This window comes from Pantherophis guttatus, chromosome 9 (assembly GCF_059756535.1).
Source record: "Pantherophis guttatus breed Tessera chromosome 9, ASM5975653v1, whole genome shotgun sequence".
Taxonomy (NCBI): domain Eukaryota; kingdom Metazoa; phylum Chordata; class Lepidosauria; order Squamata; family Colubridae; genus Pantherophis; species Pantherophis guttatus.
The window spans coordinates 30643931-30716019 of NC_142071.1; the positions used below are offsets into that span (position 1 = coordinate 30643931).

At 42.8% G+C, this 72089-nt stretch overlaps 1 long non-coding RNA gene across 2 annotated transcripts; it reads left to right on the forward strand.

Annotated features, from left to right (window-relative positions):
• Positions 1-15331: 15331 nt before the first annotated feature.
• Positions 15332-50625, forward strand: LOC148112512 (uncharacterized). Of its 2 annotated transcripts, none has more exons than XR_015729409.1 (3): positions 15332-16147; positions 35708-35896; positions 38586-45121. It is a non-coding gene; the product is annotated as an uncharacterized LOC148112512 (long non-coding RNA). The 2 variants fall into 2 exon arrangements; XR_015729408.1 differs by lacking the exon at positions 38586-45121 and adding an exon at positions 49352-50625 and having other exon boundaries at positions 15340-16147.
• Positions 50626-72089: the final 21464 nt, after the last annotated feature.

Genomic DNA, 72089 nt, shown 5'->3' on the forward strand with positions numbered 1-72089 from the left:
TCCAAGAATTTCTGACAAATAGAATAGAATAGAATAGAATAGAATAGAATAAATGGAATGGAATGGAATGGAATGGAATGGAGTAGAGTAGCATAGAGTAGAGTAGAGTAGAGTAGAGTAGAATAGAATAGAATAGAATAGAATAGAATAGAATAGAATAGAATAGAATAGAATAGAATAAATGGAACGGAATGGAACGGAACGGAATGGAATGGAATGGAATGGAATAGAGTAGAGTAGCATAGAGTAGAGTAGAGTAGAGTAGAGTAGAATAGAATAGAATAGAATAGAATAGAATAGAATAGAATAGAATAGAATAGAATAGAATAGAATAGAATAAAATAAATGGAACGGAACGGAATGGAATGGAACGGAACGGAATGGAATGGAATGGAATGGAGTAGAGTAGAGTAGCATAGAGTAGAGTAGAGTAGAGTAGAGTAGGGTAGGGTAGAATAGAATAGAATAGAATAGAATAGAATAGAATAGAATAGAATAGAATAGAATAGAATAGAATAGAATAGAATAAATGAAACGGAACGGAATGGAATGGAATGGAATGGAGTAGAGTAGAGTAGCATAGAGTAGAGTAGAGTAGAGTAGGGTAGGGTAGGGTAGGGTAGGGTAGGGTAGGGTAGAATAGAATAGAATAGAATAGAATAGAATAGAATAGAATAGAATAGAATAGAATAGAATTTTTATTGGCCAAGTGTGATTGGACACACAAGGAATTTGTCTTTGGTGCATACGCTCTCAGTGTACATAAAAAGACAAGATACATTTATCAAGAATCATAAGGTACAACACAGTGACAATCATAGGGTACAATAAGCAATCAAATCATATTAGGAAACAATCAATATCAATATAAATCGCAATGATACAAGCAACAAAGTTACAGTCATGCAGTCACAAGTGGGAGGAGATGGGTGGTGGGAACGATGAGAAGATGAGAAGATTAATAGTAATGCAGACTTAGGAAATAGTTTGACAGTGTTGTGGGAATTATTTGTTTAGCAGAGTGATGGCGTTCGGGAAAAAACTGTTCTTGTGTCTAGTTGTTGTTGTGTGCAGTGCTCTATAGCATCGTTTTGAGGGTAGAAGTTAAAACAGTTTATGTCCAGGATGCGAGGGGTCTGTAGATATTTTCACAACCTTCTTTTTGACTCGTGCAGTATACAGGTCCTCCATGGAAGGCAGGTTGGTAGCCATGGTTTTTTCTGCAGTTCTAATGATCCTCTGAAGTCTGTGTCTGTCTTGTTGGGTTGCAGAACTAAACCACATTTATACCAAATAGGTAGATATGATGGAGTGGCAGTCCATGGCTGTAGGGCACATGTGACATTGGAGCATACGTCGTGCGCATTCTCATTTTGCCCTTGGAGAAAAGGTTTCCTTCTTCCTAACGGACTACCCTAGAGAAGACGATCAATCATGAAGACTCATTTTCTGGGCATCGAACTGGTGAGTTTTCTTCCTGCCATCTATCTCCAGTTCCCCAGAAAGCTTTCCATCATCTTGGCTCTGACGTTTCCTTGAAAAAAAATTCCTGCACTCCATTTCATGTCCACAGCTTGAATTTGAGCACACGGCCTCTGATAGTTAGGGTGGTTTGTTGAAGGTATATATCATGTGGCTTTGGGATGTCAGATATGCAGCCTTAGTGTTACCACTACTACTACTAGGAGTAATGCAAGAGACTTATTGTCAAGCGTGGGAAAATCAGGAGTCCAGGCAGTTCAAATGAATATATAGGTTTATTGCAAACTGAAGCTCCCTACAAGAATCTGATGGTTAAAACAAATAGATAAGAATAAGTGGAATTCAAGTTGAACTGGACTTAATTTTTTTGTGCTCATGAATGACACGCTTGACCTCTTCCTCCCTCGGGTTCACTGGCTCTTCCCCAGTGGTGAAATCCAATTTTTTTTACTACCGGTTCTGTGGGCGTGGCTTGGTGGGCGTGGCTTGGTGGGCGTGGCAGGGGAAAGATACTGCAAAATCTCCATTCCCTCCCCACTCTGGTGCCAGCCAGAGGTAATTTTTGTCGGTTCTCCGAACTGCTCAAAATTTCCGCTACCGGTTCTCCAGAACCTGTCAGAACCTGCTGGATTTCACCCCCGCTCTTCCCCCATGGCTTAGGCTTGGAAGCAGGTTGAATTAGGAGGCAAGCAATCTGGTTGACCTGGCTGGAAGAGATCTTTTCGTTCTAACCTATTCTTGTTTTTCTAGGGTTGTTGCAAGCCTCCCAGGATCACTAGATGAGATCGATGACTGTGTAAGTTCTTCAGATCACATAAACCCGAGAATAATTCTCCATTGAAGAGCTCCATTTCCGTATATTTTCTTTGCCAGGGAGAGTGCCCTGATTTTCATGCCCCAGAAAAGCTCAGGAAGTGCTTTAGCAGAAGCAGATCTTGTCTGGAAAATGGGCGGAAAACTCATTTCCTCTAACGCCGAGGGACCCACATTCCTTAAAACACGGACTACTCCGTAAGCATTTATTTATTTATTTATTTATTTTACAACAAAACCTCAAGAGGAAATTACTCTCCAGGCCATGGAGGAATAGTTACTTCTTTGGTCTGCTGGAGGATAAAACGCCATTATTTAAGACAGATCATTACATGCTTTCGCTGGCTAAAATGTTCTGCAGCTTTTCCACTGAGAACAGCTCCAGAGGGTTTTAAGCTCCGAATGTTTCCAATAAAAATGCCTTTTGTTAGAGAAGTGGAGAGACAGTTTAAGGCTGGGCTACGTGGAAGTTACTTATCACCGAGACTCCGTGTAGTCAGATCCAAATAGGTTGCTTTCATCTTCGGTCCATGGCAGAATTCTCTGGACAAAATGTTAACCTGCTGATTTTGCTGACCGTTGGCAGAGAAAGTTTTCCGCGCTCACCTCTTCTCTGGATATTTTTCACTAGAGATGCCAGGGGGAGAACCTGGCATGCAAAGCGGTTGTGTTGTTGCTTGTTTGTTTTTTGTTTGTTTGTTTGTTTTATTAAATTTATATACCGCCCTACTCCCGAAGGCCTCAGGGCGGTGAACAGGCACAGAATAAAATACATAAATACAAAAGTTAGAAACAATTAAAACCAAATTAAATAATATTGGCCCACGACAATTAAAAATCCCAATAATTTAAAACAAATTAAAATTTCAGTTTAAAAATTTAAAAGAAAGGGGAGAAAATTAGGCCAGGCCAGCTTGCTGAAATAGAAGGGTCTTAAGAGCATGGCGGAAAGTGCCCAGATCCGCTTGTTCCTTGATTGCTGATGCATTTTGTTAGGGAGGCTCCAGGAAAAAAGCATCTTCTCCTGAAGAGATAGAATAGAATAGAATAACAGAGTTAGAAGGGGCCTTGGAGGTCCTCTATTCCAACCCTCTGCTGAATAGAATAGAATAGAATAGAATAGAATAGAATAGAATAGAATAGAATAGAATAGAATAGAATAGTTGGAATGGACTTTGAAGATCCTCTAGTCTAACCCCTGCTGAATAGAATAGAATAGAATAGAATAGAATAGAATAGAATAGAATAGAATAGAATAGAATAGAATAGAATAGAGTAGGGTAGGGTAGGGTAGGGTAGGGTAGGGTAGGGTAGGGTAGGGTAGGGTAGGGTAGGGTAGGGTAGGGTAGAGTAGAGTAGAGTAGAGTAGAGTAGAACAGAACAGAACAGAACAGAACAGAACAGAATAGAATAACAGAGTTGGAAGGGACCTTGGAGGTCTTCTAGTCCAACCCCCTGCTTAGGCAGGAAACCCTACACCACTTCAGACAAATGGCTATCCAACCTCTTCTTTAAAAACTTCCAGTGTTGGAGCATTCACAACTTCTGGTGGCAAGTTGTCCCACTGATTCATTGTTGTCACTGTCAGGAAATTTCTCTGTGTGGGTGAAATTCAGAGGATTTGGGGTGCAGCTGAAGTTTTTCTTCCCTTGACTGAGGAACATCAGCCCCTCCACAAGAGTCCCAGTTTTTCATGGGGCCCGTTGGGAAAGTTAATTGCCCCGCCTCTGCTGTAGGGAGTTTAATAAAATTATTTCGGGGTGGGAGGGTGGGGGGTTAATGTCCTTAGGGAAGGAGGGGCAAACTTGGGAGGAGATGAGTCCTTGAAGACAAAGGTTGCCAATCAAAAGAGACTCAACGACTAACCTTTGGATGGAGACCCTCCAATTATGGAAACCCCAAGCTGTGTCCAAAGGAGATGACATTTACTGTGGGTGTGTGGCAATCTCCCGGAGATGAAAGCAGGCCAGCTAGTTAGTGTGGTGGGAACAATTCAGCTGCAGGGGGTATCTTTGCCACCCTTGGGGTCCTCCAGCGCCAACCTTCTTTACTTCTCAGCAGACGCTGCTCATCACTGAGGACTTTTGAACATGTCCTTTTTTTAGAGCTGGTTTTGATTGTAAGTTGACTAAACTCTCTTTTGCGGCGAGATGGGCAGCTGTACACATGTGACTAATAAAGAAATAAGTGCAATTATATGGATGGTTAGAGTCCACTTTTTAAAGAATTAGTGGAACCATATAGAGTCGCGTCCTCTGAGTTGTCTCTCCATCAGTAGGAAGCCGAGAGATTTCATTGCTTTTTCTCCTCACTACAAAGATGATAAAAGGTGACAATCGGTCCCAACAGGTAGGTATCTTTGAACTACGCCGTCTACGTTCCGACCTATGCTTAGTTCATAAGATTATTTACCAAAATGTCCTACCTGTAAATGAGTATTTTCATTTCAACCATAATAACACAAGGGCGATCAATAGATTCAAACTCAATGTAATTCGCTCTTATCTTGATTGCAGGAAACATGACTTCTGCAATAGAGTAGTAAATGTCTGGAACACTCTACCTGATCCTGTTGTTAGTCTCGCTAATCCCCATACCTTTTACCGTAAATTGTCTACCGTGGACCTTCCGTGTTTCTTAAGAGGTCCGTAAAGGGGGCGTGCATAAGCGCAGCAGCGTGCCTTCCGTCCCTGTCCTACTGTCCCCATTTCATTCTATGTGTTCGTGGCTATGTTTTGCCTATTTATTTCCTTTTATTTGTGCCAATTTTTTCATGTGTCCATGCCTATGTCTGTACTGTTACTTATTTCCTTGTACTTGTTGATAAATAAATAAATAAATAAATAAATAAATAAATAAATAAATAAATAAATAAATAAATGAGCCTGGATAGCTCTGCAGACAAGGCACTGTAATTTAACACCAGCTGTCTGCAATTAAAGTAAGTTCGAATCTCCCCAGGCTCAAGGTTGACTCAGCCTTCCATCCTTTCTAAGGTAGGTAAATTGAGGACCCAGTTTGTGGGGGCAATAAGCTGACTTTGTATAAAATATACAAAAGTATGAAGGCTATTGCTTAACGCACTGTAAGCTGCCCTGAGTCTCTGGAGAAGGGCGGCATATAAATCAAATAATAATAATAATAATAATAATAATAATAATAATAATAATAAAAAGTCATGGGAACATAAAGTGGAAAAAGTTATAGAAAATGAGAAGGTGAAGATCTTGTGGGACTTTCGAATACAGACGGATCGTCACTTGGAACACAACACGCCAGATATCACAGTTGTCGAAAACCGAAACATATAATTTATTGACATCACGGTACCAGGAGATGCCAGAGTCGAAGAAAAAGAACTGGAAAAAAAATCATGAAATATCGCGACCTGGCCATCGTAACTACACGGCTATGGATGAAACATGTAACCGTGATACCCATTGTCATCGGGGCACTTGGGACCATGTCCAAGAATTTTATAACATAAATCAGCAAATTGCAGCTTCCTGCAATAACACCAGCGGAACTGCAAAAAAACTGTGCTACTCGGAACATCGTGCATCTTAAGAAGGTCCTTGGTTGATCCCTAGGACGCTGGCAGCAACCCGTATCAACCATTAGCACCAATCAATGGTATTTGTGATGCATTTTTGAATGTTCAGTTGACTGAGTTTCATGTTTAATGAATATATAATAATAATAATAATAATAATAATAATAATAATAATAATAATAATAATGTACTTGGTTGATACCTAGGATGCTGGCAGCAACCCGTATCAACCATTAGCACCAGTCAATGGTATTTGTGATGCATTTTTGAATGTTCAGTTGACTGAGTTTCATGTTTAATGAATATATAATAATAATAATAATAATAATAATAATAATAATAATAATAATAATAATGTACTTGGTTGATACCTAGGATGCTGGCAGCAACCCGTATCAACCATTAGTGCCAGTCAATGGTATTTGTGATGCATTTTCGAATGTTCAGTTGACTGAGTTTCATGTTTAATGAATAAAAGAGAAATAATAATAATAATAATAATAATAATAATAATAATAATAATAATAATAATAATAATAATAATGTACTTGGTTGATACCTAGGATGCTGGCAGCAACCCGTATCAACCATTAGCACCAGTCAATGGTATTTGTGGTGCATTTTTGAATGTTCAGTTGACTGAGTTTCATGTTTAATGAATAAAAGAGAAATAATAATAATAATAATAATAATAATAATAATAATAATAATAATAATAATAATGTACTTGGTTGATACCTAGGATGCTGGCAGCAACCCGTATCAACCATTAGTGCCAGTCAATGGTATTTGTGATGCATTTTTGAATGTTCAGTTGACTGAGTTTCATGTTTAATGAATAAAAGAGAAATAATAATAATAATAATAATAATAATAATAATAATAATAATAATAATAATAATAATAATAATAATAATAATATACTTGGTTGATACCTAGGATGCTGGCAGCAACCTGTATCAACCATTAGCACCAGTCAATGGTATTTGTGGTGCATTTTCGAATGTTCAGTTGACTGAGTTTCATGTTTAATGAATAAAAGAGAAATAATAATAATAATAATAATAATAATAATAATAATAATAATAATAATGTACTTGGTTGATACCTAGGATGCTGGCAGCAACCCGTATCAACCATTAGCACCAGTCAATGGTATTTGTGGTGCATTTTCGAATGTTCAGTTGACTGAGTTTCATGTTTAATGAATAAAGTAAATAAATAATAATAATAACTTACAACTATTTGTTTAGTAATTCTTTGAAGTTACAACAGCGATGAAAAAAGTGACGGACGACTGTTTTTCACACTTACAACCGTTGCAGCATTCCATGGTCACGTGATCAAAATTCAGACAGTAGGAAACTGACTCGCATTTATGACATTCGTAGTGTCCCTGGGTCAGGTGATCTCCTTTTGCGACATTCTGACAAGCAAAGTCAATGGGGAGGCCAGATGCACTAAACAACTGTGGCAAGAAAGGTTGAAAAACGGGGCAAAACCAGTGCCTTCCTTAGCAACAGAAATTCTGGGCTCAGTTATGGTCATAAGTTGAGGACCGCCTGTATCTAAGACTCTTCTAAGATTGCAGTAATGTCTTTTTTTTTTTTTTGCCATGGCCCAGACACAGTATATCCAAACTTTTAGCAATCTACTCACATTCTTTAACTTTTCTTTTTGTGCAAAGAGCTAGAAAAAAAACATATATATCTGGCAACGTTTCCTTCTCTGCTCTTCACATCCTCTGTTTTTCCTTAAATGGAGAACTTTGAGGAAAAACATCATTTTTTTCCCCCACAGGCACGCTGCCCGAGATGGTGTTCAGAATCATTAAGAAAACTTCGGAAGTTTTACCTCAATTTGGTCCACTGAATTCCCGAAATGGATAAATGCTCTTAAGCTGGCAGCCTTTTGAGTTTTGGTGGCCTGCAGCTGACACCTGAATGATATAATATTAATAAACGACAGAGCCAACTTTTATAATTTTATTCCGCTCTGTCTGCCAACTGAATTCAAATTGTACAAACCCAGCCTGGTCTGCTTTACAATTAATTTTAAATTTAGTTAATTTAATGGCATCCTTCCTTCCTTCCTTCCTTCCTTCCTTCCCAAGAATCTTATCTGTTTTCTTGGCCTCTTCTCAACACCAAGAAATGCAAATGAAATTGAAGGTAGGCACCCTATTAAGTTAACTGTACATTCATATGCATGCATGCATGCATGTATGTATGTATGTATGTATGTATGTATGTATGTATGTAGGTATGTATATATAATTTTTGGTTCTCCAATCCTGCTACCCTCAACCCTTTGACTTCTAAATTGTCTCTCCAAGGGGGTTTGAATGAATGGGGATAGACCCATCTTCTTTCCCCAAATTATAGGTCTCATCTAGAGGAACTTCTCAAGAAATGGGAAAGAATTAGGGGGGATTTTGGGGGCTCTCTGACCACATCACTTCAACATGTTTTTAATTCTTCGAATTTGATAAACCCAGTTCTCAGCATTTGGCCACTGTTAGGTTATGGGAAAATGTGGCCAGGAAGAACTGAATTTATTGATTGATTTGGTCAGCTGAATTTATAGAGACCGGTTGTGATTACTGCCCACTTTCAGTGAATAGGTGAATAGATGATTCTAGGATGCACGAAGCAGAGATGATTTTGCACCTGGGGACATGGATGGATTGTTCACCTTACTTATAAGGAATGAAATAAATAAACAATGAGCCAAAGGAGCCACCATCTGTGAGCTGTTGGACAGTATTACTTGATCTGTTGTGTGGATGTTTGGGTGGTTTAGGGGTGGGGAATTGTGCTGGGTGGAAGTGTGTTTGGGGATTGTTATGTGTGTCGGACCTGGTCTTTGGGTGTTAAGTGAATTTCATTGTATGGGTATACTGTGTATACACGTACAATGCCAATAAAGTTATTACTATTAAAGAGGGAGCCAAGCTATTCTCCAAAGCATCTGAGGGCAGGACAAGAAACAACAGATGGAAACTAATCAAGGAGAGAAGCAACTTAGAACTAAGGAGAAATTTCAGTTAGAACAATTAATCAGTGGAAGAACTTGCCTCCAAAAGTTGTGACTGCTCCAACACTGGAAGTTTTTAAGAAGAGGTTGGACAACCATTTGTCTGAAGTGGTGTAGAGTTTTCTGCCTAAGCAAGGGGGTTGGACTAGAAGACCTCCAAGGTCCCTTCCAACTCTGTTATTCTATTCTATTCTAAAATAGCCCAAGAGATTCCCATCCCTTCTGATGCTTCATTGATACCTGCAATGGAGATCACACCTTGTCCTGATGTAGAATCTATTAAGGAACAAGAGTACAACAACCTCATCCAAGTGATAGCAGAAGACAAATCTTGGATACCCCCAATAGAGAAAGGAGAGCCTGCTTTGTAAGACGGTGGTCCCAGTTTCAATCCCTACAAGGGTTGGGAAATACCTCCATTGGAAGTCCCTAAGATGGACAACAACCAATAAATCAATACTGAATTAGACGGGTTGATAATCTTATTCTGACAGAGGCACTTCCTCTGTTCCTAATCAGGGTCCTGAGAGGTTCTGCCTCCTCAAATACGTTTTAAATATGAATGAAGAGCTGAAACATCATCTGTCCAACAGCTGCTGTGAAAGAATTATTTGACTGCTCCTATTAATATCTTCCCACACTTTGCCTAAGGAAATAAGCAACACTGTGCTCTCAGAGGATTTAGGCACTGTAAACAGGAGATGAGCATTGTTCTTTCTGAAGTTGATGTGAAATTCAGACATCAAAACCACGGTATATTCTCACTGAACCTGTACCTTCAATAGGGATGTCCATTGCTAAGCGGGTTGTTAAGTGAGGCACGCCTGGTTTTGTTTTGTTTTTTGCTACAGTTGTAACTACGAGGATTGGTTGTAAGTCACTTTTCCCAGTCCTGTTCAAACCATATAAAAATGGTTTGTCGTGAATGTGACTGCTTGAGGGCTCCTGGATTGGAGCTAAAAGGCGATGCAACATGCTCCCTCCCACATGCTGGGCTAGACCAGGTGAGTGGGGGTGTGAACTGATTGGGTGGGAGCTTGGCTGTGTTCTGATTGGGTGGAGGTGTGTTCTGATTGGTTGGGGTGAGCAACACAGCTCACCAGCTCAAATCCCCCTGCTACTCAGACTAACCCGAGCACAACCAAGCCCCCAGCTAAACAGAACACACACCCAGCCAATCAGAGCACAGCTAACCCCCCATCCAATCAGAGCACAACCAAACCCCCAACCAATCAGAACACACCTCCACCCAATCAGAACACAGCCAAGCTCCCACCCAATCAGTTCACACCCCCAATGGCAGTTAAAAGGAAGAAACAGCTGCGATCACACACATTGCTCCTAGAAGCACGAAGCCGAGAACACCAGCCTGAAGATGACGAATGAGACTTCGTCGAAACGTTGCCAAGACACCTCCAATTTTACGCGGGAGAAAACCCAAATAACCAAAGACCTACATATATATATATATATATATATATATATATATATATATATATATATATATATATATATATATATATATATATATATATATATATATATGAATACATTTTGCTTCTCATCCAAGAAGCTTCTTCAGCTCTGATAGGATGGAAGTGGGTAATGGAAGGATTTTAGCTCTGACTGTCTTGTCTTCCATCTTCAAAAGAAAAAACAAGAAAGTCCAGTTGCCTCCTGAAAAAGCACCTTTGGGACAACCTAGATGACTAAGAATGTCTACAGAGCTTTAGCTGACTCTATGTTGTCGCCCAGGGACACCCAAGAGTAAGATTCCTACTCTCTTCCTGGAGGCTTCTTCCTTGTCCCCTAGTGTCATTGTAATTTTGAACAGTTGCTAAACAAATGTGGTAAGTTGAAGTCTACTTGTACTGTCCCTTTAATTATCTTCAGATAATGCTGTTGCTCCCTCTTTCTGACCCACGTCCATCTTTAGGAGATGGGAAGGGTGGAAGGTTCTCTTGGGAAGGCTCTGTTGAGAAACCACAGCCTGGGTGAGGTTGCAGGAGCAAGAGAAAGCAAGGAATAATGAATGGAAATTGATCAACCTAGAAATAAGGAGAGATTTTCTGACAGTGAGAATCATCAATCGATGGAACAGAAGTTGCCTTCAGAAGTTGTGGGAGCTTCATCACTGGAAGCTTTGAAGAAGAGACTGGACTGCCATCTGTCAGAAATGGTGTAGGCTCTCCTGCTTGATCAGGGGATTGTACTAGATGCCTACAAGGTCCCTGCCAACTCTGTTATTCTATTCTATTCTAAGTCCAGCCACATTTCTGCCTTGCGTGGATGGATGGCCCTCCAGTCCCTTTGCCGTTCCCCCTGTCTGGTGGCTGGCAACAGTTGAGTGAGCAAAAGAGCCTTTGGCCAGCAGCCATCCTGCACGGCTCTCTTCCAGCTGATAAGTGAGAGCCAGAAAACCTGCGAGTACAATATAAACATTGACATTGGATGCTTTCCCAGAGAAAGAAAGTTAGAACAGATGAGGTTGCAATTTTTTTTTGTGATAAGGCTCTTGGCTCTAGAACGGCGAGCCTGGATTTTACTTCAACTCCCCCTTGACACAAGAAACCAAGACCTTCTCCAGGGTTGCCTGAGCTGCTCGTGATGTCAGGGAAGAATGAAGCAGCCTATCTCGCAGCTTGGGCTACTTTCATGCATTGGAGAGGCACCCTGGAAACTTAGCTGGAGGTGAAGTGTCCAGATGTTGGATGTTGATGATGCTCAAGAAGGGAGCAACTTGAGGGACATGTAGATATATGGATGGGGGGATGATCAGTGGCCAGCTGTGATTTTGATGATGAATCAATAGAAGAAGGCCTGGAGGAGATAACCAGGTGAGCCCGAGGGAGGAGTCAAATGTGTCACCAAGCTTGAGTCCCTTTGATTCAGCCTTCCGTCCTTCAGAGGTGGGTAAAATGAGGACCCAGATTGTTGGGGGCCCTATGCTGACTCTGTAAACCGCTAAGAGAGGGCTGTAAAAGCACTATGAAGCGGTATATAAGTCTAAGTGCTATTGCTATTGCTAAACACCTTCAGAGATGGAGACTCCAAAACCTCCATCAGTAGGTCTGTAGGTAAATTCTCCTGCCTGGTGGCATTCCTTGTGAGCGTTTTGATTCATCCCTTATTGTTTTTCTTTGTGTGCAGGAAAGAAAGAAAGGGAGCTCTCGCACGGAACAGTGGGAGCCGGCCTATTAGGCAATTACGAGACATCCTCTGGGGACGGTTTGTTGAATGGAAACACAATGTTGAACTTGACACCGTCACTTAATAAACACCTTTCGGGATCGTTTTCAAAGGTGAGAGCTCCAACTTGTAGTTACGAAGCTTACTTCCTAAGCCACCTCCTTCTGATATTAAACAGGGTTTTAGGCAGGTTAATTACAGCTTGTGGGTTTATCTGACTTTTAACACTTTCCAAGATCAAGGTGTCAAGGTTTGGGGGCAGGGAGAGAAGATTTTGGAGAGAGGGGGAATCCCATTGTATTTCTCCCACCAGTTTCCCTGTGTGCCTGCTTGAGACAATTTGGGAAGGGAGACATCCCCAACTCTCCAGACAATTAAGCAGGGATTGTGAATTCTAAGTATGGGTTCACTAAATGTTGCCAAGCCAACTCTTAGTGGATGTAGGCCAATTAACACCAATAAATTAAGGCTTGCTTCGAGAAAGTTTAGGATGTCCAAGGCTGATGGAAATGTCACGGATTAGGATAGGACTAAAGGCAGAGGTGGGTTTCAGCAGGTTCTGACCAGTTCTGGAGAACCGGTAGCGGAAATTTTGAGTAGTTCGGAGAAGCGGTAAATACCACCTCTGACTGGCCCCGCCCACATCTATTCTCTGCCTCCCGAGTCCCAGCTGATCAGGAGGAAATGGGGATTTTGCAGTAACCTTCCCCTGGAGTGAGGTGGGCATGGAGATTTTATAGTATTCTTCCCCTGCCACGCCCAAGCCACGTCCACCAAGCCATGTCACACCCACCAAGCCACACCCACAGAACCTGCAGTAAAAAAAAATTTGAAACCCACCACTGACTAAAGCCCACCAAAGAGATTCAATTTTCTTTTCAGAGGGCTTTTTTTATAGTAGGGACTATCAAAAATCCTGCCTTTTTTTTTTTTAAAAAATATTTTATTCATTTTCAAACATTAAAAAAAAACAAATGCAAAACATAAATGCAAAATTACAAAAAAGAAATTTTTTTTTGCAAGACCGTGACCATTTACACAACATATCACTACAAAATTCTTATACTCTATATACATTTTACTTCATCTAATTCTACTATGTCTGAATTTTTCTGTTTTCAATCCATTTGTACCATTTCTCCCATGATACATAATACTCCAAGTCTGTCATTCCTTTCAATTCCAATGTCAGTTTATCCATTTCAGCGCAGTCAAAAATGTTTTTAATTATTAATTCATCAGAGGGGGTCTTTGCGTTCTTCCAACATTGGGCAAAGGCCAATTTTGCCTCAGTTGTTATATGTAGAATGATGTGTCTTGTCTTCTTATCGTAACTCTTTTTCATTATCCCCAGGAGGAACAATTCTGGTGTATACTCCAGTTGAATGCTGGTTATTTCCTATGGCCAATTTTTTATTCTTTTCCAATATTTTTTCAATTCTGGACACAGCCACCATGAGTGATAGAAGGTACCCTGCTTCTGTCTGCATTTCCAACAATTTGGGGTTAGGTTTGGGTATATTTTTGCCAATCTTGAGGGAGCCAAATGCCAGCGGTAAAACATTTTGTATTGGTTCTCTTTATATTTTGCCGATCTTGTTATTTTATAATTTCTGTTCCAAATTGTTTCCCATTCCTCTAATTCAATATTGTGTGCTACATTTTTTGCCCAAGCTATCATCAATCCCTTCAAATCCTGCCTTTTTTTTTTTTAGTCTGGCTGGGAATTCTTGGAGTTTCCATGTGTCGTCCCAGCTCTGCCCTGTCCTTTTGGACACTGGAATGTTTAAATGGAGATAATCAAATGCCAGGTTCTCAGACTATGTTCCCAATCTATTTCTCACCTCTTCAAGCAGGGACAGTATTTGAAGTATTTGAGTTTTATCTGTAATGAGTTTTAATCGGTGGAACGATGTCCTTTTGCCAGGCCATCTTGGATCTGGATTTAATGAGGCCTCGTTGTTTGGCATGGAGCTGTGAATTCAGAATAGTATGGAAGAGATGTGTGGTCCTTTCTGTGACAACGCTACCTAGAATGCAGTGTGAGAGGAAACATGATAGTGCATTAAAAAATGTTTAAGAGAAAAGTACTTTGGCAGCAAAACAGGAATGCTTGTCTAATGCCAGAAGAATGTTCTTCTTTTCTCTCTCTCTCTCTGTCTCGTTCTCTCTCCAAGAAAAGTTCAGGAGTTCAGTTCAGTGCTAGTCAACATGTGATGGCTTATCACACTCAAGCTTGGCCTCCATTCATGGCTTGTAATTATCTGCACTTACAAGGATTCATAAGCCATGTGGAGGAGGGATCCTGTAATAGTTGGTATGTCAAGAGACACATAAAAGTCAGTTGAGTGAAAGGGGCATGGGGTGGTTAAGAAGGAGGAGGAGAAGGAGGAAGAAGAAGAAGAAGAGGAAGAGGAGGAGGAGGAGGAGAGGAAGAGGAGGAGGAGGAGGAGGAAGAAGAAGGAAGAGGAGAGGAAGAGGAGGAAGAAGAAAAAGAAGAGGAAGAAGAGGAGGAGGAGGAGAAGGAGGAGGAGGAGGAGAGGAAGAGGAGAATGACGAAGGGTTCAACCAAGATAGAACTGGTGCTGAAGGAATATGGATTGAACTGAAACATGAATGACAGGTGTGAAAGATGGACATCAAAGGGATTTTGTCACATGGAGAGAATGAATGAAGACTGGAGCACCAAATAAGTTGATGATGGAAAAGGGAACGAGTTGAAAAGAAGGGGAAGGCAAAGTAAATTCAGACCTGCATGAGCCATTATGCCAAAGAACCTCATGCCCCAGCAAAGTGGAGCAGACTTTCCACCCATAGTTACTGACAGGTTCTGGAGAACTGGTAGCGGAAATTTTGAGTAGTTCAGAGAACCGGCAAATACTACCCCGGGCTGGCCCTGGAGTGGGGAGGGAATGGAGATTTTGCAGTATCCTTCCCCCAGGAGTGGGGAGGGAATGGAGATTTTGCAGTACCCTTCCCCTAGAGCAGTGATGGCTAACCTTTTTGCCGTCGCGTGCCAAAAGCAGGGGGAGCGTGGGAGAGTGGGGTCACACACGCACGTGCCCACACCCATAATTCAATGTGCCCCCCCATGCTCCCCCACTTTTGGCATGCAATGACATGGTGGGCCTGGTAGGCCTGTTTTTTTGCCCTTTCCAGACTCCAGAGCCTTTCTTGGAGCCTGGGGAGGGTGAAAACAGCCTCCCCACCCCCCCCGGAGGTCCTCTGGAGTCTGGAAACGGCCCATTTCCTGACTTCTGGTGGGCCCAGAAGGCCCGAAAATCAGTTTGCAAGAACCAGTAGTAAAACTGGTGGGAGGCCCCGCCCACTACCCCGGATGGCATCATCGGCGATGTGCGTGCACGCGATCCCATTGCAAACCGGTAGTAAAGGTAAATAGAACCCACCCCTGCCTGGGTTCCCCCACCCAAATATTACCTGCATTTTGCTTGGCATGCACAGGAGACCTACTCGGTAGGCAATAGTCTTCCTTACAGGAAACTGTATTTGTTCTGGCTAAGTTGAATAGACCTGGGGGGCATTTTTCTTTTGTAGAAATCTGTTGTGCTTCCTTACTTTCCAGTACCACATTAAAGCTAATAATATTTCTGGAAGGGAAAAAAGCCTTTTTAATGGGACAGACTCAACAGATGGGATGTGAACGGTGCTGGCTGATCTAATTATACAATCCCCCCCTCCCTTTTTTTTTTTGCTGCAGTGGTGTGGCGCAGCTCATATCCTTCGATATTTCTTGTAAAGCTTGCACTGTTGTGCCCCTAAGAAATGAAATTATTGCAATAATTGGTTTGCAAAGCCACCTGTCTCGCTGTGCCTCACTTCTAAAGCGTTAGGCTTCTATGTCGGTGAAGGAAGGGCTGATGGGGAGAAGGCTGTGCCGGAGCTCATTAACCCTTCTGAGTGTCGACATTTCTGAAAAGAAGGAGATTTCGCGCAGCTGAAGGCTCACAGCTCACAGCCTCTCTCAGGTGCGACAAGAAGCGTTCAAGGACGTTGCAAATGGTGGATATCCAGGTAGCCCTCGACTTATGACCACCGTTGAGCCAGTGGTGAAAGGTAAAATTTGTTACTACCAGTTCTGTGGGCGTGGCTTGGTGTGTGTGTGTGTGTAATATGACTGGGTGGGCGTGGCCAACTTTAAAAAAAAAAACTTTTAAAAGCATTTTTTCTACAACCTAAAATATGATTTTAAAAGCCTCTGACGATCCCAGCTGAGTTGCCTGATGGTCAGAGGCTTTTTTTTTCTTTGAAAAAGCTTTTAAAAGTAAAAAAATAAAAAGCCTCTGATGATCGCGCAGCTCAGCTGGGCATGGGGTGGGGGGAGGTCAGGGATTTTTGCTACCAGTTCTCCGAACCACCCGCCACCATCGCTACGGGATCAGGCGATCCGGTCTGAACCGGGAGGATTTCACCCCTGCGTTGAGCCCAAAATTTATGTTGCTAAGCGAGAAATTGGTTAAGTGAATTTCGACCCTGTTACGATCTCCCTTGCCAAGGTTGTTAAGTCAATCAATGCCGTCGTTAAGTTAGGAACATGGTTGTTAAGGGAATCTGGCCTCTCCGTGGACTTCGCTTGTCAGAAGGTTGCAGAAGGGGATCACATGACCCCAGGACACAGTGACGGTCATAAATGTGAGTCCTTTGCCAAGCATCCAAATGCTTTTTTTTTAAAAAAAAATTTTTTTGATTTTTAAACAAACAAAACATAAAACATCCATCATTCATTACAATTGCAAGCAGTGTGTCGATCGGTTAAAAATCCCTTGTGCTTCATTTTACAAATTATCTAATTTCTCATATTATCAACCTAATATATAGCTTTATATCATTGTCCTCATTTATCTAACAGTGGCCTTACCATTTCAAAAGAAATTGTTTTCACATATTATATTATAGCAATCATTTTATATTTCATATTTCGTTTCCATGTTTTAGTATCTAGCCATTGATAAAATAAATCCCATATCTTATAATATTGTTTATCTTCTTGTTCTCTAATTTCAAATGTCAACTTACTCATTTCAGCACATTCCATAATTTTCTTAATAACTTCATCTTGCGTTGGTATTTTCTCATTTTTCCAGTTTTTGGCAAACACAATTCTAGCCGCTGTCAATACAATCACAATCAAATATCTCAATTCTCTATTGTATGTATCCAAATGCTTAAGCCATCATGCCACTTGGATGAGATTCAGGGCTGCCCTAATTCTGCTTCATTATCAGATAAACCAGGATTGGGTTAATCCTTGTGCGCAAACAGAATCAAATTCTTGTCATTGAGGCTGCCGAGAATATATTTCTGAGGATTAAAAAAAGTGATGGAAAACTTCCCCTCTTGGCAGGATGGGAGAGTTTTTATGAAGCTGCAAAAGTTTTCCTTGTTTAAAGCTCTTAATTGTTTTCAAGCTGGTGCCTCATTGAATGAATCATTTCCATGAGGGGAAAAGGAGGCCGCATTTTATAAATGAGGTGTTGGCAAATCACAAAACCATCTTCATTTCAGCGGGTTCCACCTTGTCTTCCATCCCCCAGATTTCTTTGGAAAAAATAAAAGAGAGAGAGAGAAAAAGGGGGAAAAAAAGAGAGAAGAAATCATACTGACGCTTCATCATGGGATTGTCATGTTAGAAAATTGTTTTGTCTCAAAATGATTCCATGTCAAAATAGCATATTTCATTCCAAAATGTTGATTAGAAAACAACATCCCCTCCCTTTGTGTCAAAAGCTGACAAATGTCATTTAGGAAGGAAAGGTACAATTTTCTTTTCAGTGCAGAGGCTTCTCACTTTGTTCCCACTTATTTGGAGGAGCATATTTAATATTTCACGTTCGGATGTTAATGCCAAAATGGTGCCTTTTAATCTCAAAAAAGCGGCTCTTCCTTCCCGGTCTCAGGGAAGGGGGAGGCGTGTTTGCCGTTTGCTCTGTTTTCAATTTTGGAGCTGATTTGTTAGAAGGAGAAGGAGAGAGGCTGCCCAGGGTTGGGTGTATGATGGGCTGCTATATAAATGTAGAAAGAAAGAAAGAAAGAAAGAAAGAAAGAAAGAAAGAAAGAAAGAAAGAAAGAAAGAAAGAAGGAAGGAAGGAAGGAAGAAAGGAAAGAGAAGGAAAGAGAAGGAAGGAAGGAAGGAGAAAAGTTACAGGAAGGAAAAGATAAGAAGGAAGAGAGGAAGGAGGGATGAGAAAAGAAAGGAAGAAAGGAAGCAAGGAAGAAAGGAAGCAAGGAAGGAAGGAAAGAAGGAAGGAAGGAAGGAAAAAGAAGGAAAAAGGAAAAGAAAGTAAAAGAAGGAAGGAAGGAAGGAAGGAAGGAAGGAAGGAAGGAAGGAAGGAAGGAAGGAAGGAAGGAAAGCTCATCTAAATCTCTAAAAAAGCTAGTTTCCCCAAAACCTCCTTCCAATTCTGTCCTGGATAAAGTTTCCCAGGACTGACCAGGTTCACAACTTATACCATTATAAGCTATAATGTGACTAATTGTAGGACTTCAACTAACCATCCCTGACAAATCCACATTTTTATCACCCCGTGCAGAAGCGATGGAGCTATTTGATACTGGATCGCATTTCCCTTTCCCTTTTCGGTCTCTACCTGAGGCTCACAGCATTTTGCTTGTCTGTAGGCGCAAACACCTCCAGGGATCTACGCACACAACCACTAACTGCTCAAGCTTCAGCTAAACTAAGAAACTTGGGTTGCACATCAATGAGACGCTCAGAGCTCCTCCATCAGAAGATGGAGTCCGGACGGATAAGAATTGGACACCCGATTCCGTCAAGAGCTGGTGTTGAAATGAGCTGTTTAGAAATTAAAATTGCTCAGCTCAGCCCTTACTTGCCTGGAAGGTCTATTCTGGTTCTAGCAGGGATATAGCAAAGGCTTCTGAATGCAGGCCAAATCAGCAAATACAACAAGAAGTGTGGATGTGTGTATGTGAGATCAGATGTGCGTTGATTGATTCCCTTTGCAAGAGCTAGATAGACTTTTGAAAGTCTGCACAGCCATCTGTCTCTTACAACTCTTCTCTCCAGTATATAATTTAGGCCTTGGTGAGTTATATAAAACTCTGCATCAGAGATGAGAGTAGTCATCTAAGAAGTGAAGCAAGCTCCGGCTAACATAGTTTTAAGGAAGCTCATCAACTTCTAAGTAGACAGATACAAGCTATCAACAGCAGGATTGAAATAAAGCCAGAAGTCACTGAGATGATTGGCTGGTGACCCAAAGGAGATGGAGAACCTGAAAACTCCACGTTCTGAAGGACAGATGTATCTGGATCAGTGGTGAAATTCAATTTCTTTTTTACTACTGGTTCTGTGGGCGTGGCTTGGTGGGTGTGGCTTGGTGGGCATGGCAGGGGAAGGATACTGCAAAATCCCCATTCTCACCTCACTCTGGGACTACCCAGAGGTGGTTTTTGCCGGTTCTCTGAACTACTCAAACTTTTCGCTACCGGTTCTCTGAACTACTCAAAATTTCCACTACCGGTTCTCCAGAACCTGTCAGAACCTGCTGGATTTCACCCCTGATCTGGATGTTCTAGCTGAGCTGTAGGTTGTGTGGTTTTCAAGTGGAAGACGAGAAGGAAGGGGCACAACTGCAAGAGGGAAGTCACCCTAGAACCCAGAGATCATCATCTGGTCCAACCCATGAAAGACGATCACTGTTCCCTCCTAGTGGAAAGCTGGCGACCATTTGGAGTCAACTGAAAAGTCATTCCCATCTCAAGAGATGCTCCAGTCTTGAGCGATAAACTAAGCCAACCTACTGTGGTTTCAATCCAGCCAAGGGAGCAACAAAGACCAAAGGACAGAGTGAATTCTGGCCAGATGGTGGTTCTTTCTGATCACAGCAAGTGGCCCAAGATAATCCTGGCTAGTCCTTCTGCAGGAGAACATTTGTAAAATATTATCGAGAACAAACATCTATCTCTTCCTTTCCTCTAGTGTTTCTCACATTTGGCAGCTCACAGCATCCCTGGTCTATAGAGTCAAGGAGTCAACATTTTTCATGTTTAGCCCTTGTTCTGAAGGTGCCTAAAAGTCAAATTTTATTTCTGTTTGTTTCTTCCTTCCCCTCCAGATGGGCCTCAGAGCCGTTTAAAGCTCTCGGAGGAGAATTATAAAGGTGTTAAAGGTTGAAGAGGAGAAAGATTTGGAATCTGAAAGGGCTAACGAGACACAAGGAGGAAAAATGAAGAGATATAGACACCCCACCTCACCTCACCCAAATCCAATTTGCAACTGGCGAGTAGATGGGAGGTAACCGTTCTTTCTACTCACAGTAGAAAAGTATAAGACGTTGAGTCGGTCCCAGAAATTCTGAATTCACTGGAGAAATAAAATAGGATAATAAATTATAGTCTTGCCTTCAAGTATTAAACCAGGGGTGTCCAGCATGGCTGGCTGGAGAATTTTGGGAATTGAAGTCCACAAGTCTTAAAGTTGCCAAGGCTGGAACTCCTGCTGTAGTCCAAATGGAACTAAAGAATCCGTTTCAGATCCCCAAGGATCAAAATTTGGTGTCGATGTGGCTGATTTTCCATTTTCATTTCCTGCCCATTCTTAAAAAGTCCAAAATTGCATCACTGAAGTGGTTTGCAGTCAAGTATTGCCATGAGTTTGAGATATGGGTCTTCTTAAGGAGGGACGTTGTCTTCCCACCCTTAGCTCACCACCAATGTAAATGTAGATGGGGGAAACATACCCTTTCCAAGATGTCACTCTGTCACTTGATAGCTTCCCATGAACATCCAGTGTCAACATTCCAAGTGATGCACCCCTAGAATGCAGAACTCTTAAGGTAGGCAGATTCCTCAAAGAACAATTTATTGCATACACCATATTGGCACAACTGGCAAAAACCGACTCTGAAAGTTCCCGCAGCTTTCACCTGATTAAAAAGTAAAAGTTTCCCCTTTCCCCCAAGTCGCTGATCACGCTGTCCAATCAAGGTGCTGGCTGATTGCTTGGTGACTTCGCTCCTCCCCTAGCCAGCCACCTGTCAGAGTGTCCTTGGTTCCCACAAGTGTCGGAGTGTCCTTGGTTCACTTGGTTCAACTGTCGGAGTGTCCTTGGTTCCCACAAGAAAACTTTCTTGTTTTGGGCTACAAAACCCCACCTAGGTATTTCCCTGCCCCTCCCTGCCCCTTCTTCAGCTTCGGGGCAACCCTGAAGCCTCTGAGATGGCCTCAGATAGATCCACTTCAGGGTTGACATCCAGAAATTGAAAGTCAACAACTACTAATCCCTTGTTAATGCAATGTGTGGAGTCAATGAGCAACTTATAATGGAAATCTTTTCGGTATCAACCATGATGTTTTCTGCAGACAGGAAATAGGTGGAATTAGGAGTAGCCTGTTATTTTGATCCTCCAAGTCAAACAGCGAACGTGAAAATTATTAGCATCCCCCAGTTTCTACGGCTGGATTTCCATCATTAGCTCATCCTTTATGAGGCCCTGATTACAGTGGCAGATCATTGACATTCTTGAGGTTAATAATGGCAAATTGCAAAACAACCCAATTGATTGTAATAATTGCTTCACTGAACCAGAAGAACAAACACTTAGCGCATCATTTATTGACACCTCCAAGCATCCTTGTGGGCAGCCAGGCATTATGATACCTGGTTTACCGTGAAAAGCCAGCATCCCAACCTGGAGGGCGCATGTGTCCTCTGCATCTCCAAACGTCTCAGCTATGGATCTTCATCCACGGTGATGAAACCAGGTTTCATAATGTTAATAAAGGAAGTAATCGAGGATTCTAACCGTGATTTGAGAGAGAAAATTGGAAAAACATGCCAAGCCAATCATGTCTGTGTTGGAATTCTAGCTGCCCACCACATTGGCCCTGTAGTTCCTCAGCCATGGGAGGTGGGGTTTTGGACAGTTGCTCCTGCAGGTATCTCCCTTGCAGTTTTATGGACTGCACGAAGAGGCGATTGTGCACGAAGTGCATGTGTCAGGCTTCGATGTCATCTCAAATAAATTGCATTTCCAAACAAATAATCTTTGCTGAAATCTTACATTTATTGAGTACAACAATCTGGTCCCGACTTCGTCGTAGCTAATACTAACCCTCTGACCCCAAACCCTTCCCTTTCCGTTCCCCAATTCACAGCGTCTCATTGGCCATCTTCCAAGTCAGTCTCCCCACGTCCTGACTTCAACTCACAGGAATGTCCCCCCTCCCATCCCATCTCCTAGGGGATATTATCTACAGAGAAAATAAGTAGGTGAAAAGTCAAGCCTCTTCCTCTTCTCTTTATGGCAGCAGTAGAATGCTGACAGCATGTACAAAGAGAACCGGTAGTAAAGCCGGTTAGAACCCACCACTGTTGTACACCCCAGGCCCTCAAACACAACCCTGATGCAGCCCTCAGTGAAATCGAGTTTGACACCTCTGGGTTAAGTGCATTGCGTTAACCCTCCTGGTGAAAGCTTACTCAAAGGTGATTCCCCTTCTTCAGTGGGGTTTCCAAGTCAATGTACTCTAATTGCAGTTAGCTATTAAGACATCTGCTTCCTTGTCAGAAGTGTGTTTCTGGGGTGACCCTGAGTGCAGATAGGAAACAAACCACTTTTTTAAAATTTGCAGACTGCCAGTTCTCTCCACCGTCAGTAAGTGGGGCTCTTGCTGCTCTTCCACGGGGAGAAAGCATCTCTGTATCAGATTTGGGTCAAACAATAAATTTGGCATTAATACGCACAAATAGAAAACTGGCCCTCCGTCCCCTGGTGAATGCAACTCGTGCCAGACCAGATAGAAATATAATTATCCTAGAAATAACAACTTTATGCAGAGCTGTTTGGGCTAAATCCAAATTCATTTGGACAGGGAATAAATGACAGAGCCATTTTCAGCCACCGCCAAATATCTGAAAAAAAGCAGAGAAAATATTCTCGAGAACGCTCCGCATTTCCCTAAATGCAGCCATTAGAAAAAGGAAGTGCTTTTCAAAAGCTGGTTTGAGTGGCAGGGGCAGGCCTGTTAAGGCCGACCTGTGATTTAAGCCGTGTGTCTTGCCACGGAGAGGACTCCCAAAATCGGAGCTGAGTGGAGGCTATTCTGTAATCCTTTGACTGACAAATTGAATGTGTCCACTTCAAATGGATCCTTCAGTGCAGGGGTCTCTTGGCAAAGCTGGCTGGGGAATTCTGGGAACTGAAGTCCTCCAGGCTTTAAGTTGCCAATGTTGGAGACTCCTGCCTCAGTGCACGATGCCAACAGCTCACTGCAGCAATTGGACAGAGTTGCATTTTACCTCGTTTTCTCCAATCTTTATCGGAATGGAGATAAATCACCTATTACAGATGGAAATGAGGTGTGTGCTTTGGACTCTTGGGGCTCCATCTATTCCACCACATAAAGGAATCAGGGGGGCCAAGCAGTGGTGAAATCAAATTTTTTTTACTACCGGTTCTATGGGCGTGGCTTGGTGGGCGTGGTGTGGCTTGGTAGAGGGAAGGAAGGAAGGAAGGAAGGAAGGAAAGAAGGAAGGAAGGAAGGAGGGAGGGAGGGAGGGAGGGAAGGAGGGGGGAGGAAGGAAGAAATGAAGGAAGGAAAGAGAACGAGGAAGGAAAATAGATATATGAGAGAGAAAGGAAGGGAAGGAGCCTTGGTAGTACAAGGGTTTAAAGCACCCTGTTATTAAGCTGCTTAAGACCAGCTGCCTGCAATTACTGCAGGGTTCGAATCTCGCCAAGGCTCAAGGTTGACTCAGCCTTCCATCCTTTCTAAGGTAGGTGAAATGAGGACCCAGTTTGTGGGGGCAATAAGCTGACTTTGTATAAATATACAAAAAGTATGAAGGCTATTGCTGAGCACATTGTAAGCCGCCCTGAGTCTTCGGAGAAGGGCGGCATATAAATCAAATTAAAAAAAAAAAAAAAAGGAGAAAGGGAAGGGAAGGGAGGATAGAGGGAAGGAAGGAAGGAAAGAAGGAGGGAAGGAGGGAGAGAGGGAGGGAGTGGGAAGGAAGGAAGGAAAGATAATGAGGAAGGAAAATAGCTTAACGCATTGCTTAACGCATTGTAAGCCGCCCTGAGTCTCCAAAGAAGGGCGGCATATAATTCTAATTTTTTTTAAAAAAATAGATATATGACAGAGAGAAAGGAAGTGAAGGAGAAAGGGAAGGGAAGGGGGACAGAGGGAAGGAAGGAGGGAGGGAGAGGGAAGGAAGGAAGGAAAGAAAGGAGGAAGGAAGGGAGGAAAGATAGTGAAGAAGATAAATAGATATATGACAGAGAGAAAAAGGAAGGGGAGGAGAAAGGGAAGGGAAGGGAAGGGAAGTCTCAGATCCATCATCTGCAAGAATCTCTAACCTTACTTTTCTTGCTTTTCTTAAAAGGCAGCCTGGTATTAGGAGTACAGTATTTAGAGGAGAGGAGCTTAGGATGCTTCTTGTATCCTCAGCAATGTCTAATCCTTTATTCAATTCTGCTAAGCTTCTTCGCTGCAGTGCTATCCGATGCCAAGAGCAGCTGGGCTCCAATAAAGGCGGTCACAGTTATCGGCAAAGCCTTTTCTGTAACATGGGGAAGATCTACTATGCCTTCTGGTTTCCCACTCCCACCCTCACCCGGGAAATCCAAGGCTGAAGAAGCTCCTTCCTTTGTCTTGTCCACATACTTTGATTTCCTTTGGATTTACCTCTCCTGTTGCAGTGATAATGGGGGTTGGGGGGAGGGAGGGCAGAGATGGGGAAATGAAATTAGAACAGGGGTCTTCAAACTTGGCAGCTTTAAGACTTGTGGACTTCAACTCCCAGAATTCTCCAACCAGCATACAACTATACAGCATCCAATGATATTTCTCAGCCGTGACAACTTCAAGATGACTGAGGAATTTTGGGAGGCCTTGATGACTCCCAGTATAAGGCTCTGTTCTAGAACGGTGGGTTCCTGAGTCTAGACCAGGTAGTTCCTGACCAAGATGAATGGAAAAGCCAACATGCCATCTGTACAAATTTTATGGAGTCCTTCCCCCCCAGAAGATCCCTTCTGAGACCTAAAATTCACTGATATAGAACAGGGATCTCCAACCTTGGGAACTTTAAGACTTGTGGACGTCAACTTCCAGAATTCCTCAGCCAGCCAGCCAATTACTCCTCATGACTATTGATGACCCAACTCTTTCTCAAGCTCAGGGACATTTTAGGGTTGTTCTGGTTGTTAGAATTTAGCCTTGGATATTACTCTGAACTCTGAACTTCAGATTTCTGGTGCTTCCTGGAATCATATTGAATTGCCAAGCTGTGCGTTTTGAGGAAAGGATACAAATTACCAAGTTGGGTTCACTAGTGTGTCTGGATTTGAATTCATCTTCTCCGAAGCAGCCTGTTGAGTCTCCCCACTTCTTTTCCAGGAGCTAAATCCCTTCCCCTCCTCCTAAACTTTGATGGAAAATAATCTGATATCTGGAAGACTTCAAACCAGGCTCAGCGGAGAGCAGGGGCAGTGCTGTCTCGCTCAACAATGCCAATCTGCAGAAACGAGGGAGAGGAGACACAATGGGAGAACTAAGTGGACTTGATAGAAGCCTATAAAACTCAACGAAGTGACAGCTGTCCAACTGCAATATTGTTTTTGCTCCATAAACTCTGCATCAGCTCCAATCGCTTGCTAAAAAAAAAAAAAAATGAATATCCTTTTGCAGATTTGCTCTCAAAAGGAGATGAAAGGAGAGAGAGAGAGAGAGAGAAACAATTCCATTCCTCAGACTGCGACTCACAGATGGTGCATAGATTATTGCTCTTAAAACAGGAGGAGTTTTTTCTTTGCTGAGTCAGTGCCTGGAATAAGTTTACATATTTGCTGGAGACGGGGAGATCTTTGGGGGAATGTCGTGAGAAGCGGGGGAGAGCCGCACGGATGGCTGAAGGCAATCTCCACCAAGCTGAATGGAGAAGTGTTTGGACGACAGTTGCTGGAATTTTAAGGAAGACAAAAGCAGAGAGATTGAAACATTATGTATTTTTTTCGGGTGGTGGTATTAATTGTTAGATTAACTCTGGAGGGGACATTAAACCTTAAAGAAGCATTGCTCAGCTGTGGCATCTAGGAGATGTGGTGACTTCAACTTTCAGAATTTCCCAGCCAGCAAAGGAGACAGATGGTTACCCAGATCATGGGACCTTCTCTCACTGATCGTTGGGTCCTCCTAAACTTAAATTCCCATCCCATCCACAGTCCAGTGCAGTGTTTCCCAACCTTGCAACTCTAAGATGTGTGGGCTTCAACTCCCAGAATTCCCCAGCTAGCAAAGAAAACAGAGGGTTAGCCAGAAATTGAGACCTTCTCTAGTTGAGCATCAGGTCCTCCTAAGCTATAAGTTCTCACCTCCAGATTGTTGGGGGCTCTGTAAACGGCCTAGAGAAGGCTGTAAAGCGGTATATAAGTCTAAGGGCTATTGCTATTGTTATCTTATCCACACTTTTTTCAGTTTTTCCCAACCTTGCAACTCTTAAGATGTGTGGGCTTCAACTCCCAGAATTCCCCAGCCAGCGTCACATGTTAAGTTTTACCAAGGGAGAGAAACACTACCCTACACCATAAAAGCAAGGTGTTGTATACTATGAGAATAATTTCAAACTAGACAACCATTCGGCCGCCTACCTAATGGTTGGGGGAACCTCCATACAGGTAGCCCTCAAAAGATACAATTGATTCCCAAAAAGTGTAACAGCCACCCAAACAACCAGTCATGTCACCGCATTTTAGGCATTTGTCAAACGCTTCACTTTTATGGCCATTTGTAGTGTTCTACGGTCATGTGACCACTGTTTACGATGGCAGTTTCTGGCATTTAGTCCCGGTTTTCCAGTAAACAATGCCCATTGGGGAACATTGATTTGCTTAACGACCGCCACAAAAAAAATATCAGAAAATTAAGTCCAATCAGGTGATGCCTCGATTTACAGTCACAATAATTTATGACTGTAATTCCGAGCTCAATTACAGTCAGGAGTCAAAGACTACCTGTAGCAAATTGAGGAACAGAAAATGTCACTTCCTTTGCAAGGTGTCCTATCCCAGGCTAGAAACTCACCGCTGAAATATGGAGAAGAATGTGTGCCAACCCAATTCAAGACTTCCCTGCCAGGGATGGGTTCTACTTATCTTTACTACCGGTTCGCAGTGGGGCTACGTGCATGCGCTCGCTTTGCTCGTACCCATGTGTGCTTTTCTGCGCATGTGCAGAAGCATTTTGATGATGTCAGAGTTGGTGGGCGGAGCCTCCTGCCGGTTTTACTACCAGTTCCATAGAACCAGTGTGAACCAAGGGCAACCCACCACTGCTCCTTGCATGAATTTATCCAGTGTGGGCATCTTGTATGGGTGGGATTTAATCTCATTTGTACACACTTTTACATGTCAGCCTCTTCTCCTCCAGACCATGTGATACCAAATCCTGCCTACCAGGGGTGGGTCCTATTTACCTTTACTACTGGTTCGTAAAGGGAGCACTTGCTTCGCTCGCTCGCGCTTCTGGGCATGCACAGATCGTCCATGCCTCAGCTCCTTGTCCCGCACAGTACGGAGACAGCAATAAAACACAGCTGGACACATCAATTGTGAGTGAATCCTGGTTTAATGCTTCGTCAGATACAAGACAACGCCAAGTCTCAAAGTCCTTCAAAGTTGGCGCTACGAGCATCCGCCTCGTAGCGCCTTATGTCCCCGTTCCCCACCCCTTTCGTAATGATCGTCTGCGTTAATAGTCTGTAATTGCGTTTCCGGCGTTTTCTTCAATTCTTGCGCTAATCTGGCTATCCTAGCCTGACACACTCCCACCCCCTCGCGTGTCGCGTTTCCCACCACCGATCTATCATCGTGTGAATTTAGCGCAGGATTCCGTGAGTTATATCTGTCCCGAGCCTCCACCGTTCGTCCTTCGCGTCCCGTCCGTATGTCGAGCATGCCGGGCTCGACACCATGATGACATCCGGGTGGGTGGATGGAGACTCCCTCTGCTTTTACTACCGGTTCGCAACGGGGCAGCTTGTTTCGCTTGCGCACGTGTGTTTCTTCGCATCCGCAGATCATCCATGATGAGATCCGGGCGAGTGGGCGGAGCCTCCTTCCACTTTTACTACCGGTTCGCAAGAACCGGACCGAACCGGGAGCAACCCACCACTGCTGCCCTCCTCGCTTTTTCTAACTGGGTGAGGATGTTCTTTTTTTTTTTTTAATTTGATTTATATGCCACCCTTCTCTGGAGACTCAGGATGGCTTACAATGCGTTAAGCAATAGCCTTCATCCTTTTGTATATTTATACAAAGTCAGCTTATTGCCCCCACAAACTGGGTCCTCATTTAACCTACCTTAGAAAGGATGGAAGGCTGAGTCAACCTTGAGCCTTGGAGAGATTCGAACCTGCAGTAATTGCAGGCAGCTGTGTTAATAACAGGGTGCTTTAAACCACTGTCCTACCAAAGCTCTTGGTAGCATGTTCTACCACTGTCCTACCAAGGATGTTCTTGGAGGTACGCATAAGATCCGGGCATGATTTTGTGGTACTTTTCTTTTAAATAAAACACCAGCTATCCAGAACAACGATGAACTTCTGAATGTCTTGCATTGGTGGGGGGGAGGGGAATTTAATTTATTGCAAAAATATTTTTGGTGCGCAGCAGATGTCTTGTCCTCCAACTTTCTGGCCTACTTTCTGTGTCCTCAATCCTGACGTGATGAAACAAACGAGCTTTGTTTCCCCATCATTCTGCTGGCAGTTTTGCCCCAAAGGTTCCAATGGGTTAAGCAAACAATACGGAGAGGAATTAGCAAAGAGCAGATGAGTGTTGGCAGTTCCCAGCACTCTCATGAAAGGTCCCATTCATAGCCATTTAATGGTCTCGGGCTGGTGGGGAGCCTGGTTTATCTAGGCATGATTGGGCCTTCTTGCTCATTTTGGGGCATTTTTGCTTGGGTTGCATTTGCGCGGGAGTTTGCCACTCAGCAGTCTCGCGTTGAGTGATGCCCAGGGGAAGAATGACCCCAAACCGTTCCCAAGCATGGGAGAACCTGTGATTTCCCAGGATAGTTGCTTGCATGCCTCCATTTTCTGCAAAATTCAGTCTTTTTAGTTCTGAAGGGTCTCATAGCTCAATTTTTTTCCTGCCTTGGGACACTAACACATTCCTTTGCTGTATCACAGCTGAGTGTCCCTTGCTTAGTTCTGAAAGATTTTCTGCAAAAAAAATGAAGTGACTTTTCCTGCTACCATTTCACCAGTTGCATTTCCATGACAGCTTTAATTAGGGAATTGCTTGATTTTTCTGGGTTGGCAGATGAGGATGATGATGATAGAATAACAGAGTTGGAAGCCCAACCCCTTGCTCTTCTTTAAGATTTAAGACTACTGCAACGCTCTCTACATGGGGCTCCCCTTGAGGAGCACCCGGAGGCTCCAACTGGCGCAGAGTGCAGCCGCGCGGGTGGTTATGGGAGCAACATGGCGCTCCCGTGTGACACCTCTCCTGCGCGAGCTGCACTGGCTCCCGGTGGTCTTCCGGGTGCGCTTCAAGGTTTTGGTCACCACCTTTAGAGCACTCCATGGCTTAGGACCTGGTTATTTATGGGACCGCCTACTACCACAAGCAGCCTCCCACTGGCCGGTACACTCTCATAGAGAGGGGCTCCTCTGGGTGCCGTCAGCTAAACAATGTCGACTGGCAGCCCCCAGGGGGAGGGCCTTCTCTGTGGGGGCACCCACTATCTGGAACGAGCTCTCCCCAGAGATACGGAGGATGCCGGATCTGCACACTTTCCGCCGTGCTCTTAAAACCCTCCTATTCCAGCAAGCCGGCCTGGCCTAATTTTCTCCCCTGTTTTAAAATTCTTTTAAATCGAAATTTTAATCTGTTTTAAATTATTGGGATTTTTAATTGTCTCGGGCTAAATTATTTAATCTGGTTTTAATTATGTTTTTTTAACTTTTGTATCTATGTATTTTATTTTGTGCCTGTTCACCGCCCTGAGTCCTTCGGGAGTAGGGCGCTATATAAATCTAATACAACAAACAAACAAACAAACAAGATGCCTGATCCACACATTTAATTGGACTGTCTTATAATGCCAGGATTATTAGCATGATGGGCCAGAGTTTTTGCTAAGGGGTATTGGATAAACAAACCTGAACATCAATCTTGTTAAAGGCAATGGAACTTATGAATTCCAAAGGAGCTGGGCAGTCAATCAATCGATCAATCAATCAATCAGAATAGAACTGGCAGGGACCTTGGAGGACCTTGCTCAGGCAGGAGATCTTATACCACTCCAGACAAATGGCTGTCCAGTCTCTTCATGAAAACCTCCAGTGATGGAGCATCCACAACTTCTGGAGGCAAGTAGTTCCACTGTTTAATTGTTCTGGGAAATTTCTCTTTAGTTCTGGGTTGCTTCTCTCCTTGATTAACTTCCATCTGCTGCTTTTTGTCCTGCCTTCAGGCCCTTTGGAGAATAGGTTGATCCCCTCTTCTTTGTGAAAATCCCTTAGATATTGGAACATTGCTATCATGTCACTCCTGGTCCTTCTTTTCATTACATGATGTTGTCCATTCAGTCATGTCTGGTTCATGGAGATTCTCTGGGCCAGGTCTCTCCACATTTTCCAACCTTGAATCATTTCTTTGAGTTTTTCGATGCTCTGTCTGATGTCAGCTTTGATAGTGTCCAGCCACCATCAAATATGGCTTCCTTTTGCCTCCAACTCTTCCAAACGTAATTGCTTTCTTCAGTGAACTTCTCCTGCATGCCATGGCCAAAGAAAGCAAGATGCAGTTTCCTGATTTTTGCCTGGCATAATTTATCGCGTCCTAAAACATCCTAACTAGTCAAATTGGCTTTGACTGTGGGACCCGATAAGTGCCTGCCCTGCAAAGCCATCCTTGTTCATACTAACCAAGTTTAGCAGATGAAAGTACAGCTGCTGGGTTTAGGCCAAGCTGGACATCAGCAGCTTGGATGAATCCTGTCATTAAGCTATTCCTGTGTCCAAAGGTAGGTTTCACATAATTTTACCACTGGTCCACCGCGCAGCAAAAATGTGAGCATACGTGTGGCCTTCCATGCACGTGTGTTGCTAATGCGTGCAGCTTGTATGCATGCATGTGACTCAGAAAATGGGGCTAAATAGGATACCACCACTGCAGTGGTGGGCTCCTCCCGGTTTGGCCCGGTTCGGACGAACAGGTAGCGGTGACGATATGATGTCACCAAACTGATTCTCTTTGTTCGGGAGCTGCCCGCCCCCGCATTATTCTTACCTTTTATTTGGCTCCACCCCCAATCTATTCGCTGCCTCCCGAGTCCCAGCTGATCGGCTAGAAGGAAAAAAAACCGTTTAAACTCTTGCCGCGGGACTTCAAAGGGCCGCCCTACAGCTGATCAGTGTTAAAAGGCAGTTTGGTGGTAGACCGGTGCCTCCAAAAACAAATGAGTAGACCGGTGCCTCCAAAAATAAATGGGTAGACCAGTGCCTGCAAAAATAAATGAGTAGACCGGTGCCTCCAAAAACAAATGAGTAGACCGGTGCCTCCAAAAATAAATGGGTAGACCAGTGCCTGCAAAAATAAATGGGTAGACCAGTGCCTCCAAAAACAAATGAGTAGACCGGTGCCTCCAAAAATAAATGGGTAGACCGGTGCCTCCAAAAACAAATGAGTAGACCGGTGCCTCCCAAAACAAATGAGTAGACCGGTGTCTCCAAAAACAAATGAGTAGACCGGTGCCTCCAAAAATAAATGGGTAGACCGGTGCCTCCAAAAACAAATGAGTAGACCAGTGCCTCCAAAAACAAATGAGTAGACCAGTGTCTCCAAAAATAAATGAGTAGACCGGTGCCTCCAAAAACAAATGAGTAGACCAGTGCCTCCAAAAACAAATGAGTAGACCGATGCCTCCAAAAATAAATGGGTAGACCAGTGCCTCCTAAAACAAATAGGTAGACCAGTACAGCTCTGCAAGGAGTTAAAAGCCTGGTAGACCAGTACCTCTGCTAAATCCTAAAGAATTGTCACATGACCATCAAACCACACCCACAAAATAAGCCACGCCCACAGAACGGGTAGTAAAAATTTTTAGAACCCATCCCTGTTGCATGCATGCGTGTGGCTCAGAAAATGTGGCTAAATAGGATACCACCACTGCCTGTGTCCATAACTTTCGTCGGGCCCTAAAAACTTATTTTTTTCAGTTTGCCGGTCTGTCCTGATTTTAGGGTTAGTTTTAAAATTTTAATATTTATTTTAAATTGACAAGTTTTAAATTATGGGCCAAATTTATAAATTATTTTAACTTTATTTTTTAACCGTGATGTTTGTATAGATGTTTTTTATCTGGCTGTTCACCGCCCTGAGTCCGAAAGGAGAAGGGCGGTATAGAAATTCGAATAAATAAATAAATAAAATAAATAAACTAAGATACTCGTGCTTGTGATTCTCGCTCTCCCTCTTGCTGAGCTCCCAAATATTTTCTTTTGTTTAGTTACGTTTCCTTGCAAAAGAAAAAAAAAGAAAAAAAAAGAAAAAAAGGAAGAATAGAAAAGGCATTCCTATCACTGTTTCCTACGATGAATAAAAAAACAGCCTCTTTTCCCCGAGTGCCCTTTTCACCAAACAGCAGCAGGCTGAACTTACAAAAGGTTAAATGTTTGCCTGCTAGCAAAAGATGGATCCGCTGAAGAAAAGTGGCCACCATAAAACCGTCCCGTTGGAAAGGTCAGTCAAAACTATCTGTTCGCCCAGAGAGCTGGACCGGCAGAGAAAAGATAAGGTGTGACTCTCAGAAGCGGAAAGGGGAGAAAACCAATTAAATAATGACATGAGACAGCAGCTATCTCTTCTCCTTGGCAAAAATCGGCTCCCATGGCAGTATTGTAATTAAGTCCACTCGTTTTTTTTTAGATGGGTCAACTAACTGGACAAGTAAAGCGTTTGGAGAAATAAAGCTGCAAGTCAGATTGAGTTCTTAAGATGTATCGCAGTTAATGTTGGCCATGAAACATTGGAAGGTCTCTTTGGAAACTAGAGCTGACGGGTTGCTCTCACTCAGAGTTCAGAATTTTGCTGGTTCTGTTCTGTTTCTTGTTTTAAACAAAACCGACTCTTCCAGGGTTCACATCATCAAGGGTAGAGGAGAATCTGGCCAGCCAGAATAAGTGGTGCATCGGGTTTCAAATGGTGCAATTTAGGAAACAAAGTCTTGTCTCAGTTGCTTTGATCATGGAAGACCGTTCTTCCTGGAAGGGCACATGGTTGTTTTATTGTTTTATTTGTTTTATTAAATTTGTATACCGCCCTACTCCCAAAGGACTCAGGGCGGTGAACAGGCACAGGATAAAATACAGAAATACAAAAGTTAGAAACAATTTAAAACCAAATTAAATAATTTAGCCCACGACCATTAAAACCCCAATAATTTAAAACAAATTAAAATTTCAGTTTTAAAAAATTTAAAAGAAAGGGGAGAAAATTAGGCCAGGCCGGCTTGCTGGAATAAGAGGGTCTTATTCATGTAAAGCTTTCGTTGGTTTGTGTTTTGAGATGGAGCAGTGGTGAAATCCAATTTTTTTTACTACCGGTTCTGTGGGCGTGGCTTGGTGGGCGTGGTGTGACTTGGTGGGCATGGCAGGGGAAGGATACTGCAAAATCTCCATTTCCACCCCACTCCTGGGGGAAGGATATTGCAAAATCTCCATTCCCACCCCACTCTGGGGCCAGCCAGAGGTGGTATTTGCCGGTTCTCTGAACTACTCAAAATTTCTGCTACCGGTTCTCCAGAACCTGTCAGAACCTGCTGCATTTCACCCCTGAGATGTAGCCTGTGCTCTTCAGCAGGTCCACGCCTTTGAAAAGGTTGAATTTTCAAAACAGCTTAGACAGTTGGGTAGACACCTACTTAAATAGAATCAAAGACAATCTTTGTAGGACATCTAGTTCAACTTTCTCTTTGCTTCGGGAAGGTCGGTGTTACTCACAAAATTTGACTTCTCTAGGTAATTGGTGAAATAATGTTTTGGGGTGGTTTAGATCCCACAAAACCATTTTTAAGTTGGTAAGAAAAAGATCTCTAACAAGGGATCCCGATCTTTCCCCAGATGCTTCTGTAGGGGCATACAGCATGATGGATTCTACAGATATCTAATTAGGGGTGTGTGTGCATGGTGTCCCATAATAATAAAATGAAGGGGCAAAATATATGATGTTTCTTTTTCTGGACACGAGGTGTAGGGATGAGGAAGTTGGAACTCTTTGGGTCAACTCTTTGGCATTGTCCTACCTGCATTTTAAGTGGACGGACATGTCAGGATGCTTGAATTATGCCAGTTGGGTCAAGGAATGGACTGAACCCAAGATGCTATACAATTGTTTCCTGCAGATGTGCGTGTACCAGGAGTGAAATCCAGCAGGTTCTGACAGGTTCTGGAGAACCAGTAGTGGAAATTTTGAGCAGTTCGGAGAACCGCCAAATACCAGCTCTGGCTGGTCCCAGAGTGGGGGTGGGAATGGCGATTTTGCAGTATCCATCCCCCAGGAGTGGGGAGGAAATGGGGATTTTGCAGTATCTTGCCCTTGCCACGCCCACCAAGCCACACCACACACCCCAAGCCACGCCCACAGAACCGGTAGTAAAAAAAAAGTTGGATTTCACCACTGGCGTGTACCCCTTCACAATTTACAAGCTATCCTAGAGCACTTTCCTAAACAAGTAAGGAACCGAAAGAGTTGGCCAATCATTCTTGGGACCATAAAATTGGAAAGCAGTCCTTCATTTCTTCATTGTTATTATTATTATATGCATAAACCATTTTTTAAAAAAATATTTACAGTGGCTTAAAATCTTTTGAGAAGCCGAGAGCGATGAATAACCTGCAGTGGCAAGTAATTCTCCCCCCTCTGTTTTAAAATTAAGTGGGTGGGCTTTTTTGTTGTTGTTTAACATCCATGCTACTTTCCCTCCTCCCCCTCCTCTGCTCCCGCCGGCAACTCCTTGTCTTAATTGCATCATCGGATTTATTTCTAATTTCAGTTCGAACTTGACGCGCCTTTGAATGTTCCGAGCATGTGCCAAGTCCCTGCTGAAATTCGACTGCGCCTGGTGACATCTCCTCCTTATAGATATTCATCGTTGCCTCTTTCCAACCAATGTTGCATATTATCTAGCTCACCAGAGCCCACCTGGAGATGAATAGCCAAAGAGCATTTTCTGTTTTGTTTTTTTCTCCTAGCCAATTCTCCAGACGTCCCGCTCCTGCCCTTATCATGTGCTTTTAATAACTATATTGGTCTAAGATGCATGGCCCTCTGTCTCCATCCGGCTTATCGCGGTGCACTCCAACCGTACGAGAACCACATGGATTGAATTGCAACCGTCTCTGCTCTCCAAAGTGCATGCACGAGGGTTTGAGGAGGGAGAGATAAACCCTACATGTCATCTAGGAGGCCGTTTTTAGCATAAGCCTGTTCCATCGACATCAAGCATCCTGCTTTCCTGCAGATAATGCTGGTTTCCTTTCTACAGAAATCCATGGGGGGATTGTCGAGATTGTTTAATTTACTCCGTCTTGATACTTCCTCCAATGTCTGCCTCTCTTTTTTTCTTTCCATATTCCAGGCATAATGGATCAAGTCGAAGAAGGAAAAAAAAGAATATTAAACTCTCTCCCAAATCCTCATGGGAAATTCGTCTGGATTTAACGGCCGAATCAAGGCAGGAAATAAAAAGCCATAAATCATTCATCGTCCACCCCTCCCTCTTTCATTCAATAACTTCGTGAAGGAGAGGGAAGGAAATCCCTTCAAGGTAATTAGATAAGCAGGTCCCTTGCTTTTATTATTATTATTATTATTATTATTATTATTATTATTATTATTATTATTATTATTATTATTTAATTTTTAATTAGAAGCCGGAATGGAGGTGCATTGTTAGGGGTTGACTGATGGCAGTTTCTGGATGGAAATATACCAGTTATTTATATAGAGAATTCTGTAGCATTTCCCATTATTTCTGCTCATCAAATTATGTTTCCCATTGTGGAGGTTAATGCGTTATTTGGTCCCTGCTGATCAACTTGCCATTAAACGCCAAGGTGTATTATTTGTAAATAACTGATTAGAAGTCAGCTTGGTTGTGGGGATCCGTTATGCAAGCTGTTTAAAGGGAGGGGAGTTAACGTTGAAGTGGATTTCCAGGTAGATGCTAATGCATTTCAACAGTGCTTGGATCAGTGCTATATTTAGGATTTCAAGGGTGTCAATATTTACCCTTATATATGCTGAGTGATTCGGAGAAAGTAACGCCAGGAAAATCTATAGCACAACATGACTCAGAGATTTAAACTAAGTGGGGCAATGTCCAAGTCAGTTTATCCACTTTTGCAGGAAATAAATGATTATAGTGGGAGTTCTCAACCTTGACAATTTTAAGATGGGTGAACTTCAACTCCCAGAATTCCCCAGCTGGCTGGGGAATTCTGGGAGTTGAAGTCCACCCATCTCAAACTTGCCAAAGTTGAAAAACACCTCATTAGAGTGTCAAGCTGCAGAATACTTTAAGGAAGGACTCCATCTGTCCCAAATGGGGGAAGGCAAGGTGATACCTTCTGGTTGGTGCCACTTCCAAAGTTCAGTTTGCCAGTTGGCGCCTTGGATCTGCAGGCTGCAGTTAAAAAAAATGGTCCAGAATGCAAAGAAAAGACCTCATTTGCTACATGAAAACCTAATTAAGATTAAAAAAAAAAATCATGCTGTTTTGTGCTGAGTTCTTTGCTTTGCTGAAGATGGTTTAATTTGTGTTTCGTTGTTTCAATGGAGGAAGCATCCAAATGTCTGCCACTGAGTGCCAGCATTTCCTACCATCTCTCTGTGGGTTGTGTCAAGATGCATTCTTTGCATTCTCCTGTTGGCTCTCTTCCTTGTCTCTCTGCCTGCATCTCCTTCTCCCTTCTGTGCTGGGAACACTCTTCCTTTCCAAGCCAGCTCAACCTGGATTCTTTTCTGATAATGAAACCAGAAACAACAGTACATTCTCCTCCTCCTCCTCCTCCTCCTCCTCCTCCTCCTCCTCCTCCTCCTCCTCCTCCTCCTCCTCCTCCTCCTCCTCGTGATGCTGTGCCCTCTACTTGTTTTATAGACATGCACACACACACACACCCATCAGTTCAATCCAGGTCAGTGTGTGCACCCATAATTAAACAAATTGGTCTTCATGCCACTGCAAGGAATTCTTCTTCCTTTTTTTTTTCCCCCTTTTTTCTACTTCTTCATGAAATCGTGTTTTGTGCTCCACACAAGGCCTTCAGAAACTGCCAGTCTCCTTCACTTCCTGGCCATCTGGCTTGCCGATGTCTTCCACTGATGAATAATAAATATTCTCTGCACATTTTCGGTGCAAAAAAACAAGAACGAAACCCAATCATTACACGGATTCAGAGAAAGCCCAGCCATGTGTAGAGACCGTGCCTCTTGGGGGGGGGGGGGGGAGAGAGAGAGAGAAAAGAGGCCGAAATTACAGCCATCATTTTAGAGCCACAGATGCAAAGGGGTGGGGTTGCGTTGTCGAGAGATAAGGATTTATTCTCCACACGGAGAGGTAGGGACTGGGGTGAAAAGTGGAACTTGCTAACAAGCTTACTTTTTATGCAAGTATCATATTTTTTTCCCTTCCCTTTGGGAACTCAAGAAATTTCATACCTATATTTGTTCTCCTGGCAAGGTTTTCCTTCAGCCCTCTGAAGGAATTGTCGTATTCAGCAGTGAATATGACAATACATTAAAAAAAAAAGTCCTTTCCTGCTTGCAGTGTGGAAAAGTCTAAAATTGTAGAGTTGGAAGGCAGCACGAGAAGCATGGCCACCTAATGAGAAGGAAGGAAGGACTCACTGGAGAAGAGCCTAATGCTGGGAACGATTGAGGGCAAAAGAAGAAGGGGACGGCAGAGAATGAGGTGGCTGGATGGAGTCACTGAAGCAGTTGGCGTGAGCTTCAATGGACTCCATTGATGGTAGAGGACAGGAAGGCCTGGAGGAACGTTGTCCATGGGGTGGCAATGGGTCGGACACGACTTCGCAACTAACAACAACAAGAAGAAGAATCATATATTCCAGTGTTTCTTAACCTTGGCAGCTTTATGATGGATGGACTTCAACTCCCAGATTTCCCCAGATTGGGGATTTTTAGGAGTTGAAGTCCACCCATCTGCCGAGGTTGAGATGCCTCTGGAGGTTTTCAGTCATTGAGGTCATGGTTGTCCGAAAGATGCTTTTTCAAAGGGCTAATTGGACTTTCTTTGCTTTTCCTTGAAGACGTTTCTTTGCAAGGGATATAAATCCTTCCATTCTCTACCATTCAATCAGAACTGAAGCAGCTTCTTGGATGAGAAGTGAAACGTCTTCAAGGACCAACAAAGGAAGTCCAGTTGCCTCTTGAAAAAGCACCTTTTTGGGACTTGAGAAACACTGACTCAATTCCTTTGCGCTTTTGTTTTGCAGGAAAATCAATTCAACATCCATGAGAAGTAGCTATCCCACCTCTTCTTAAAAGCCTACAGAGGTGGAGAAGCTCCAAAGGAAGACTCTTTCACTGACATATACACCTACAGTTTGTAGATGTATTCGAACATGGCTATCACATCTTATAAAGGGAAATAGCTCAGGGATGACATGTGAAATCCTTGGTGCTCCTCTAAAACACTGGAGGACAGGCTGAAGAAACTTGGGATGATCAGTCTGGAGAAAAGCAAACAGAGGGAAGATGTGAGAGGGATCCTTGGTGTCCCTCTCGAACTTGATTGTTTTTTGCACACGTTCCATGACCCAAACTAGGTTAACATCATCAGTGCTGTTGAGTTGGGTTAGGGTTAGGGTTCATTGTTATCCCCTCTGAACCATCTCTAACTTGTTAAAGATGAATAATTTCCTTCCTATCTTAGGAGTAAAGGTAAAGGTTCCCCTTGCACATACAGTATGTGCTAGTCATTCCTGACTCTAGGGGGCGGTGCTCATCTCCGTTTCAAAGCCCAAGAGCCAGCGCTGTCCAAAGAAGACATCTCCGTGGTCATGTGGCCAGCATGACTCAACGCCAAAGGCGCACGGAACGCTGTTCCCTTCCCACCAAAGGTGGTCCCTATTTTTCTACTTGCATTTTTTTACGTGCTTTCGAACTGCTAGGTTGGCAGAAGCTGGGACAAGTCACGGGAGCTCACCCCATTACGCGGCACTAGGGATTCGAACCGCTGAACTGCTGATCTTTCAATCGACAAGCTCGGCATCTTAGCCACCGAGCCACCATGTCCCTATCTTAGTAGTAGAGGCATATAATTATATTGTTTCTTAAGGCCGCCTTCAAATCTACCAAATGCATTTCTAACTCCCAGATGGCCATTTGCTAATACTTGTCTTGAGGAAGTGAACTCATGTTTTTCTTCTGATGAATGTGGGCTTTGGGGTGATGGCTGCCAGCTGTGGCTATCCTGCCCAAGAGATATCTGTCTATCTTGTTCTCCTGGGAGCACACATAAAGACCCTTTCATTTTCCCCAGTCTTTTAATTTTCTTGCACTTCAGTTGCTGTGTGAATCTTAAGAATCTTTGCTGCTCTTTCAACTGCTTTTAGCAGCTTTTTAAATTGATTGCTGAATTATAAAGTAGTCTGTATTTGTTTATAAATTAGTTTTTACTGCATGTAAAGAGTGACTCCATCAGCAAACACATCTCCATGTTTCCTTTGGTGTGACTCAGATGTTCTTGCTAATCTGTATTTCCTTCTGTAAGAACAAGTTGGATCCATGGGTTTTGCTAAACCCTTACAATCTTTAATAGCTTTCTAGATTTAGTCTTTAAACAGCTGGTTTTCAAATGAAAGTTCTTTTTTCTGCTTTATTCTTTGGAAAGAAAGAAGGAAGGAAGGAGGAAGGGAAAGAGGAAAGGAGAGAGAGAGGAATAGAATAGAATAGAATAAACAGAGTTGGAAGGGACCTTGGAGGTCTTCTAGTCCAACCCCCTGCTTAGGCAGGAAACCCTACACCACTTCAGACAAATGGTTATCCAACATCTTCTTAAAAACTTCCAGTGTTGGAGCATTCACAATTTCTGCAAGCAAGTTGTTCCACTGATTAATTTTTCTAACTGTCAGGAAATTTCTCCTTAGTTCTAAGTTGCTTCTAAATGTAGAACCTTACTTTTTTCACCATTGAATTTCATTTTGTTAGATAGCGCCCAATGTTCAAGTCTGTCAAGATCCTTCTATATCTTAACCCTAGTCTGTATCTTAAGGAACAGAGGTTAGTCTGTATCTTAAGTCTGTATCTTAAGGAAGCGAGTAGAAAGGAAGGGAAAGAAAGAGAAAGGGAGCGAGGAAGAATGGAAGGAAAGAAGGATGGATGGATGGAAGGAATAGAGAAGGAAGGAAGGGAAAGAGGAAGGGAGAGAGGGAGGGAGGGAGGGAGGAAGGAAGGAAGGAAGGAAGGAAAGAAAATGATAGCAGGTTCAAAGCATCACTATATTTGAGCAAAATTAAAAAATGTGTTGTATGTTGGGTTAAGGGTGAGCTAGCAGTAGGTGGAAAGAAGTTAAGATGATAAACTAGATGGAGCTCTCGATGACACTTCTATTAAACTGGCCTCAAAGGAAATGTACAGACTGAGTTTCAAATCAACAACATTGCATGAATCGATTTGAACAGATGCAAAATGGCATAATAAAGAACAAAGACAGTTTAAAAGTACAGAATAAGCAGCTGAGAAAAAGAATCAAATGTAGATGTAGATAAAAGTGTTCATAAACAGGACAAATTTAGCTTGGTGTCTATATTATGGTAAATGTGAGCTTAGGCAAAAACCATTTAGAAAGGGAGGGTCGGAACAGTGGATGGGATCTAACTTCTTAACAGGCCTCAGCCAAAGATTGCTGATTTTTGTGCAAGACACGAGATGTTCTCCTAAAAAGCAAAAAATCAGGAAAATCCTATTCTTCTTAGGAAGGTTGGGCAGGTTTTAGAATATTTTGAGAGGAAATTCTGAAAGCAAGAGTGTCTTGCCATCAATTTACACGAGACTCATTCCCCCCCACCCCACTTTTCCTGGCCCAGCTTTAAACCATGGATGATAGAAGAACTCTTCTTCTCCACTCTGGGCTAATCTCAAATGTACTTGAAAATAGCCTGAGTGGAGTTGACCCTTTGGATAATGAAGACGAGTGAGGACCTCTTGCATGTTTCACCAACTTTTCCTTCCTTCACCCTTCTTTTCCAAATGCATTTGTCAGTCAGAGACTGTCATCCAAGGTTTAACCGCGCCCCCCTCCCCAAGATTGATTGCCGGGAAGAAATTCACTCAAGCGAGAAAGCTGAAGAAGAAAGAAAGAAAAGGAGAAAAAATCGTATATATCTTTATCTCTTTGTGTTGAAGTCAAAGTGCTGGATTTTGTTTCTCTCTGAATTTGGGTGGAAGGAACTGTTTCCTGCTCACAAGTCCCTGCATTGAAAGAATCCAAATCAAAATAAAAGCCAGAGGCAAGTTTTAGGCCCGGATACCTGGGATTTGCTTTTGATTGAAAGTTTTGTGGGTGTCTCAGTCAATGCTGGATAAGAAGCTACCACTGGGTCTTATATCAAGTATCAGTTGCCCCCTTCCTACCTGCATGAAGTCAGATATTCCTGGCTCTCAAAAGAGTATGGCAATGTTTGACTAAACTGTGGTCTTTGCTTCCAAGCCTAACTACATGGAGTTGTTCTCACAGTTTTGTGGCCTGCCAGCTGCCAGAGGAGCTGGCAGCAGACTCGGACGATGAGGAGGTTGGGGAGAAACTTGGACCAGCTCTAGAATCTGGGGAAGGCTCTGATGGATGCTCTGTGTCAGATGCAGAGATAGAGCCAGGGCCGTCCGACATTTCCCAGCCACCGGAGAGGCAGCTGCCTTTGGAGGCTGATATGAGTGAGGAGGAAGAACAGCTGGGGCCCGTTCCAGATGCGCGTATGGGAAGAGCTGTTAGTAGAGGAGAACAACTGAGGACAAGGAGTCGATTCGGGAAGCAAGACACACGTGGGCACTGAATGGCCTCTCCCTGGCTGGGGAATAAATAGAAGGAAAGGGGAGTGGTGGTCGTAGGAGACAACTGTTCGTATTTCTGAAGATTTGGCTCATTGTGTTTCGTGCCTCAGAGACTACTTGCCAGAACTTAATTTGCAGCTTTGCAGCTGGGAGATCATGGCTTGGCAATTATCGCAAGGAACTGATAAGGTCTGTTCCTGCAGTTAACTCTTTGAAGGACTCTTTCCTGGACTTTTTGGTGTGTGAATGCCACTAATTCACAAGAGGTAAATAAAGAGGGTTTTTTTTCGTGACAAGGAGCCTGTTTTTTGGTTCTGCTAAGGCTGGGTCAGAACACACCACTCTGCTAACCCAGAACTCTAAAAACCTGGAACCTCACTTATGGATGAATCTCTTTTCATATTAAGGAGAATTCAAGGATCCTAGAACCTTGGACTGTAAGAGGCATCAATCTTCTTGGCATGTAGGTTTAAAGCTGGATTTAAGGGGGGGGGAGCACTTCAACAGAATACAGTCTGGGTCCTCTTGTTGATTGGGATCTTTTATCCTTCACAATGTTTCCAGAACAAAGCTGTTACACAAGATGGTAGCTTTTGATGGGATCTATTCAGAAATCAGACTGTTTACTAAGTCTGCACTACTATTAATCTTCTCATTGTTCCCATCACCCATCTCCTCCCACTTATGACTGTATGACTGTAACTTTGTTGCTTGTATCCTTACGATTTATATTGATATTGATTGTTTCCTGATTGCTTATTTGTACCCTATGACTATCATTAAGTGTTGTACCTTATGATTCTTGATGAACGTATCTTCTATCCTCTTGGATTTAAGTGAACAGCTGACAAAACTTTACAACCAATGTCTCTGCCTCGTTATCTTCTTCTAGAAATAGTCTGGCTTTTTTCTGCTTCCAAGGTTTACACAACTCTCTTTGCCTTGCCAGATTATTGTGACATGGGTTTATTGTCATTACTAATTCTCCTCCAGCTCGGTGCTGTTGAAGCTGCATTCCACTCTCTGCTTTCACACCAGTTCTTCTGAGACAATGACATCGGCAAACAGCCACCCGATCTTTGATGTTGTGTGGTCTTTATGGATCAAGTGAGTTCCACCGGAACAATGAATCTCCATGTGAACAATGATGGACTCTGGAAGAAAAAGGACTCTGGAATATGTTTTGGGACTTTTGGGGGGATGGGTGGGTTGAAGGAATAGGAAAATAGGTGCCATCTATTTAAAGTAGTCTTCAAAACATAGAATAACTTCTAGAAGTTTCCATATTCTGAAGAGTACCTTGATTTCACTTGTTGTTGTTAGTTGTGAAGTCATGTCTGACCCATCGTGACCCCATGGACAACATTCCTCCAGGCCTTCCTGTCCTCTACCATCCTCTGTCCATTTAATCTCATGCCGACTGCTTCAGTGATTCCATCCAGACATCTCATTCTCTGTTATCCCCTTTTGCCCTCAATCTTTCCCAGCATTAGGCTCCTCTTCTCCAGGGAGTCCTTCCTTCTCATTAGGTGGCCAAAGTATTTGAGTTTCCTCTTCAGGATCTGGCCTTCTAAAGAGCAGTCAGGGTTGATCTCCTCTAGGCCTGACCGGTTGGATGGCCTTGCAGTCCAGGGGACTCGCAGGAGTCTTCTCCAGCACCAGAGTTCAAAGGCCTCAATTCTTTGGCGCTCAGCCTTCCTTATGGTCCAACTTTCACAGCCATCCATTGCAACTGGGAAAACCATCGCCTTGACTATACACACTTTTGTTGGCAGGGTGATGTCTCTGCTTTTTAGTATGCTGTCTAGATTTGCCATAGCTTTCCTCCCCAGGAGCAAGAGTCTTTTAATTTCTTGGCTGTAGTCCCCATCTGCGCTGACTTTGGAGCCCAGGAAAATAAAATCTGTCACTACCCCAATTTCTTCCCCATCTATTTGCCAAGAATTGAGAGGGCCGGGAGCCATGATCTTAGTTTTCTTTGATTTCACTTAGGAGCTGGGAAAACAACCTGAATCTCATTGCTACTATAAGTTGAAATGATGACTTTATAACTAGTTTTCTAAGTTTGGAAAAACATGACCTGTGAGACACGAGGTTGGGAAGGCTACAATTGTGTAAGCCATAATATTGGAAGATTGGCTCTTCCTATCAAATGACTTGTTTTACCTTCTATAAAGGCAAATGATCATAAATGGAAAGAGACCAAAGCTATATAACACAGATTTTTGGGTTTTTTGGGGACGTGACCATTACTGTCTTCATAAGCACCAATCCTTCTGTAATGGTAGGTAATGGCTTTGTTCTGAAGCGGACTTTGTGGTGCCCGTCTCTGTAGTTTGAAGAAGATGATCAGAAGCTCATCGCCTCACGTAGCAATTGCCTCTCATTTCTAATTTACATGCCCAGCAGTGTGACAAACTCAATTTGTAGAACATGGTAAAGAAAAGATCAGTTTAATGGAATAATATTGTTGGAAATGGCAATTAAGTGAAACAGGAGAGCGGGGGAAGGGGGTGTCCATTTAAATGGATTGAATTGACTTTTGGGTACCAAACCTGGTGCCTTTTAGTTGTGTTAGGACATGAAACCCTTATCCCAAAGGTGTTTTTTTTTTTTAAAAAGGCAACTGGACATCTCACTGCTCATCCAAGATGCTTCTTCAGAACTTCATATCTCCATAGACATGAAGCCTTTTGTGTCCCCAACTTGAGCATCCTGGATGCGAATGATAGGATTTGTGGAGTTACGGAATAATCATGGAGAAGCATCTATTCCTTAGATCTCTGAATGAGCCAAGCATTAGAATGTCAGTTTATCCTTGTTAAAGTCTGTTTATTTCTTGAATTAACCGATTCATGTGGCCGCCCAATCTCCCAAACAAGTCAAAAATGAAACATTCTGGTAAAACAAGCACAACACAATGCAAGTGGAGTATTTTTGCAATGTATATATAAATAAAATGAGCTATATAGGAAATTAAGGTTGCTTTTTAAGTCTGGATTTCTTTTTAAGTCTGTCATTCCATGTTTTGGGCAGGGCGACAGTTCGCTGGATTTAAATAGCAACAGCAATAGCACTTATACAGGGACGCAGTGGCTCAGTGGCTAAGATGCTGAGCTTGTCAATCGAAAGGTCGGCAGCTCAGCGGTTCGAGTCCCTAGTGCTGCGGAATGGTGTGAGCTCCTGTGACTTGTCCCAGTTTCTGCCAACCTAGCAGTTTGAAAGTAGGTAAAAAATGCAAGTAGAAAAATAGGGACCACCTTTGGTGGGAAGGGAACAGCGTTCCGTGCACCTTTGGCATTGAGTGATGCCGGCCACATGACCATGGAGACATCTTCGGAAAACGCTGGCTCTTCGGCTTTGAAACGGAGATGAGCACCACCCCCTAGAGTCGGGAACGACTAGCACATATGTGCGAGGGGAACCTTTTTACCTTTACCTAGCAATAGCACTTAGACTTATATACCGCTTCACCGTGCTTTTACAGCCCTCTCTAAGCAGTTTACAGAGTCAGCCTCTTGCCCCCAACAATCTGGGTCCTCATTTTACTGACCTCAGAAAGATGGAAGGCTGAGTCAACCTTGAGTCGGTCAGGATCGAACTGCTGGGCAGTGGGCAGAGTTAGCCTGCAATACTGCATTCTAACCATTGGGAGGGAAGGAAGGAAGGAAGGAAGAAAGGAAGGAAGGAAGGAAGGAAGGAAGGAAGGAAGGAAGGAAAGGGAAAAGGAAGAGCATTAGCAATAGCAATAGCACTTAGACTTATATACTGCTTCACCGTGCTTTTACAGCCCTCTCTAAGCGGTTTACAGAGTCAGCCTCTTGCCCCCAACAATCTGGGTCCTCATTTTACTCACCTTGGAAGGATGGAAAGCTGAGTGTCAACCTTGACCCTGGTGAGATTTGAACTGCCAAACTGCTGGCAGCCGGTGATAAAAAGAAGTAGCCTGCAGTCCTGCACTCTAACCACTGCACCACCGTGGTTCATAGGTGAACAAAGAAAAAATATATGTGCAACCTCAGTAAATTACAAGAAATGCAGTTCTTTCTGCACCGACAGAGAAAGAAAGAGAGATGCTTGGAAAGTGCAGAGAAAAATGATGGAAGGCATCGAAAGAACATCAAGTTCAGGCAAGTTGATTCTGAATTGCAGAAAAGTGGTGACATCACAACCCTTAATAACCATCCTTCAGAGAGAAAAGTCCAACAGTCGTTATGTAAGCACGCTTCCTAATTTTCCACCAATTTATGTAGTTCTAAAGAAACGGAGGCATCTGGATTTTGCTGTGGGTATGTTTTAAAAATAAACAAGTTTTGTACAGAGCATAACATTTCTTCCATTTTCCCACAGCCTGATTTTCTCCGTTTGCATCTAATGAGCTTGGCTCTTTGCTTAGATACTGGTTAAAAAAAAAGTTATTTTGATATAATATCAGGAAGATAAATCTATCTCAGCATCTACTTCTGTCCTACTATCTCAGCACCATTGAGAGTGTCCTGACATACGGCATTCTTGCATGGTATGGGAGCAGCTCTGTAGTGGACAAAAAAGCTCTACAGAGAATCATTAAAACTGCCCAGAATATCATCGGGCTCCAGCTACCAGCCCTGGATGACATCTTCGAATCTCACTGTTTGAGAAAGTTGCATAACATTCTCACGAGATTCTCCCTATCCTGCTTACAATCTTTTTTGACTGTTGCCTTTTGGCAGAAGATACAGGACAATTAAAACTCGGATCACACGTCTTCTGAATAGCTTTTATCCCAGAGCTATAATTGCACTCAACCATGAACTAAAGGGCCACCATCAGTGAGCTGTTGGACAGCATTACTTGGTCTGTTGTGTGGATGTTTGGGTGGTTTAGGGGTGGGGAATTGTGGTGGGTGGGAGTGTGTTTGGGGATTGTTATGTGTGTTGGACCTGGTCTTTGGGTGTTAAGTGAATTTCTTTGTATGGGTATACTGGGTATACACATACAATGACAATAAAGTTATTATTATAAAGTTGTTATTATTATTATTAATTGTACTAAGATCTTTTTGATGAATAACTTTCCTGATGCAAATCAACCCGTCTGCACACTAGTAAAACACCCCAGAAAAAGAACACGTTGTCTTTTAGTAAAGTTTTATCAATGGGCAGCAATATGAAAGAAATAATAGCAATAGCACTTAGATTTATATACCGCTTCACAGTGCTTTTACAGCCCTCTCTAAGCAGTTTACAGAGTCAGCATATTTGTCCCCAGCAATCTGTGTCCTCATTTTACTGACCTCGGAAGGATGGAAGGCCGAGTCAACCTTGAGCTGGTAAGAATCGAACTGCTGACAGTGGACAGAGTTTGCCTGCAATACTGCATTCTAACCACTGCGCCACCATGGCTCTTTACAGGATAAAGTTAAGAGATGTAAAGGAACTAGGGCTCAAGACAAGGAACATGATCCAGTTCTACAATTATTGTTATAGTTCTTTGTTCCTATTCTGGTAATCAATAGAAAACTCAGTGAACAATATAGATCCTCTATACAAATTATACTTGTGACTTGTAGCCAAACTCTGTGAGATCCACTGGCTTTTCAGAGCCTTTCTTTCAAAAGTCACCCTCTTCCCTAGAGGTCCCTAGTGACTTTTGCATCTCTGCTTTGGGTTGTCACTCATCTCGTGTCTTCACTTTGATTGCCACCACGGAATTTTCATTCCCAGAGCTTACTGTAGGATGTTTCCTCCAGGCCATGGATCGTTATATTTCAGATCGTAGCAGCATTCATATTCATGAAAGAGAGAATTAGCGTCAAACCCAGAAAGTCTCCTGTATGATCTTCTCCCAGTGGTTATTCAATTAGAAGAAAAAGAATTTGCTTGACAAATTTCTTCAGTAAAATTCTCTGTCGCTGATCCCATAACAGTTTGCATAGCAGTCCTGCTTGGCCTCAGGGGTAGGGTTTTGTTGTGGTCCACCAGCAGCCTGCAGAGCTGGCAGTGGAGTCGGACTAAAGTAGGTCGTAAAGTGAGATTTGGATATAAGAGTGAAATGATACGGGGTTGGCCTAGATGATCTTTTGAGGGCCCTCGACCTAAATATTGTAAGACAAGTTCTGAGTTCGCAATGTTCAAAATGTCAGACCACAGAGCAGCTAGCTTTCTCACCTCTGAGGCGACATGCAGAGTTAGAAACCACATAAGTCAATATGAAACTAGTATTTCCTGCAGATGTTAGCGCCTCAAATGCAAGGTTTAATCAGACCCCTGACCTGCACACTTTCTGGAACTGCTCCATTGACTGAAGGCTTCTCTCCAATTGTCCCCTAAAGTTTTTTTTTTAAAAGTTTTATTTTCTTTTAATACAAACATTTCATCCTTCATCAAGCAGTGTGTAGTCTGAGTATAATTTTTTGTGTCTTTACCACCATATTCATTATTTACATCTGTTCTTATATTAATACTAATGCTTAACATACCTATTATCATAATGTTTCTCTTCTTAACTTATTTAACTTTATAATACATTGCTTTCGTATTTGTTCTCTAACCATTGATAAAATAACTCCCATATATTGTAATAGTCAGATTCTTCCTTTCCTTTAATTGCAAGTGTTAATCTATTCATTTCTGCACATTCTAATATTTTCTTAATCACGTTTTCATCCACAGGAATTTCTTCGCTTTTCCAGTTTTGAGCAAATACAATTCTAGCTGCAGTTATTACATGAATAATCAAATATACATTTTCTTTACTAAAAATTCCCGGTAAAATCCCCAACAGGATTAATTCAGGTTTAAGATCAATATGTTGTTGTGTCATCTTCTCCAACCACATATGAATTTTTGCCCAATACCTTTAAAGACAAATCAACTAAAGGTTGGAAATGTCACGAGACACCGGGGTCGTATTATCATATGTGGTGGACATGTGTAGAAGCAATTGTCCCCTAAAGTTAATGGCTGTAGAAATAGTCCAAACCTTTCTAATTTGGTGGCCAAGGTGTATATGGGTAGGTACATTGTGGATCCCCTCACCCTCGTCTCTCCAGCAGTGTTCAACCTCTTAAACTTCTCACATTTGAGAAGACCACAAAAACCTCTTCCTTCAGAAGACTTAAAAAAAAACCCTGCAGATGTTTAAGGGAGACCTCCTATCCTCGAAGAAGCTTTCTCTTTCTTTGGCAGACATTTAGAGAAATCATCTACCACACTTTCTCTTTCCACAGATTTGATGGAAAGTGTTAAAAGGCTATTTGGAGAACAGGAAGGAAGAAAACCTGTGGACATTTTTGGACAGCCGAGAAGCTCTCCGTCAATACAAGGGTTCCCAGATGGTCATATAATATCCATTTGACAAAGGAACCAGATCGTTCTGATGTGACACATTAGGTAGCCTGAGTCAACTTTATTGTACTGTATGGAAAAAGAGCCCTTTGGATTTCAAAACAATTTCCTTAATGAAAATTAAATAGAACCTTAAATATTATACTCAAGAGTATTCTCATTCTCCCTAGAATAAAAGCATGTAGAATGATAGCTGGTGAGATCCAGGAGATGTGCCTTCTCTACAGAAGCTAGTGCCTTCTGAGCAGTGGTGAAATTCAATTTTTTTTACTACTGGTTCTGTGGGCGTGGCTTGATGGGCGTGTTGTGGCTTGGTGGGCGTGGCTTGATGGGCGTGGCAGGGGAAGGATACTGCAAAATCTCCATTTCCACCCCACTCCAGGGGAAGATACTGCAAAATCCCCATTCCCTCCCCACTTCGGGGCAAAGGATATTGCAAAAACTCCATTCCCACCCTAGTCTCGACCAGCCAGACGTGGTATTTGCCGGTTCTACAAACTACTCAAACTTGATTAAGCTGATGGGTAATGTTGGGAGTTGTAGGCCAACAATTTGAGAAAATCCAGGATGGGGATTGGTTGGCATCAGTAAACCAGTGATGCATGGAAAGACTAGCAAAATTTAATCACAGTTTTCTACAATTTTAGGAGTCAGTTGGCATATTCCAGATTCAAGGTATTGGTTACCACCTTCAGAGCGCTCCATGGCTTAGGATCTGGGTATTTACAAGACCGCCTGCTGCTACCAATAGCCTCCCACCGGCCAATTCGCTCCCACAGAGAGGGGCTCCTCCGGGTGCCGTCGGCCAATCAATGTTGGCTGGCGACCCCCAGGGGGAGAGCCTTCTTTGTGGGGGCTCCTGCCCTCTGGAACGAATTGCCCCCCGAGAAGCGGAGGATTCCCAACTTACGCACCTTCTGCCGGTGGACGCTTTTATTTCAACAAGTTGGGCTGGCCTAATTTTAATTTTTTAATCGTTAATTCTTAATTTTAAATGTCTAAATTGGGTAGTTTTATTTTAATTAGATATGGGCCAAACTATTTAATATTTTTAAATTGTTTTTAAATTTTATATTTGTGTGTTTTATGCTGGCTGTACACCGCCCTGAGTCCCTTTGGGAGAAGGGCGGTATATAAATTAAATTAATAAATAAATAATAAATAAATAATATTCCAAACTAGTAGCTTCTCCTTTCTTTTTATTCTCTTAATCGGAGAGAAGAGAGCAGAGCACGGATTCCTCAAGCTCACAAAACAAGGCACAATTTTTAGTTGAGAAGTTTGTCTTGCGTGGCAGTATAAATTTGAAGGGCAGCTATGGGACGAGGCTGGCAAAGCAGGCCGAGGAAATACAAAGCCAGCTGTTCAGAAGAAGAGGTGGTCACAGGAGACATATAATTATGCCTCCCTGAAGAATTTCCAATCGGTTTTAAGAAATAAAAATGATCCTGTTGAGTGGCTTCATCGGAAGAAGGAGGAGGGTTTCCAGCATCTCTACCTTGGAAAGACACCTGGAATTTGGTGGGTTCATTTCTTTCACCCTGGGGATGGAGAGGAACAGGAAAGAAGCACGAACACGTACCAGCTGCAGCAGTGGTGGGTTTCAAATTTTTTTACTACCGGTTCTGTGGGTGTGGTTTGGTGGACGTGGCATGGCATGGCTTGGTGGGCGTGGCTTGGTGGGCATGGTAGGGGAAGGATACTGTAAAATCCCCTTTCCCTCCCCAATCCAGGGGAAGGTTACTGCAAAATCCCCATTTCCTCCCAATCAGCAGGGACTCGGGAGGCAGAGAATAGATGGGGCCGGGGCCAGTCAGAGATGGCATTTACCGGTTCTCCAAACTACTCAAAATTTCTGCTACCGGTTCTACAGAACTGGTCAAAACCTGCTGAAACCCTACTCTGAGCTGCAGGTCTGGAAGCCAATGGCGGGCTGTTTAATGAAAGGTGAGTTTGAGAACAGGACATGGAAAAGGGCTTCGCTGCAACGGTTTGCATGCAATTTGATCCTAGTATCCTAAAACCAGAAGCCAAATGATGTGATAGACTCTCCAGCTATGCCGAAGGGAGGTGTTAAGAGGGGTCTAGGCTTAGAGTCCTTCGGGTGGGATTCAGCCGGATCGGACTAATTCAGGCAAACTAGTAGATACGGCCAGCGGCTGGGTCCGCCCACCTGCCCTGGCGCTATCCCATCTGATACAATCGCTGTGGTTTTGACGCAGTGTGCAAGGAATGTTCAACCAGGAGCCTGGTTTAGCTCAACAGACAGAAGCACTGTAATTTAACACCAGCTGTCTGCAATTAAAGTAAGATCGAATCTCGCCAGGCTCAAGGTTGACTCAGCCTTCCATCCTTTCTAAGGTAGGTAAATTGAGGACCCAGTTTGTGGGGGCAGTAAGCTGACTTTGTATAAATATACAGAAGGATGAAGGCTATTGCTTAACGCACTGTAAGCCGCCCTGAGTCTCCAGAGAAGGGCGGTATATAAATCAAATTAAAAAAAAAAACACACCCTTGTGCTTCTGAACATGAGAAGTTCAGTACTGAAATTTAAATCTTGCCACAGGACAACTCACTGCAGGACAATTCAACAATTCAATTTAATCGTTTAAAATATTTAAAAATTATTTTAATTTTTGCCATTCGCCTTTCATTTCGTCCTTCCTTTAGCACCCTTTCTTTCATGATTCTGTTCCTCTATTTCTTCAATATCAGTGTCACTCTTCTCCCATGGTGAGTTGTCTCATGATGAGTTGGCCGTAGCAAGTTGTCGTAGACCCCCTTCTGGAGAGAGCCAAGGGGTCTCTGGAATGAGAAATTGGTTCCCCAGATGGAAACAAGCATGTCTTTAAGACTTAAACAAGATGTTATGGTCAATTCTATTTTATGCTTTTCATATGTCATTAATTTTTCATTACACGGGTAAATGAATTATATACACACAATTTCATAGCTTTGGTGGAAAAACAAAAACAGGCAAAGGTTTTTTTTTTTTTTTTTTGACTTCTCATTAATCTGGTGTCATGGTGTACAAAACGGAGATATGTTTAACACCAGGTTCTGGCAGATGAACAAATTGGCTCCGCTAGGATTGCACGGAGTGTCATTAAACTATCAAGAAAGTCGTAAAACAATAGAGCTGGATGGAAACTGGAAGCCACGGCTCTGCCTCTTAGGAAATGTAGGGGGTGGGATGGATATTCTTGGTTTTTCTAAGCATCATATGGTTAACATTTGGTCTTAAAGGGGCAGCTGCAAAGCAGGAACAGCTTTGTCAACTCTTGGAGCATGACACTGCTCCTGAGAAAAAGAAGAAGGAAGACAATAAAGATCAGGGTTTCTCAACCTTCTCGCCTCTAAGATATAGGGACCTCAACTCCCAGAATTCTCCAACCATGTATATGTAGATTGAAAAAAGTTAACACCCACCCCTGTTAGAGGAATGAAATATTCTAGGAAATATTAAAAAGGCAGAATATTATATTTCCCTGGATGAGAAAAGGAGAGACCTGTTTTTAAAGATAAAGCAGCTCCCTGCTCCCCCTTCAGCTCCAGGGTGATGGGATTAAGACATGGCCCTCAGGACACGATAGGATTAGCCCTCTACCCATCTAACAGCAGGGCTCACTGCATTGCGAAATCACCGAGGGACATTACATCAGCCCACAGTTCAACCAAACTTATCTCAGACAAATTCCTAGGATTTGCACATGATCACTAGAGCAACCAATGGGATACCTGCCTTTGCCCCAGGAACAGGAGACTCTAGGGCAAGGCCCAAGAGAGGGTTTAAATATGTATCTCTCTCTCCACTCCATGTGTTCAGCTACCCAGAATCACATGTGCTTGGTGGTTCTGCTTCACCATTAAACCATCCTTCCAATCAGCCTCCATGTTTCCAGTGTCTTTCTCCTCACTTAGAACTGAACCCAGATGGACATTTCTTCCAAGAATAGATACAGGTACAAGTATATACCTATATGAAGCTGGAGCCTATTTTTGGACAAACTCACCTATTTTTGCTTTTTAGTTTCTATCAGTCACATCCATCTTATGTTTCTTCTATCTTCTTTCTACATCATTCGACAGTTCCCAATCCGACAGGGAAATCTGCATGTATTTTTTGTGCACCTTACATTCAAGCAAGCTTCCCAAGCTTATTTTCTTATTTATTTATGTGCCTGGAGGAAGGGTCAGGAAACTGCCCCCTCCCTCGGCCACGAAATATACCAAGCTGTAGTATATAATGAATTCCAATCCAGTAGTTTTTCAGAAGGCGCCAATTAGCTCCAGCGATTCCCCCATTACCCTATTTCCTAAACTGAAACATTCACATGCCTCGGGGGTGAAATTTCTTGCGAGATCACAAATCCCCCAACCGAAGTTTGGAGACGACGATTCCTGCAATGTGGGGACCTCTGAAGCAAAAAAAGAGAGAGATGAGCTAATAAATGTTTTGAAGATTAAAGTCTTGCTTCGTGTTGTGTGTGGGCTCCTTTGGGAAAGCCGCAGGATGCATCCTGGAGAATAAAATTTCTACTCAACTTGAATCTTGGGATGGGATGGCTTCAAAGGGAAGCTGGTTTGTTTTTTGAAGGGGTTGAGACCAACCCCATCCGTCCGTTCCTCTCTTGTCGTTCATCTGACCTGAGGTCATGACAACAAGCAGGGCCCCCACAGGCCCACATCTGCACCGAGCTTCTGTCTGAGAACATCTCTGGGTAAACAAAGCTCTGAGAAGAAGCCCAAGTCTCATGGTTTGAGCCATGGAAGGTATAAAACCACACAGCTCATTTCCCCCCATTTTATTATGGAGCCTTCAGTTTTCTCTGCCAATGGCTTAGTTGCGGTTTAGGAGGCCCAGTGAACTGATGATGGGTTTCAGTTGACAGTTTGCAAGAGGAGAACACGTCCCTCTGGCAATGGTCTCCTCAGAAAGGGGAGAAGATAACCAAGTATAGGTCCTATCAGACCCCTTTTGCTAAGGGATTGATCTTAGATTCCCTGAGTGATCATGTTGATCTGTCTCTAGTAGCATACGTTTCACAAGCATCAAGTCATTGCTTATTAATCTGATCTGGATTCCATGGAGAACAATCATCTCTTCTGGCAGGGATTAAACAAGCTACTAAGACATAACACAGCTGGGAAATGCTGGGCTGTCTAGGGTGAACCAGGTTTATTGCTTCCTATGTTGTGGTAATTGCTTGGAGTTTCCTCAACTGCAGTGGGCAGGCATATCCTTGTCTTTTTTTAAAAAAAAATTTGATTTATATGCCGCCCTTCTCCGGAGACTCAGGGCGGCTTACAATGCGCTAAGCAATAGCCTTCATACTTTTGTATATTTATACAAAGTCAGCTTATTGCCCCCACAATCTGGGCCCTCAATTTTACCCACCTTAGAAAGGATGGAAGGCTGAGTCAACCTTGAGCCTGGGGAGAATTGAACTCGCAGTAATTGCAGGCAGCTGGATGTTAAATGCTGCCTTTAGGAGGCATTAGCCTCCTACGCCACTCAGGCTCCTTGTTCTTATCTGGTAGCTTGGCTTAGGAAGATACCTTTGCTTCTTCTGAACCACTTTATAATGCCTTGATAAGGCCACACTTAGAATACTACATCCAGTTTTGGTCGCCACGATGTAAAAAAAGATGTTGAAACTCTAGAAAGAGTGCAGAGAAGAGCAACAAAGATGATTATGGGACTGGAGGCTGAAACATATAAAGAACAGTTGCAGGAACTGGGTATGTCTAGTTTAATGAACAGAAGGACCAAGGGAGACGTGATAGCAGTGTTCCAATATCTCAGGGGCTGCCCCAAAGAAGAGGGAGTCAAGCTATTCTCCAAAGCACCTGAGACTAGGACAAGAAGCAATAGGTAGAAACTAATCAAGGAGAGAAGCAACTTAGAACTAAGGAGAAATTTCCTGACAGTGAGAACAATTAATCAGTGGAAGAACTTGCCTCCAGAAGTTGTGAATGCTCCAACACTGGATGTTTTTAAGAAGATGTTGGATAACTATTTGTCTGAAGTGGTGTACGGTTTCCTGCCTAGGCAGGGGGTTGGACTGGAAGACCTCCAAGGTCCCTTCCAACTCTGTTATTCTATTCTGTTCTTTAAAAGAAATGTTGGTGAGCCCAACAACACAATTGTGCAGTCTTCAACATGGCTGTTATCCAGCTCCCTCAAACATAACATTCACAGATGTAAAATACACAGTTGAGAAGTCTTCAGTAAGGCTTATTGTGAACTTGCAGTAGGGAGTTAAAGTCTGGGTATTGTGAAGAGAAAACCAAAATCTATTTTTTCCCCCATGAAAGATATTTAGAGAGTTGAAAAACAATCCTACATTTCTCCCCTGTGAGATTAAAGTGGTCTTTTTAAAATGCTACTAGTTATAAGTTGTGGAGTGATTTTAGATCGTATTTCATGGACCAGGCCTGGCCACCTGAAAAATTAATCACCAATAAATGATTCAGCTGAATTTTTGAGTTTGGTGTCATGCTTGATGCTTTTCACACATCAGTGTGTTCCTTTTTCTCTCCTATTTTTTCTTCTGGCTAGATTTTTAAAACAGGAAACGTCCAAGTAGCTGTAGTTTCCCATTCCAACGTATAGAAAGAACTTTGGCAACTCCAGGATTTCGTATTAAGTTTTATTCAGTATTCCTTGGAGATGTGGAAGCCTTCTTAAGGTAAAATTAACTCTATGCTCCAACACACGTGGTCACTGAATATTGTTCAGTTACTAAGTGAATATTAATAATATGTCTTTATAATGATATATTCATAATTAATTCATTATAAATAACAATAGATTGATAATATATTTTATTAACAAGGCATGCATTTTACACACAGAGAGACACATATAACACACTCTATAGGAATTAGGTTTTCTGCTGAACGCTTAATTCCGACAATGCTGTCTAATATCTATTATATTTTACCCATGTAGTATGGCTGTGGTATTATCACTTATCATTATTTTCTTTATTCTCTCTCCTTATTGATATGATGGAGATGATGATGTTTATGTTTATTCTGTTGTTTTGCATGTACACTGAGAGCATCTGCACCAGAGACAAATTCCTTGTGTGTCTAATCACACTTAAAACCTCTTCTCTTCTCTTCTCTTCTCTTCTCTTCTCTTCTCTTCTCTTCTCTTCTCTTCTCCTCTCCTCTCCTCTCCTCTCCTCTCCTCTCCTCTCCTCTCCTCCTCTCCCCTCCCCTCCCCTCTCCCCTCCCCTCCCCTCCCCTCCCCTCCCCTTCCCTTCCCAAAACAGAACCCGTATCTGATGATCATCTCTTGGCAAGGAAATGACCTAGGAAGGTTTTGTCAACATCACAGGGTAGAGGCTGAAGTTGAGAGAATAGACTAGACTAGACTAGACTAGACTAGACTAGACTAGACTAGACTAGACTAGAATAGAATAGAATAGAATAGAATAGAATAGAATAGAATAGAATAGAATAGAATAGAATAGAATTCTTTATTGGCCAAGTGTGATTGGACACACAAGGAATTTGTCTTGGTGCATATGCTCTCGGTGTACATAAAAGAATACCAGGAGGTATAACCAAGATTGGAGATGGTCAGAGTCCCATGGCCAGGAAACTCAAATGAATGGGCCAAGGAAAACACAGGGGAAAGGGGTGGCACTTTTATCCCCTCTCTGCAGGTTCCAAGAGGTTCATCATCATCTTGGGATGGAGAAGACCCAAATGATCTGCGAAGAAGTCTTCATTTGTAATTCAGGATGCAAATGGGAGACGGGCTTGGTCAAAGCTCCAACTCTGGGAAATTTTAAGAAGAGATTGGACAACCATTTGTCTGAAGTGGTGTAGGGTTTCCTGCCTAGGGAGGGGGTTGGACTAGAAGACCTCCAAGGTCCCTTCCAACTCTTCTCTTCTCTTCTCTTCTCTTCTCTTCTCTTCTCTTCTCTTCTCTTCTCTTCTCTTCTCTTCTCTTCTCTTCTCGTCTCGTCTCTTCTCGTCTCTTCTCGTCTCTTCTCTTGTCTCTTGTCTCTTGTCTCTTGTCTCTTGTCTTGTCTTGTCTTGTCTTGTCTTGTCTTCTCTTCTCTTCTCTTCTCTTCTCTTCTCTTCTCTTCTCTTCTCTTCTCTTCTCTTCTCTTCTCTTCTCTTCTCTTCTCTTCTCTTCTCTTCTCTTCTCTCCCTTCCCTTCCCTTCCCCTCATTCCATTCCATTCCATTCCATGTACTTATATTATCAATGGTTATGCCCCCTTGCCAGAAGCACGATTCAGGAGAGGAGCTTGGGTTGGGGCTGGCAAATTCTTTGTGCATTTCATCTTTTCCTGTAGTAGCAACAGAAGCAGAGGCCTTTTATGAGGCCCTTTGAAACACGGTTTTGTTATTGTTGTCAGTTGTTCCTGGAAACTCTTCACCATTAATAACTTCCTGCTCACCACCGGCCTCGGCTTCCTGGCCAAGGAGTTTCCTGATCTAAATTAACCTTGTGGGCTGGGTGAGCAGGACAGCCAGAGGTCTCAACTCTCATTTTAAGGCTTTTTGGCTGTCACCCTTGGCTGACAAATCCTTACTCTGACATTACTCCAGTGCGAAGCTGGAAGGAAACGGAGGTTGTTAAACCAGACACTCTTTCCCGATCCAGTTTATTGAATATCGGAAGCAATGTGGACAAAACGGGCAGAGAATGACATTTTAAATCAAGCGTGTCCAAATCAGGAAACTTAAAGACTTCGTGGACTTTAACTTTCAGAATTCCCTAGGCACAGTGGTGAAATCCAATTTTTTTTTTACTACCGGTTCTGCGGGCGTGGCTTGGTAGGCATGGCAGGGGAAGGATACTGCAAAATCTCCATTCCCACCCCACTTTAGGGGGAAGGATACTGCAAAATCTCCATTCCCTCCCCAATCCTGGGGGAAGGATACTATAAAATCCCCATTCCCTCCCCACTCCAGGGGAAGGATATTGCAAAATCTCCATTTCCTCCCCACTCCTGGGGGAAGGATACTGCAAAATCTCCATTCCCTCTCCACTCCAGGGGAAGGATACTGCAAAATCTCAATTCCCTCCCCACTCCAGGGGGAAAGATATTGCAAAATCTCCATTCCCACCCCACTCTGGGGCCAGCCAGAGGCGGTATTTGTCAGTTCTCCGAACTACTCAAAATTTCCGCTACCGGTTCTCCAGAACCTGTCAGAACCTGCTGGATTTCACCCCTGCCTAGGCAGCCGTGGGAGATGAAGCCCACAAGTCTTAAAGTTTCCACAGCTGGACACTCTTGTTTTAAATAAAAGTTAGTCCGAAAGTCATCGGTTTTGAATCTGTGACTTGTCATCATCTTGGACCTTCACCTGATATTTTGGAACGATTAGGAAGATCTGACAGGAAGATCTAATTTAAGATGACTTTTGGTTTAAAATTTAGTGCGGTTGAGTTGGTAGGTGAAGACGTTTTCTGCCTGAACACGGAGAGATTTGGGGATTTCATAACTGACATCTGTTAAGGCGAAAATAAGCGTTGTCATTTTGGAGTGTGAAATTCCAGGAAAAACAAGATTAGATCCAGGTTTACATTAAAAGGCTTTCAATCTGAGAGAATGTCACACAGAATCTCCTGTTAGGAGAACAGTGATGTGGTCTCATTTCTTTTCTCTCTCATTGTTCTATCCTCTATTCTACAGAATATATCGAGAAGCTCTTTGGAAATCTTCTAATCCTCATGGCTGGATGAGGAATGCAATTTCTTAGCAATAAATGCATGAATGAAAACAATGAAAATCCGATGCCGCTTTTAACTATATCCTTAAGGACGCCAATGCTTGACTACATTATTGGCACCTTAAATATATTTATCGACACCGTCAATTTTTCATTATCTGAAGTCCCAGGAATACTGGATCTAGAAGACCATATTCTGGAAGAATAAATTTCTTTTTTTCCCTTCTGGTCTTGGGATCTTCTCTCAGTCACCACATACTGGAGTAGGAACAATTACCATGACTTTCATCTACTGTAGTCATATCTAACAGAATAGCAGAGATGGAAGAGTCTTGGAGGCCTTCTAGTCTAGCCTTCTGCTCAATAATTAATAATAATAATAACTTTGTTTGTCTTAAAAAAATAAAAAAAAACTTAAAAAATAAAAGAAATTCTAGAGCCACAGTGGTTTGGAGAAGCTTTCCAGACAGAGAACAATGGAGTTAGGTCTTTGTCCTCCATCGTTGAAATTCTGCCAAATCAGCAGAAGGTTATTCTTTCTCAACGGCGCATCAAATATGAATTTCCATTCTTTGCCCAATTCATCACCTGAACAATTAAATTAAGACAATTGTTTTAATGAGCTAATGGATAATAAAGAGCTGCGGATGCATATTTACGAGCACTTACAGCCTGAAGGCTTTGATAAAAGTCAGACTTGTCAATAATATATTAGGTCATAAACATGCTCCACCAGGAGCAGCACAGAGGTGGTAGGTTTTAAGCTGCAGGACACCTGTTTGGTCGGCATGCAGTTTATGGTCTTGCAACCATGTGCCAATCATGTGTCCATTTGATTGGCACAATGTGTCTTTTACAGGACCAGCATGACCATTCAATCTGATGGACATGAAAATTGCTTTGGAAAGCACAATGGAGAGCTTTCAAGAATTTTCAACTCCCATAGTTGGTCATGGAGTAGAATTTTGCTTTCCACCTTATGGACCATAGTAGCTTCTTCTACTGTGGGGACACACCTGCCTTGTTGATCTCTAGGTCCCTAGTGCTATCATGCTTTAGACCAGGGGTCTCCAACCTTGGCAACTTTAAGACTTGTGGACTTCAACTCCCAGAATTCCACATGTCTTAAGAGTGGCTAAGGTTGAGAAACACTGCTCTAAGTCCTCTTTTTAGCTGTTGGCCTTCGAGGGATGCAATCACTCTCCAACATCTGTCTTTTTTGCTTTTTCAATTTTGCAAAGCCATTTTTGCAACAGTTGTAAGCTGCTTTGGGATGTTTTATCGTGAGACATGGCATACGGACATTTCTATACTGTGCAGTAAGCTGTTTACTACATGCTTAAAGCAAACATTTCTTCAGTGGAAGTGATTTCATGGACTTCGTACGCCATTGGCGTTTTGGACACACAAAGATTAACTGGAGTTTCTTGCCCCAAACTGTAGCATGAGCTTTGGTACTGCATGGATCTCTTATCTATCTCATAGACTCTTTCCTTCGCCAAGTCAACTGGCTTAAAGGTTGATGAAGACGTTCCTCTTAGTTTAATGGATCCATCTCAGCGGCCATGGGAACACTGCAGAATGAACAAGGATGGTTTGAAAGGAAGATTGCAATTTCCTTCAAACAAGGGAGGAAAAAAAAAACATTGGAACAAACAGGTATGATGATGATGATGATGATGATAAAGAAGAAGGAGAAGGAGAAGGAGAAGGAGAAGGAGAAGGAGAAGGAGGAGAAGGAGAAGGAGAAGAAGAAGAAGAAGAAGAAGAAGAAGAAGAAGAAGAAGAAGAAGAAGAAGAAGAAGAAGAAGAAGAAGAAGAAGAAGAAGAAGAAGAAGAAGAAGAAGAAGAAGAAGAAGAAGCATTGTTGAAAATCATACAGGAAGCCCTGACTTTGAGAGTGAAGGAGAAACCCAATTAAATCGCTCCAGGTATCATTCTCAGGACCTTTGCAACATCTTATGGATCAACCAGTCATAACTGTGGCCTTCTTTAGAAGAGAGAGGCCCATTTATAATCTCTCTCTCTCTTGCTCTTGGATAGAACTGACATGATAAATGCTTATCCCAAGGGAACACGGTGTGCTGATAAAGCTGAGGGGAACGCATAAATCATGAGTTGTAGATCTCTTGCTTGCCACGTTATTTCTTTATTTAAAACACAAGAGGCTTCCCGACTTCCAGGGACACTAGATGGCTTATTGGGGTGTTGACTAGGATCCACTGAAACTATCCATGTTCTGCAGACTAATGGACTACAGAAATTTCAGAAGCATTCTTTGTGCTTTCCATGCCAACAGAAGGTTCTCTATAAGCATCTCTTCATAGGAGGTTTTCTCCATCGTATTTGGGCGTCCCTATCTCCGGATTAGGGTCACTATTTGTGACCCTAATCTGGAGAAGGGGTCACAAATAGGATTGGGAACACTATTGTTCCCAATCCTTCACAAAGCAGGCACCTGAAAACCTCAATGTCCAGACTTCAGGTGAGTTGAGCATCCTCTAAGGCAGATGTGTCAAACTCATGGGGTGCTTAGATCTGGCACACGGGGCTGTCCTGGAAACAGTGAGGTGCCTTTTCCAGTAAAAATGGAGCTCAGGAGGGCTGCATGCGGCCCTCTCGAGCTCCGTTTTCGCTGGTAGAGGATTACAGGAGGCCGTCCCAGCCAAAATGGAGCTCAGGGGCCTGTTTTCTCTAGCAGAGTGTTCGGGTCACTGCATGTACCCCCGACACGAGTGATGTCAAGCTGGACACCCCCCCCAATCGAGGTCAAACACAACCCTGATGTGGCCCTCAATGAAATTGAGTTTGACACCCTTCTTCTAAGGCAGAGGTGTCAAATCTGATTTCATTGAGGGATGCATAAGGATTGTGTTTGACCTCGGGGGGCTGGAGTGGGCATGGACAGGGTGTGCATGGCCAGCTCGACATCACTCATGTTGGGGGTGCTTGTGGTGGTCCGAGCTCTCTGCCAGAGAAAATGGGCTCCCGAGCTCAGTTTTTGGCTGCCACAACTTCCTGTAACCCTCTGCCAGTGAAAACAGAGCTCTCCTGAGCTCTGGCCCCATGGCCCAGTCCTTCACTGTTTCCAGGGTGGGCCCATGGGCCAGATTTAAGCATCTCATGTGTTGGATCCAGCCCCCAGAACTTGAGTTTTGACACCCCTGTTCTAAGGCATCAAAGGCAGGTCATTAAAACATCTGGCTAGAGGCAATGATGCCTCTTCCGGCTTAAAAGCAGGGATTTCATTTTCATTGCAATGCCATCCTTGCAATTCAGGCCTTCACAAAAGAACGGTAGGATGGTTTTATACAGGTACATTTGTCAGATGCCCACCAATTACATTTTCAGTTTTTGGCAGCTGGAACCAATTTTTCCCCCTCCTTTCTCTCTCTCCCTCCCCCTTCCAAACAAAAGTTTTAAAAATGAAAAATGGGCAGCCCTAGAATTCTCATTAATCTGGATTCAGAGATACGGAGATGACACCGCCTTAATTTTAGGCTCTTATTTTTAAATTCAAAACTATTTTATGCCTTTTCCGTATAATCTTGCCAATATTAAGAAGCACTCACCCAATTTCTGGGTCTTTCAGTTTTGATAAAACTCCTGCCTTCGCCCAACATATACATGGTCGCGTTAAAAACAAGAAAACAAAATTGCTCCTTTTCCTCTAAATTTCACTAACTGCCGGGGCTGCATCGAGTCACAGACATTTTCATATAATGGGAAATTTATTTTTGACAGAACTTAAGAGGAAACAAATTGATCCTTGATGTCAAAAGCAGTGTATTAATCTTTGTGGTGTCACAAGTATTTTGTTATTTTAACGCCGCACTGAATGACTTCTTTATCCATTTGAAATTCTGCCTGCTTCTCTGAGATTATCAGAAAAAGAGAGAATTCAGCTTTAGCTGCTGGTTTTTTTGGGGGGATAATGAGTAGAGACAAAAGACAAACTTCTGTTGGCTAATGAAGCACGATAAAACTACCATAGCTTATTCCATCACTGTCAGACAGAGTAAGATTCTATCAAAGATCATAGAAGTTTACCAGAGGTTTACAGAGTCACACCCAAGAGTGCATCTAGTCAATCAAAGATGCTGTTTTGAATCAACCAGATGCCCTCAAGAAGTTGAAAAATAGGAAAACTCCCAGAATTCTCCAGACAGGCCAAGGGAGGACTCTAGACTACCTTAGCAATACTGATGTCTATTCTATTCCTGATGTTCAAAATCTAGCAACCCACAGTTGCAACAGACTGCACATCAGAAGCTAGGATATCTCTACAACTTCTTCAAAGGGTATCAAGAACATGAGGAGGCCCAAGACCAGTGGTGGGTTATCCCCGGTTTGGACCGGTTCGCAAGAACCGATAGTAAAACTGGTGGGAGGCCCCGCCCACTGCCCCGGATGTCGTCATCGGCAATCCCATTGCGAACCGGTAGTAAATGTAAGTAGAACCAACCCCTGCCCAAGACCATCAGAAAAGGATTGGAGTCTCTAACTAAGGAGTGAGCAATGACCCTAGCTGCAGATCCATAACTTAGAAATTGGAGTTGTGTGTGTGTGTGTATGTGTGTGCTTCAGAGGTGGCATTCAGCTGGTTCAGATCGGTTCGTCCGAACTGGTAGCGGAAATCGCAGACCCGCTCACCTACCCTGGCTCTATGCCATCCTATTTAGGCATGTTTTTGAGGCCGGGAACATGCGCAGAAGGCACACGTGCCAGCAAAGCACATGCACGGTAGGCCGGGCACATGCGTGGCCGGGACACGGATGCTCACGTTTGTGAACCGGTAGGGAAAGTAAGTAAATAAGGCTTATCACTGTTAACTGCATTTTGATTAAATATCTTGAAAGAAATACCACCCCTGGTGTGCTTTTTTCTGAATCCCAGTCAAAGATGGACAAGTAGCAAGATTAGAAATAGTCCCTACCTCTCTCCCAATATACAAAAAAACCCCAAACCACAGATCCCCATTGCCAATGAAATATTATTGCATCGGACAGCAATTCTTTGCAGTGGGGACAAAATCTTTGCAACTCTGAGCTGGGAACCCTGAGTATGAATCCAAGTTTTCCCACCTACCCCAGCAGTGGGTTGCCCCTGGTTCAGACCGGTTCTATAGAACCAGTAGTAAAACCAGCGGGAGGCTCCGCCCACTGACCCCGACGTCATAAGGAAGCTTCTGTGCATGCACATGCAGTCCCGTTGCGAACCGGTAATAAAGGTAAGTAGAACCCACCCCGACCTACCCCCATTCTGTGGTTGTGCCCCGTAAGAGGAAAATGCTAAAAAAATGGTGACATCAGTTTCCATTAATATAGTCCTCAGTTTGAGAGTTATTAAGTTATCTGTGCAAACAGCCTTTCTTGCCTTGTGCACACCTGTGTTTTTACATAAACTGCATATGTATCCTCGGGCAAAATGAGTCTATTTTTATTTCTTTCACTCTAAATAGGGAAGGAGATGAGAGATCTTTCCTCCCCCCTCTTCCTGTTTACTCCCGGATAGCATCTTCAGCTATTAAGCAGTTTGCCTTCCTGTTTTTGCTTCCCGGAATGACAAAATTGCAAAATGCAGAAATCTAGGAATGTAGGAAGAAGCATCTTTGGTGGCCATCGGAATGGGATGAAAACTGGGAGCGTGCACGAAAAGGAGGTAGGGCTTTCATCGTACAGGCGTAACTGCCATCTTGACTTTTTCGATCCCCCTTCCCCCTCCTGGATGTCCAGGTGTTGAGGACTGCTCTGTTTCAGGATGATGAAGGCATCAAGGCTGGAAGCGTGGTGGAAAGTAGTCTGAATTCCCACGAGGGGGGGAGGGGCTGCATTCCAGAGGACTAAGAGACAACAGAGTTTAAGATTGTTCGGTTGAGAGGAAGAGAGTTCAGAAGGCTCCTTCCTAGCAGTCCTCAGAGTGTATCTTTTATGAGGCATGTAGTTGCTTTAGTTTGGCAAGAGTCTGTCTGTAGGCGAAGAACAATAAAGAACTTCTTTCTTGGTTTTGGGGTCTGAGAAGAGTTCAAAGTAGATAGAGCCGGGGTGGGCTTCAAAAATTTCAGCAACGGGTTCTCTGCCTGGTTGCTGGGTGGGCGTGGCCACGGTGGGTGTGGCCAAGTTGGCCTCCTGCACCACAGTGGGGGGAGGGGGGAGTTTTTGCCTTCCCAAGGCTCCAGAGGCTCTGCCTCCCCCAGGCTCAGGAGGCCTGTTTCTGGCTTTCCGGAACTTCCAGGAGGCCCATCTTCCCCCTCCCTGAGCCCCCTCCCTGAACCGGTAGTAAAGGTAAGTAGAACCCTGAGTAGTACCATAAAATTATATATCAATGGAAAGATAATTTAATCAAGAATGTAATGCAATAACTTTTAGGAAGGATTTGCTATTAGAATAGCTGTTACAGTATAAAGAAGAAAAGTGAAACAGGTAGAAAAAGCGAGATATACAAAAATGATCACCATGTCAGTGAATACTTTGTTGGGTAACCTTTAGCATGAATGATGGCCTTACAACGACTTCCCATGGAGTGAACCAAGTCTTTTAGTTCTGCAGCTGTTATAACGTGAAACCAAGATTGAATGATGGCTTCTATTAACTGGGATTTATTGCTGGGTGGCTTCTGACTAACCAGTTTCTTTAGTCGACTCAATAGATTTTCAATTGGGTGAAGGTCTGGGCTATTCCCAGGCCATTCTATCAGTGGAATAGGATTCTCTTGAAACTCCAAATAAAAAAGTGGTGTTATTAGCCATTAAATCTCAAAAACACACTTTTCCCAAAAGGTTTCCACAATTTTGGCCACTACTGTAATTCAGTAGGGAAAAGGCCATTCATTCATTTTCTGCGTGCCTGAAATACAACATTTTGGGGTTTTGCTGCCACTTCAGGTTTCTCAAGCAACTAAAATGTATGCAATCATTTTTCTTCTAGTCCAATGCACGATAATTTCCAAGTTTGGGGGAAGCTGATCCTTTTTCAATTTCCAAAATTATGTTTACAATGAGTGCGAAGGAGCAAGAAGAGAGATTTCGTGGGGGAATGTATTCCAAAGATGATAAATATCTACTGCTCTAAGAGCCATCGTACTCTTTGCCTTCGCCGTCGTGTAAGATAACTTGCTGCTCTCTCGTTTGGGGCCTTTTTCAATTACGGAGCCTGTATCCTGGTGTCTCTGTATCGCCTTTCGTTTCTTAAACTTGTTTTTATTATATTGCCATCTTTTCATAAACCTCCGGAATCCAATGAGGCTCACAGCAGGAGAGAGAGAAAAAAAATCGATTTAAATACTTTGGGAGAAAATAATTAAAAGAGGGGAAAAGAAAGAGTAACGAGAGGGAAGATCATTTTTTTATTATACATAGAGGGTTGAAGTCTTCTCTCTAGCTCTGTGCCATTTTTAAGCTTATCCCATCATTTTTATAATATGCTTTAGCAAATTTGTCATCAGGAAGAATAGGCTAAGGTTCTCAATGGGTCAGAAAATGGAACAAATAAAGTAGATATGTAGTTATGGGGGGCTTGGTTGTCTTTGCTTCATAGGGAACATCTCTTATACAGGTAGCCCTCAACTTGCAAGTTCATTTAGTGACCGTTTGAAGTTACAACGGCATTGAAAAAAGTGACTTATGACCGGTTTTCACACTTACGACCATTACAGCCTCCTCAGGGTCACGTAATCGAAATTCAAGCGTTTGACAACTGACTCGTATTTATGAAGGTTTCCCGGGGTCATCTGATCCTTTTTTGGGACCTTCTAATGGTCAAACTCAAGCCCGATTCGCTTAAAAACTGTCTGACTAATTTGACAACTGTACTGATTCACTGAACAACTGGGGCAAGAAAGGTTGTAATTGTAGTCATAAGTTGAGAACTACTGGCACTCTGGAAAGATACAACTAGCTTGGCCTTCGGTGGCTTCAGTGATGGCCCTTGTGCCTCAGTATCCCAAATGTGGCACCTCAACCTTCACCCCTAGACTAAAACATGAGTTAAAAGGATGCTAAATATTTGGAGGATAAGGAGAAGATCAAGAAGCTGACTAGGGCAAGCTATCTATCTTTCTACCTTTCTACCTTTCTACCTTTCTACCTACCTACCTACCTACCTACCTACCTACCTACCTACCTACCTACCTTCCTTCCTTCCTTCCTTCCTTCCTTCCTTCCTTCCTTCCTTCCTTCCTGTCTGTCTGTCTGTCTATCTATCTATCTATCTATCTATCTATCTATCTATCTATCTATCTATCTATCTATCTATCTATCTACCTACCTACCTACCTACCTACCTACCTACCTACCTACCTACCTACCTACCTACCTTTCTGTCTGTCGGTCTATCTATCTATCTATCTATCTATCTATCTATCTATCTATCTATCTATCTATCTATCTATCTATGTAAAGTTGTAAAATTGTATATATCTGTTGTTAGTATTGTATTTTAATGTCTGGTGTACGTGTGTTTTTTTTTGTTTCTTGATTTCTTTTGCTATTGTGTGTTTGGTTTTAAAATGTAAAATACTCAATAAAAATTATTTTATAATATCTATCTATCTATCTATCTATCTATCTATCTATCTATCTATCTATCTATCTATCTATCTATCTATCTCCCATCACTAGTATTTTACAAATAACTGAAGGCAGTGAACATATCCAACACACCTCCCTGCTCCTATTTTCCTCATAACAACAGCCTTGTGAGGTGGGTGGGGCTGAGAGAAAGGGAGTGGCCTAAAATCACCCAGCCGACTTTTCTGCCTAAGGCGGGACTAGAACTCACAGTCTCCTGGTGATTGGACCAAAGTCACCCAACTGGCTTTCATACCTAAGGTGGGACTAGAACTCACAGTCTCCTGTCTCCTTGGACCAAAGTCATCTAACTGGCTTTCATGGCTAAGGAAGGACTAGAATTCTCCGTCTCCTGGTTTCTAGCCTGGTACCTTAACCACTAGACCAAACTGGCACTAGACCAAACTGCCAATTGAAGCCTGACCCACTTTTTAAAGGTGCAATGCCATCTTGCCTTCTCTTTAACTACGCCCTATGGGCATCTCTGATTTTCTGCAACAGCGGTTGATAAAAGCAGAAAAAGATCAGATTTGAAGTTCAGCGAACCGCTGAAGATAATCTGTACTGAATGGGTGATATTGATCCTTAGAAACGTAGATTAGAGCCGAAAAGGAAAAAAAAACAAATGGCTGGCATCAAACTTTCCCAGTTCAGCTGGATCCACATCCTGCTGTTTTTCTCCCCACCGCAGCAAAGCTTTTAATCTAGGTGGTTGCTGGGGCTCTTTTGACAGAAACTCAGTCTTGCTATAATGAAGCATCTTATCTTTTCCGTAAATGAGTTTGCATCCTTAATGGAATCAGAGGAATAATTGACAGTGTCATCCCATTAGGATGGAGAGGTAAAGCTTCATTTCCTTCCTGCTTCCTCTCATCTACACCCCTCCCTCCCCCTGCCTCCATCAACCTTATCTTTATTTTGATGCTCTGTTTATGGCTTATAGGGAGCAATTTTTTTTTTTAAAAAAAAATCCAAAATGCTTAAAGACTTTGTCATACCTTTTTCAATTTTGGCCTTTGGAAATCCGATCGAGCCAGGAACCATGAAAGAGTTGATTTAGCCTCTCGTGCTGTCTTTATTTCAGAATCAGAGTTGAGTAGGGTTGCAAACTAATCGGTGCAATGGAATTAGAATAGAATGAATGAGCTGGAAGGGACCTTGGAGGTCTTCTAGTCCAGCCCCCTGCTCAAGCAGGAGAACCTATAATATTTCAGATACGTGACTGTCTAGACTCTTCTCCAGGGATGGAGCGCCCACAATTTCTGGAGGCAAGCTGTTCCACTGGTTAATTGTCCTCTCTGTTAGGAAGTTTCTCCTTAATTCCAGGTTGCTTCTCTCCTTGATTAGTTTCCAACCATTATTTCTTGTTCTGCCTTCTGGTGCTTTGGAGAATAATTTGACCTCCTCTTCTTTGTGGCAGCCCCTCAAGTACTGGAATACTGCTATCATGTCACCCCTAATTCTTCTTTTCTTTAGACTAGCCAAACCCAAATTCTGCAGCCATTCTTCATATGGTTTAGTCTCCAGGCCTTTGATCATCTTAGTTGATCAAAGATCAACTTGGAATTGTTAAACCTTTTTCGACCAGATCTCAACTGACCTGTGATGAACACCTACGATTATGGAATTATTGTTGTTGTGACGGTCATTGTCAACCTGCCTTGAGTATCCACATTTTGTTCGATTTGCAAGGAGAACATCTGTCCAAGGTGTTGGACAGGGGATCATCTGCAGTTGGGTTGCAAAGTCAAGATGGTGGTTACAACCAGCCTGATTTAGATCCAGAACTCTTTTATTATGCCCCTTCCCTTTTTTTTTGGACTTCCCTCCCTGAAGTTAATTGCAATCCAATCTGGAGGAAGAAGAGAAATAAATAATCGTGGTGACTTCTAATTAAAACATCAGATATGCTGCATGAACAATGTTTATTTGATGAGCCTGGGGTAAACATCGCTCTGTGGACATTAGCATTTACTGGTTTTCCTAGTTCATCATTTTTTGAGTAATGGTTTTGTTATACACACAGGCACCCCTTAAACGAGCAACTTTCCTGTTGCAAAAGATTCAGCCTCTCGTACTGTCTTTATTTCTCAGAATGGCTCTTGGGCTCACACAAATGATGCTGTCAGAAAAGAAACAGGGGGATATGGCAGGCTAAGAGTTGGGACTTGATCTGGCAGCCATCTTGGAAATGTTGGAAGTGCAATCTCAGGTTGTTAGAGGAGGGTTCACATGGGGCATTGGAGAAGCTGATTTAACTCTTCTGAAGGACTACTTCTCCACAATCCGATTGAAGCTGAATTATAATCAGATAGTCATTTTAAGAGGGTGCGATGGCTCAGTGGTTAAAGATGCTGAACACGTCAGCTGGAAAGCTGACAGACTGGGTTCGAGACCCCGAGCATCATGTGAAGGGGTGAGCGCCTGTTACTTGCCTCAGCTTCTGCCCTCCTAGCAGATCGAAAGCATGAAGATGCAAGTAGATAAATAGGTACCACTTCGGTAGGAAAGTAACAGCGTTCCATGTCCCTTGGTGTATAGCCATGCTGGTCACATGACCACAGAAATGTCTTCAGGCAATGCTGGCTCTCTCTGCTCTAAAGTCAGACACGACTGGACAGGGAAACCTTTACCATTTAGCTTTTAGCCATTTTAAAAAATAAAATACAAAATTGTATTGGCGAGGACAATTTTTTTAAAAAAATCATGGATTAGCAACATTGCCCTGATGGGTAAGGCCAAGAATATAATTTTCAAATATATTTTTGGACACATCCTCATCTTTTATGCTAAATGTATTTTGGGATTAGATTACTCCTTTCAGGCTTCATCGGTGGAGGACCCTAACATTTTTCATCCGTCAGATGGGCTGAGGAGCTTGGGAGCCACCAAAGAACGTGGAGGCTACTTTCTCATGATGATGATGATGATATCCATTCAGTCATGTCCAACTCTTGGCAAATCTATGGGCCAGGTCTCTCCATGTCTTCCGATCTTGCACTGCTTCTCTGAATGGTTCTATGTTCTGTCCAATGTCAGCTTTGATGGTGTCCAGCCACCCTGTTCTTTGGTGGCCTGGTTTCCTTTTATCTTTTTCTACTGACCTTCAAAAACTCTCCTCCAGTTGAGAATCCAAGAATTGGTAGAATCCATGCAAAGCACCAAGATAAATCCTCCCCTCCCCTCTCCTCCTCTTTTTCCTTCCTTAATTTAGTTTTTTGGATGTAGAATGGACTGCTCGAGAAATCTGTTGCTTGAGAGATGTTTCTTCAAAGGGCCACATACATTGCTGGGCTCCATAAGTAGGGTTGAGGCTTTGCCCTGTCAGACAGAAGTAGGTGATTTATTAATGTTTCCCAGCATTAACTATATCGCTCTTGGGTGATTGGAGCTGCTTAAGAGAGGGACAGGAAGGGGATTGAGGGCTGTGAAAACAATAATAATGTTTATAGTTCTTTTCCATAAAACCTCTAATTGACAAGATTATAGCCTGCTTCTTATCATCCTGGGGAGGAATTAAAGATTCTTTCCATCCCAAGAAGTAATTACATCATTGTGCGTGGTCTTAGGTACCACCAGTACAGCTATCAGCCACTCTAATAGCAAATTAGCAAATGATGGTGCCAGGTTTTTGGGTTTTCAAGTTTTTGGATTTTAATATCTTTGTTTTTAATATTTTCATTATACATTGATGGAGCTTTCTCTCTCGATTGGGAGCTGCCCCGAGTTTGGTACAAGATGGGCTGTTATATAAATGTTTTAAATAAATAATTGCTTTAAGTGAAGTAAGCCTTGGAAATAATACATGCATTTCAGATGTTGAATCTCTGTAAGATTGAACCCTTCCCCAGTGAGATGTCAGTCAAATTTCAACCGTTCATGGCTCCAATGTGAAGGGAAAGGACGATGCCATACATAAAACAAGACTTCTATTTTGAGATATTATTTCGCCGAGAATGATTTCAGGACCACATTGGACTGCACCAAGGACACAGGCGTGGGCCCATAGTCTTGCACGCATACGTTTGAGTCAGTGGTGCGTTTTACTTACCTTTACTACTGGTTCGCTCGCTTCTGCAGAGCGTATTTGATGACTTCCGGGCAGGTGGGCAGAGCCTCCCACTGCCATTACTGCCGGTTCTCCCAAACCGGTGCGAACCGGGAGCAATCTGTTGTGACCCAGGCCCAAGTAGGTATTATCAGATGCAATCAGTTCGAAAACATACAGACTTTATTAGAGCAGCTGAGAATTAACTCATTCTCAGCGTAGTCCAAACTAAATCAAAAACAAATTCTTCATAACACAATTCTTCAGACTTATCACCACCCTTGGTCTAATTAGGCAACCTG